General features: G+C 40.8%; 7 protein-coding genes across 7 annotated transcripts; 4 read left to right on the top strand and 3 right to left on the bottom strand.

The window, feature by feature from the left end:
• Positions 1-8,058: 8,058 nt before the first annotated feature.
• Gnpnat (glucosamine 6-phosphate N-acetyltransferase) lies at positions 8,059-14,422 on the top strand. The gene is made up of 4 exons (XM_065230029.1): positions 8,059-8,443; positions 8,887-9,097; positions 13,911-14,100; positions 14,165-14,422. The coding sequence occupies exons 1-4, from the start codon at positions 8,423-8,425 to the stop codon at positions 14,379-14,381; spliced, it is 639 nt and encodes a 212-aa protein (XP_065086101.1). The 5' UTR covers positions 8,059-8,422; the 3' UTR covers positions 14,382-14,422.
• Positions 14,423-27,104: 12,682 nt separating this feature from the next.
• Hou (Houki) lies at positions 27,105-38,011 on the top strand. The gene is made up of 3 exons (XM_065230031.1): positions 27,105-27,327; positions 27,522-27,744; positions 37,235-38,011. Exons 1-3 carry the CDS (start codon positions 27,210-27,212, stop codon positions 37,578-37,580), a joined length of 687 nt encoding a protein of 228 aa, XP_065086103.1. The 5' UTR covers positions 27,105-27,209; the 3' UTR covers positions 37,581-38,011.
• Positions 38,012-46,414: 8,403 nt separating this feature from the next.
• LOC135708098 (nucleoporin Nup35-like) lies at positions 46,415-47,833 on the bottom strand. The gene is made up of 3 exons (XM_065230042.1): positions 47,692-47,833; positions 46,804-47,630; positions 46,415-46,737 (listed from the first exon to the last, which is right to left on the bottom strand). Exons 2-3 carry the CDS (start codon positions 47,619-47,621, stop codon positions 46,593-46,595), a joined length of 963 nt encoding a protein of 320 aa, XP_065086114.1. The 5' UTR covers positions 47,622-47,630; positions 47,692-47,833; the 3' UTR covers positions 46,415-46,592.
• Positions 47,834-48,109: 276 nt separating this feature from the next.
• Positions 48,110-48,982, top strand: LOC135708097 (ragulator complex protein LAMTOR3 homolog). Its single transcript, XM_065230041.1, has 2 exons — positions 48,110-48,255; positions 48,588-48,982. Exons 1-2 carry the CDS (start codon positions 48,212-48,214, stop codon positions 48,916-48,918), a joined length of 375 nt encoding a protein of 124 aa, XP_065086113.1. The 5' UTR covers positions 48,110-48,211; the 3' UTR covers positions 48,919-48,982.
• Positions 48,983-48,987: 5 nt separating this feature from the next.
• LOC135708096 (dystrobrevin alpha-like) lies at positions 48,988-58,922 on the bottom strand. The gene is made up of 4 exons (XM_065230040.1): positions 58,612-58,922; positions 50,315-51,069; positions 49,652-50,249; positions 48,988-49,459 (listed from the first exon to the last, which is right to left on the bottom strand). The coding sequence occupies exons 1-4, from the start codon at positions 58,802-58,804 to the stop codon at positions 49,083-49,085; spliced, it is 1,923 nt and encodes a 640-aa protein (XP_065086112.1). The 5' UTR covers positions 58,805-58,922; the 3' UTR covers positions 48,988-49,082.
• Positions 58,923-59,152: 230 nt separating this feature from the next.
• On the top strand, positions 59,153-60,820 carry LOC135708083 (aladin-like). Its single transcript, XM_065230028.1, has 3 exons — positions 59,153-59,349; positions 59,438-60,157; positions 60,221-60,820. The coding sequence occupies exons 1-3, from the start codon at positions 59,230-59,232 to the stop codon at positions 60,818-60,820; spliced, it is 1,440 nt and encodes a 479-aa protein (XP_065086100.1). The 5' UTR covers positions 59,153-59,229.
• A 245-nt stretch (positions 60,821-61,065) lies between these two features.
• Positions 61,066-70,204, bottom strand: LOC135708082 (maestro heat-like repeat-containing protein family member 1). Its single transcript, XM_065230027.1, has 9 exons — positions 69,922-70,204; positions 69,383-69,560; positions 68,037-69,314; positions 66,025-67,963; positions 65,842-65,966; positions 64,571-65,783; positions 64,372-64,506; positions 64,204-64,306; positions 61,066-61,207 (listed from the first exon to the last, which is right to left on the bottom strand). Exons 1-9 carry the CDS (start codon positions 69,983-69,985, stop codon positions 61,068-61,070), a joined length of 5,175 nt encoding a protein of 1,724 aa, XP_065086099.1. The 5' UTR covers positions 69,986-70,204; the 3' UTR covers positions 61,066-61,067.
• Between the last annotated feature and the right edge of the window lie 372 nt (positions 70,205-70,576).

Here is a 70,576-nt window from a genome sequence, read left to right as displayed (position 1 = left end):
CGTTAGGATGCATGCACTCGACTCATACGATGAGTCTCGAAGTGTTGGCGGGCATGTTGCCACTATCGGATCGGTTTTCGGAATTATCCCTCAGGCTCCTCACCCGTTGTGAAGTTATGTACCCACTGGTAATCGAAAACTTTGAGAAGCTTCTTGAGCTAAACCCTCAAACTCGTTTTATGTCATTGTACTACGTGTACATAACTCAGGATGTCAGCCCTTCACAGCATAATCCCCATCGTGTATGCTTCTCCGACTTCGGCAATTCAGTTAGTTTTGATTTATCTATGACGCGGCAGATTCGTGGAATCCCAGAACATCATCGTTCCATGATTGTTCCGTCAATTTACGCTGCAAAGTTTGGCCAAGTTGATTCCGCAAGATCATTCTTCACAGATGGATCACTAATAGAGTCGTCCGCTGGTTTTGGTATTTTTAACGAATTTCATAGCGCCTCTCGAATGCTTCAAGCTCCTTGTTCCGTATATGTTGCTGAACTGGCGGCAATATATTATACGCTAGAAACGATCGCCTCACTTGCACCAGATCATTATTTTATTTTTACGGATAGTCTCAGTTCTGTCGAGGCTATTCGCTCTATGAGGCCGGTAAAGCACTCCTCGTATTTTCTCATGAAAATACGAGAGCTTTTAAGTGCTTTATCTTTAAGATCTTTTGTCATCACCTTTGCATGGGTCCCATCTCATTGCTCGATTCCGGGCAATGAGAAGGCGGACTCACTTGCTAAGGTGGGCGCTATGCAAGGCGATATTTACGATCGACAAATCGCCTACGATGAATTTTTCTTCATTTATCGTCAACAGTCACTCGTCAGCTGGCAGAATAAGTGGAGTGAAGGGAGTTTGGGACGATGGCTATATTCGATCATCCCTAAGGTGTCGAAGAGTCCTTGGTTCAAGGGGTTGGATGTGGGTCGAGACTTCATTCGTCTGATGTCTCGCCTCATGTCCAATCACTATTCGTTAAACGCTCACTTGTTTCGTGTTGGGCTGGGAGACAGCAATCTCTGTGAATGTGGGCAAGGTTACCAAGACGCCGATCACATCCTTTGGTCTTGTGCTGAGCATCGTGGAGTCAGATCTGAGCTGTGCGATTCCCTTCGGGCTCGAGGTAGACAACCTAATGTTCCAGTTCGGGATATTTTGGCTAGACGTGATCTGGAGTTTATGAAACTCATATATGTTTACTTTAAGAATACTAACCTTAGATTGTAAGTTTGATTAACCTTGTGTTTAGTTTGTGTATTGTGCGTGTAGTTTTTTTTTTAATGTTTGTTTTCAAGATGAATAGAAATAAGTTCATGTTTTAGGATTAATTAAATATATGTATAATAAATCATATTTCAAACCTCCTTCTCCCTTTCCCCACCCAAAAAATTGTAAATCTCCACTAACCTCGAGACGACCGCGAGTAATCGGTTCAATTCCTTTAACTCTAGATTTAAGACAATAATCATGTATAATGAAAATGATAACTCGGCTCTGTAAAGTTTATTTGATTGAGCCTGTACAAATAAATTAATATAAAAAAAAATGATAAAAATTTAAAAAAATGACCCTCAGCAAAAGCGAAATTCGATGATTTGTGGTTTTTTGAGTCCAACTTTGTGCCATGATGACTTGCAAGAAATATTTTTGCACATGAAATTTGTATTAAAATGTGATTATTTTAGATTTTTGATATCCTTTCCCAATATTTCTAGAAAAATCAAAACGTAATTATTTTTATTTTTTTCGTTGCGGTTAACTTCCCCTTAAGTTGATCATATTATTTTAGCGATTTTCGTCCTATTCCGTAGAAAATTGTATACATTAATATTGGTACTGCACAGATAAAAAAAAATATGTTGCATAAATCGAAAACGCTCTGCAAAAGCTGTCGGTTTGCACAACCGTGTAACACCGATGCCGATTCCAGCAGTACATTTTCACCCAGTGCATAATCCAAACATCTATGTATCAATCACACAACACCCATACACGCACACTCACACACTTTGCTATGTATCACACCAAGAACAAATAAACGTTAGTCAGTAGTCGTCACTCAAAGGAGAAACACGCTCCTTAGTTTTACTCCGTAAAACATACCCCACCGACAGGTTATGGGCCCAGCGGCGGAGAAAAAAAAGTGACGCCATTGTGAAAAAATTGAAGTTTTTTTTCGTTCGCGTTTTAAATCGTCGCGAAAGTAACCGGTGCGCGTTTTTTTCGGTCGATAAGCGTGCAGCGATGGACGGCAATCGTTTTTCGTTGCAAAAATTGAGCAACAGCAATTATCCGACCTGGCGCTTCAAGGTCGAGTTGCTGCTCGTGCGGGAGGAGCTCTGGCGCTACGTAGAGCCTGGAGTGAAGCCCGAAAATGAAGCGGACGCCGTGTGGAACGCGGGAGACGCCAAGGCAAGGGCCACCATCGGGCTGTTGATCGAAGATAATCAGCACGGACTGATTCGATCATCGCAGACGGCCAAAGCTGCCTGGACGGCACTCCAAAATCACCACCAGAAAACCAGCCTGACGTCGAAAGTGTCGCTGCTAAAGCGAATTTGCGACAAGCGGTTCGCAGAAGGTGAGGACATGGCAGAACATCTGTTCGAGATGGAAGAGCTGTTTGCTCGTCTAGCCAACGCTGGACAGGAGCTCGCGGAAAACCTCACGGTCGCGATGATCTTGAGGAGCCTTCCCAGCTCGTTCGACACACTAACAACAGCCCTCGAAAGTCGGTCGGACGATGACCTCACGCTAGAGTTGGTCAAGCGGAAGCTGCTGGACGAAGCAGCGAAGCGGCACGGTGCTGCCTCAAGCTCGGCGCTGAAAATCGGCCACGGTAGCAAGAAGAAGTCGATCGTGTGCCACTACTGCAAACGGGAGGGGCACAAACAAAACGAATGCCGGAAACTGGCCCGCGATTCGGAGAAGGGATCCAAACCTCAAGCTAAGGCCAACAAGAGGAAGGAATCCGTTTCTTTTGCGCTGGCTGCAGGAGGAACAACGGGAAACAGCAGTACCAAACCGTGGATTGTTGATTCCGGTGCGACGCGACACACCGTCGCTGATCGAACGTTTTTCCGAGAGCTGCGTGAAAGTGAGGTTAAGTTCGTCAATTTGGCGGACGGGAAGCAAGCGAATGTCACCGGTGAAGGTTCCTGCGTCGTCGAGTGCGTTGATGAACACGGTTTTCGTCGTGAAGTGAGCCTAAGCTTTGCGCTGTACACTCCCAGCCTATCGATGAACCTGCTGTCCGTGCCGGCACTCATCCAGAAGCAAGCCACGGTTGTTTCCGATGCAGCTGGTTGTCGTATTCTGCGAGGGGATGCTGTCGTCGCTGTGGCACATTTGAAGGAAGGCCTGTACCAAATCAAGCAACCGTCGGATACCGTGATGGTGGCAAGCGGCCGCCACAACAAGAATTGCCAGCACTTTTGACATCGCCGGTTCGGCCACCGGGACCCGAAAGCGATCGACCATTTGGTGAAGGACGAACTAGTGGACGGTCTGACGCTCCACCGGTGCAGCGTCGACGAAAAGTGCGAGTGCTGCTTGAAAGGTAAGACACCACGTACCCCTTTTCCGAGTGAGTCTCATTCTAGATCAAAAGCACAAATGGACCTGGTGCACACGGACGTTTGCGGTCCTGTGGAGGTGTCGTCGAATAGCGGTTATCGCTATTTTATGACCATGATCGATGACAACAGTCGCTATTGTGTGCTCTACCTGCTGAAGGAGAAGTCGGAGGTCGCCGCAAGGATCGAGGAGTATGTTGCGTTCGCCAAAACTCATTTCGGCCGGAAGCCAAAAGTCATCCGCTCTGATCAGGGCGGGGAGTACAGCGGAAAGCAGCTGCGTTCCTTCTACAAGCGTGAAGGGATCACAGCCCAATACACCGCCGGCTACAGCCCGCAGCAAAATGGGATCGCGGAACGGAAGAACCGTTCACTCATCGAAATGGTACGCTGCATGCTGTTCGATGCACAGCTGGAAGAGCGGTATTGGGCAGAGGCGCTAAACACGGCCGTATACCTCCAGAACGTTTTGCCAACAAAACCCCTCGACGTCACGCCTTACGAGGTTTGGAACGGCGTGAAACCCAAGGTCGATCACCTCAAAATATTCGGCTGCGCTGCGTGGGTTCACATTCCGAAAGTGAAGAGGAAGAAGCTGGACGCCACCGCACAAAAGCTGACTTTCGTAGGCTATTCGTCGGAGCATAAAGCTTATCGCTTTCTCGACAAGGCAACGCGAAAGGTTTACGTGAGCCGGGACGTCAAGTTCATCGAGAACGGTGCGGACACCATTCCAACGGATGAATCGACTACCACCAACGGTGAAAACGTGGAATTCGATCTCTTTCCACAACGAAGTCCGGCCGTACCGGAAGATCAGCAGGAAGCGGAGGAAGATTACAATTCGGCGGTCGAAGATGAGATCGAATCCGACGAAGAGTTCCTCGGTTTCAGCGATGAAGATCCCCTACTCGGAGAAGAAGCCAGCACGGAAGCGAACGCACCACGGCGATCGGCACGCTTGACGAGAGGCATCCCGCCTCAGCGTTTCGATGATGTCACCAGCGTAACGAAGCATGCAAGCGAAGAACCCCAAAGCTACTCCGCAGCGATCGAAAGCACCGAAGCGGCCGCGTGGCAAGCCGCGATGCAGGAGGAGCTTCGGACAGGCAAGGCAAGGCTTCGCACAGAAATTCGGCCAGGACTACGACGAGGTTTTTGCCCCCGTCGTACGTCAGACTACCCTACGAACGGTCCTCGTACTCGCCAGCAAGCAGAAGATGTTGGTGAAGCACCTCGACATCAAGAATGCCTACCTGTACGCGGAGCTCCAAGAGGACGCGTACATGAAGCAACCCCCCGGCTTCGATCGTAACGACGGCATGGTGTGCCACCTCAAGCGCAGCATTTACGGGCTCAAGCAGTCCGCTCGAGCATGGAACAGGAAAATCGACGGAGTTTTCAAATCCATGGGTTTCCACCAGGCGGACGCCGACGCGTGCCTGTACATCCGGAATCGCGACGGGAAGCAGACATACATACTCATATACGTCGACGATATGGTCGTCGTCTGCAACTCGGAGGAGGAGTTCGAGCAGATTCGCCGACAGCTGCAGCAGCAATTCAAGCTTTCCTGCCTAGGCGAACTCAAATACTTCCTGGGGATTCATGTGGAGAAGAATGGGGAGGCATACACTCTCGATCAAGCAAGCTACATCGACAAGCTGATTCGACGATTCGGTCACGATCAAGCCAAGCCATCGAAGGTGCCGATTGACCCCGGATACCTCAAGCAAAAGGAGGAGTGCGAATTGCCCACAAACACGTCGTATCGCAGTTTGGTGGGCAGTTTGCTCTACGTCGCGGTCAACACTCGGCCAGACATCTGCGTGGCCGTTTCACTGCTGGGAAGCAAGGTCACCAATCCCACCAACCGCGATTGGACCGAAGCCAAGAGAGTCCTCCGATACCTCAAGGCTACGAACGACCATCGTCTGCACTTGGGTTCCGGATCCGACGAAGTGGAATGCTACGTGGACGCCGACTGGGCCGGCGACGAAGGCGACAGAAAGTCTCATTCCGGTTTCCTGCTGAAGTTCGGCGGCGGTCTTGTCGACTGGGGCACAAGAAAGCAATCGTGTGTTGCCTTTTCCTCAACGGAGGCAGAATTCGTCGCACTGGCGGACGGATGTCAGCAGCTCATGTGGTTCCGGAAACTTCTCAAGGACTTGCAGCAGGCTCAAGTAAATCCCATCGTCGTCTGGGAGGACAACCAGTCTTGCATGAAGATCGTGGAATCAGAACGTCTGGAGAGGCGTTCCAAGCACATCGACACGAAGTACGCCTTCACCAAGGACCTGCATCAACAAGGTATCATCGAGCTTCGCTACATGCCAACCGAGCGCATGGAGGCGGACCTAATGACGAAGCCCCTACAGCGAGTCAAGCTGGAGAGGCACAGAACTGCCATCGGCGTCAAGGATCCAACCGAGACGTCGAACTAGCATCGTTGAGGAGGAGTGTCGGTTTGCACAACCGTGTAACACCGATGCCGATTCCAGCAGTACATTTTCACCCAGTGCATAATCCAAACATCTATGTATCAATCACACAACACCCATACACGCACACTCACACACTTTGCTATGTATCACACCAAGAACAAATAAACGTTAGTCAGTAGTCGTCACTCAAAGGAGAAACACGCTCCTTAGTTTTACTCCGTAAAACATACCCCACCGACAAAAGCTTGACAATTTTCAAGGGGGGCAGATTATTATTGAATTAATCAAAGTTGCATGCTTGAATAAATCAAAGTAGCATTGAAATGCTTGAAAAATTTAAGATAAAGTATAATAATCAAAAATGCATGACATACATCAATTTTGCGTAGTTCTACGTCATACTGCGGTCGTGTCTAGGACACAACCCTTTAATTTTTTTTAGCAAGAAACCTTCAAAATCTTCATCAATCTCCTTTATATCTACTCACCGTGTGCGCGTAAATCTTCCATGTGTCTTTGATCCTACTTTCCTTGCCAGTTTCTCACGCCACCGTTAGCATTTCCAGAGATTATCTTAATATTTCTCTCGGAAAAATATTTTTGATGATTCCTGGGGGACTGATTTGGACGAAGAAAGATCTATAACTAAAAAGTTTCATAATATGAAAACTCCAGGTTATGATACAATTTTCTATATCCTCACAAAAAAAAAACTCCCAAGGAGTACCTTGTCTATCTTGGTAAAATTATTTAACAGATGTTTCCATTTGGAATACTTTCCTGATAAATGGAAAAATGCAAAATTTGTTCCAATTTTGAAGTCGGATAAAAATCCAGCTGAAGCTTCTAGCTACCGTCCAATAAGTTTGCTTTCTTCAATAAGTAAACTTTTTGAAAAGATAATTTTAAATAGAATGAAACTTCACATCTATACTAACGTATTTCACATCTATACCACCTCAATTTTAACAGATGAGCAGTTTGGATTTTGCCATGGGCACTCTTAAGAGCTACCAATTTAATTCGTTCAAACAAATCTGAAGGCTGCTCAACTGGAGTTGCTCTTCTAGACATAGAAAAAGCATTCGACAGTGTTTGGCATGAAGGTTTGATAACTAAATTTAAAAAGTTTAATTTTCCACTCTATATTATGAAATTAGTTCAAAATTATTTAACTGGCAGAACTCTGCAGGTAAATTATCAAAATTCCAAATCTAATCGACTACCTGTTAGAGCAAGAGTTCCTCATGGTAGCATTGTTGGGCCTATATTGTATAACATTTTCACTTCGGACCTCCCTGATTTGCCTCAGGGTCGCCAAAAATCTTTGTTCGCTGATGACACAGGCATTTCCGCTTAAGGAAGAAGTCTTCGTGTTATGTGCAGCAGACTGCAGAAAAGTTAAGGAATGACACTGATGAAAACTGAATAACAGCAAAAAGGTTATCTTCCATTTAATTCCACTTAATAAATTTTGGTATTTATGACAGATACGTATTTCGACTACAGTCGAAATGCATATCTGTCATAGATAAAAAAAAATTAAGTGGAATTAACTGGAAGATAACCTATTTTACTGTTTTATTTAAGCATTCTGCTTGAAACCCAATTACTTCACGTAAAATAGGTTTTAGTAAACTAACGATAACTGAAATCTTTGAATTTTAAAAATTGTTCTGTTTTTTTTTTCATTACGTGCATACCTTATTCCTCTGTGCATCGTACCGGTTGAGATTCGAGATAACGATTTCAATTCGCTTGCATATTAGTAATAAACAAATACAAATGATTAACAATATAATAACAACAGACTTTCAAATCATAACAGTCATTGGTCAGATGGAGTTCTTGAAGTAGGCTGCGCCATTTGTGTTGCAAAAGCTGTGCCGTAGTTCACGAGTAAGTGAGTCTCGAAGTGAGTATCCGCTTCATTCGGTGTGTTGTTGTGTTTTTAACCTTTCACTTAAAATAACATAAATATTTTTGGTTCATTTCTATCATTTCTACCATGCGTCGTATGTACTCCACGCTGGCACGTCGTAGTCACTCACTGCCTGGCGTACCAGCCTGACAAACGAAAGGCGGCTTGCTTCGGTAGAGGAATACCTACAAGATATATTCTCATCGATACGGAAAATTTATTAAACTCGCATATATTGGATGTCATAAAGAGTGTTCGTTGTTTAATGGTTCTGTGAAGTGATAGTAGAGCGGTTTCTTTGATTTATCATGTGATAATTGAATAGACTGTTGTTCGCGAACAGAACATTCAGTAATTCGACTCATTCTCTACAAATTGGGCATACAGTTAGTTATGAGAGTTTAGTTTTCACAGTGTGTAGCATTGATTGATTTAATCTATTTCTCCTCACTCGTGGCTGAGGTATTCACAAAGATGGGTGCCTCACATCATGAAGTAAGTTTATTCAATATAAAAATAGTTGACCATATGATAAATTAAGTTATATAAAATGTTAGTGATTGCAAACGTGGCACGAATCATTCCTTCTGAACACTTTTACGCTCCAATTTCACATCCCAACTTCGCGAAACCGGTCATCTATCCAATGATTGAAAACTGGTTGCATGTTCAGCAATTGGCAAAACTGGTATATATGATAATGCCCCGGTGTTGCGGTAACAACAAAAGCAACTTCGAAAAAGAGAATGCTCGGCAAGACAATCGAGCCGGCACATGCGGAAGTGCACACAGTACACACCTATTGGGCAAATAAATTAAGCATATGATTGGTATATAAACCTATACACAACATTAGTTGCGCTAGCTTTGCCAACATTTTCAAGGTCATAGCAAATAAAGAAAACATTTACCCACATTCGCTTTTTCTTTCGTTACAGCAAGAACTGTCGCTTTACGATCGTTCTTTACTGCCAGATTTGGATTTCTCGCACTCGCCAGCGAAATTCAGTCCACCCATCTCAGCCGCCAATCCCGGTGAACCATGGATGAAGGTACGTCCCTTGCAAAGTGGAGACTTTCATCGCGGATTTCTGCAGATCCTATCGCAGCTGACCTCGGTGGGCGATGTGTCACTGGCACAATTTTTAAGTGAGTTTCATGCCTTAGTTAGATGATTTCAAGCTGAACATTGCATTAGGTAACATTGATCGATTCTCTAAATCATCAAATTAGTACATTCAATTTATGCGTTACCGACCCTTGTTGGTCATTTGCGCTAGTTGTAAACATCTAGCATTATATTCATCATATGTTTCGATAGATAGTCTGAAAATATAAGTTTTGTCAATAATGGCTGGAGGCGAGACTACAAAAGAACACATTGGGTATATTAAGCTTTTTAAATAAAAGTCGCTCAAATATTATGTTGCCAACATAACACTTTTTTCTACATAATCATACTTTTTTAAGCTTAATACATTTTTCAAATGTTTTTATAACTATCGAAAGGATACTTTCTTCACTTTTTTAAACGTGTTCATTACGCTACATGAATTTTCAAAGAATTTTCTTAAAAAAATCTATGCGAATTGGAATAATTGCATAATTTCAAGGTACAGTACCAGCAAATGTATTTTATAAACAAATTGGTACACTCGTCTTCTCAGAGACACGACTTGCAGACAACACTAGCGCCCTTGCGTCAAAAAAGGCAGCAAATGTATTCTAAAAACATTACGAGGCATGCCTTAAAGCTTTATCAAACGAGTGAAACCAAACTTGTTTTAAAAATTATTATCATGGGTGTCTACAAATTTTGTCACAATGCCTAACTTTTTTCTCCCGATTAATTTTTTTTAGTCTTGTTTAATAATTACTATTCACACAATCCTGGGAAGTAATCAAACACTTGCTGCCGACCTTTTCTGACGCAATATGGTGTTACATTCTTGTACGCTATGGAAAAGTGAAAAGTGAACTTTATTGTGAATGTAATATATTTGGTAGCTATCATCTTGATTATTTTTACTCGCAGAAAAATTTCAATGTGCTGTAATTTTTCAGGATTTCAGGATTCAGGATTGCAGGATCAAAATTTCAGATTTTAGCTGCTAGTTAATGAACTATTCAAAGTTTATCGGTATAGTTTGGGCTGGAGAGGAGATATGAAGTTTGAGCCATTCTTGTAAATAGTTTCTTATTTGGCTTCCCCTTTTCAAACTGTCATTTCTTGAAGTACAATGAACCGAATAAACTGTAATTCCTTTGAAATGCTTCGACTAAAATTGGTTCACGTCAAATACAAGCTACGGTACACTAGGCGACGTGGGAAAGGGGGGTAAATGAGATCATTGGCTTGTATGAATAAATTTTATTAATTTTGTGTAATTTTCCACTAGAATGTGAAAGTTTGTGTAGAATCTAAGGCATAACATTTTGGAATAAATTTCAGTAAAAAAGCGGATTTAGTAGTTACAAAATTATCATTATGGAATCTTGAATTTGTCTATAGAAATGAGGAGCGCGAGACGTTTCTCCGAAGGTCATTCACTGAATGGATCATTCCGCCGAATAGGTCATTTCGCCGAAGAGCAAGCTCAGTAGATTTTGAAATCAGTCTCGAAATAAGATGTAATGCTTTCTTCTTTTGAACACGAACAGTTCTTTTGAGTTATACTTATTTCAGAAAATTACAAATAATAGATATTTTTGATTTATAGGAATCCTTCCTTCTTTTGCACATGAGCAGTTCTTTCGAGTTGTACTGATATCAGAATTTTTTCAATAATCAATATTTTTGATTTATAGGAATGCTTTCTTCTTTTGAACATGAGCAGTTCATTTGAGTTGTACTGATTTCATTATTTTCCAAATAAACAAATTCTTTAACGAAATGCTTTCTTCTCTTGAACATGAGCATTTCTTTCGAATTGTACTGATTTCAGAAATTTCTAAATAATCAATATTTTTTGATTTATAGGAACGCTTTAAACATTTAAACATGAGCATTTCTTTCGAGCTGCTTTACATGGGAATATCTATCATTTAAATGCGTTCGAAATTCATCTTAATTGTAAATTGAATCATGATTAAAATTCGGCAAAATGACCCATTCGTTGAAATGTTCTTGGGCGAAACGTCCTTCGGCGAAATGAGAAAGACCCAGAAATAAGGCAACAAAACCAATTTTGCAGAAATGTTTTTATGGCAATCAGAGTAATTAGTTCAATCTATTTCTAATGGGAATCTGCGTTATGGTGAGGTTTTAAATATAATAATAATAAATCCCTCTTACCCATGGTAGGATGGACACATAAAGATGGTTGAGCACTTAGAATGTCGTAAATTCATTCAAAACTAACATTTTGTCAGATTAAGTGATACTGAAGACTTAAGCATCCAATCAATGTAACAAAACGCCTAAATGTATACTATCTTCTAATTTTGCATTGAAATGGTGCATTACCTATTTAAACATTAATTCTTAAAATTTTTGTTTTAATTTCTCACGGTAAAACTTATGTTTACAGGTATCTAATGTGATTGAGAAATGCTGATGGTCATCCTGAAAAGTTACAGCTTTGATTTTTTCCGGAGAGAGAAAAAATCACGATGGTATATACTTTTGCCAAAAATATACTGAATCTCGGCATTTTTTTATTTTGATTGCTTGGGTTAAAGAAAAAGAAGAACAAAATATTACATTGTGAAAAGAAGTTGCAAAATAAGAAACACTGCAAAAGGATTATTATTCTGTACATTTATTAAAAGCCATAAACCATAACCATAAAAGTACATCACAGGAAGTGTTGATAATTTTTTTGCCGGTAGTGCCCATTTGTTCATTTTTAAAACAAACTGAATAAAAAAGTCAAAGAATAGCTTGTTAGACGGCGAACATGCTACTCTGTATACTGTGAACGTTTTACAGAGAAGCACGAACGCCTGCAGTTCATCTGGTCCTGGTCTGACGATCACGTTATTCCAAATAACGTGGCACTTTCGTTCCTCGACCTCCTTACATCCTCCTTTCGCACTAAGTGATCTAGAACTTGTTCCATTATTCCACGATGTTTTCGTTTTTTTCATATGATTTCATATGGCTTGCCAAGGGCGTAGCAAACCCTTACGAATTAATTTCTTAATTATATATTATATTACATCTTATTATATGATTAATCGACTGCTTTCAGGGCAACACTGTATCTTGCACTTATGCCATAGTAGCCTAAATTTGATGCACTATTTTTCGCGTCAATCCTGTTTCTTTTGCATATCGTCAACGTACATATGGTTCATAGATTTTTAAAGATTTTTTTAAACAAGTTGCATTAAATACGGTTACAATTAGAAACCACACGATCAAAACTACTAGAGGCAAAACAAAAATCACGTTAAACAAAAATGTCAGAAGAACTTCATCTTCCTGGAACTTTTTGAACAATGATTTTTAAATTTATTAATTAATTAGATAAAAACTCTTTATTATTAGAACTATTTTGCAAATTGCAACTCCCACAATTTATCTTAAGCCTTTTTTAAGATGTTCAATTTATATTTATTACAAAATAACTTACATATTTTTTTATTGCTTTAATTCATTTTTTTTATCCATGTGAGAGATTTTGAATGTATTTCCCTAGATTCTCAATTCTTTTTTCAAGCTCAACGAAATTTTGAGCTCGTTTGAATATCCCATTTGCACCAATGACTTTCGTCCCAACATAGTGTTGTCTTTTAAATACAGTATACTTAACTAATGATATTTAGCGAGTCAACTAACCTCACTTGTGGCTCAGAATAGATCTCAATATCGAATGATCGAATAGAAACATCGCCAATGTTAGACAAAAATATGATTCCAACCACGTAGGCGACCGATCTTAAATTTTACCTAAGCTACACGGACAGAAAATTGTTTGCATTGAACCAAACAAAACTTTAGTTGTATTTAAACAAACAATTCCGGTTGAAATTATATTGCATTTTATTGTTTCGATAAAAATTCAAATAAATTGAAAATAAGATTCTTTTTGTTTTAATAAGCCACTTTTCAATTGCAACTATTGTAAAAATAACAATATTCTATTATTAAGCCAACAATAATTAATTTTAATTTAGTATTTATTTGCTGTGTCCATTCCCCGGGCCATGAATACAAAAATTACTACCCGGACAAAAATGTAAATACCAAAAATTTTCTCATTTGATTAAGTATTGTTTTAAATTGTGAATTTCGGGAAATAAGTACGAGATTTCCGTAAATCTTGAGACTTGAGGTAAGCAAGTAAGTTGCAGTTCGAGCTGCAATTGCTAAATATAATCAATTTTAAGTTTTTTTTTCCTTGATTTTTTTCCGTCGATCTTGTTTTTCGTACTGAGTACCAATGCTCCCGACGCCAGGAAGGCAGCTCCCACACCTGGACCCTACATATCGACCCATCAACTCATGAACCGGTGACCAACGGCTTTACTTCCCTTCCAAAGGAAGGCGTGATCAGTGATTTTATGCCTCAGAAATTCAATTGCAATTCTGTTTGTTGCAAAAAGAAAACAAAACAAAAAAAAATCGACATTATTTTTGAATCAATAAACATATTGTTATTTCTACTGCGTGAATTGTTAGCCTTCATAAAATAAATTTGATTGAATCAACAAGAAATCTCTTTTAAAAACAAACATATTTTTCTTATTGACCCAGCTGCCAAATTTGACAGCTTACGTCAAAACCATGAAAGCTCTTGTAAATTCGAAAAGATTTTCTTTTTGATTTAACAATCTATGGGTTTTAAGGGACAACAATACTGGATTGTTGAAACAATAATGATTTCTTTTTGCAGCCAAAACAAAATGAAATTCTTATTGCATTTACGTCAAATATTATTACGTTTAAAATATTTTTTTCTGCGTGTAAGCTTAGCTAACAATCTAATTTATATTTCTGAATGACTTTTTTCTTCAGACCGATTTGCTCAAATGCGTGCAAGTGGAGATTACTATGTTACGGTAATAGTGGACACTCGCTACGATAAAATCATCGGCAGCGCAACACTAGTGCTCGAGCACAAATTCATTCACGGATGTTCCGTTCGTGGACGATTGGAAGATGTTGTCGTGGATGACACGTATCGTGGCAAGCAACTCGGTAAATTGTAGGTATCATCAATCGAAGTACTCAAAACGTGTCTTTAATACCGATTTTTTTTTAATTCACAGGATTGTGGTCACCGTGTCACTACTCGCGCAACGACTCGGATGCTACAAAATGTCATTGGACTGCAAGGATAAGCTTATCCCATTCTACAAATCGATCGGTTACGTACTGGAACCAGGCAATGCCAATACAATGAACATCCGCTACGAGCAGAGTAATGCCATCGCGGCCAATCGTACTGCTGCTAATGAGCCACCGGAAATAATTGATCCATCCTGACAATTAGCCGCCAGTGCTGCTATTAAAAAATCCAAGCTGTAGTTCATTGCTTTCAAGAAAATCAGACAGAAAGCCATCACCATTTCTGTTAATGTTATGCTCTGTTTAATTTGGCTAAACATCTCCTAATTTATTACAAGAGCATACTGATTTACAAAGCACCTTGTATAGCTTGTTCAGGGATCTTTCAATCCCGCAAGCCGTACAGACGACACACAGCAATGGAAATCGAGTTTTTTTTTTAGATAATTGGATTTCAATTGGATTTTTACCACAGCAGTATCTGGCACATAATTGGCACATTTTTATATATATATATTTTTTTATTAAGATCAGTTTATTATGCTTAAATTATTCTTCGTATTTCTTTTCGGTGGCTGTGCTTCCATATTGCAATTATTGGGCTTCAAAATGTACATGTCAAGTGAACTATTAGGAAAAACTAATCGTTTAACGATTTATCTGCAGAGATATTTGAAATATAAACTTACAGTGCTGTTTATAACCTCGCACTGATGAATAAGTGCAAAAACGATCGGTTTCTTGCACTTATACTTCTGCGTGCATATTGTTTGCAGTTTGTATGTGCATGGACATTTAGATGACAAACGTGAAAGAAGTTTATTAAAACATGATAAACTAATGATGCTGGTTGTAAACTGAACTGAAGTTTTCGATATCCAAATAATAATAATATCTTTTTATTCGTTGCTTATCACAGACCTTACAATTCGTGTTCACATCTTCGCTCTTACAACGTGACCCGCCCGTTTTTCCCTTCCAGCCTTAGGGGTGATGCACATATTATGTTAAGCTCTAAGGGGAGGTTTATGTTGTTGTGACAAGCAATGCATTAGGAATAGGAAAAAAAAACTTCACGAAAGGGGGAAGGGGGATTAATTTTTCCATCATTTAGCGTCCCTTAGGGTCTTTCCTAAGAGCCTTCGTCCCTTAGGGTCATCTTCAAGACGGAAGCGTCGAAATACGCGGAAGTCTTGAAGAAAATGAGAACGGACGAGCGTCTTGCGGGGATGGGCAGCAACGTGAGGAGCATCAGGCGCACTCATACAGGCGAGCTGCTCCTGGTGCTCAAGCGTGGTGCTAATGACCAGGGACCAACCTACCAGAAACTGTCAAAGGAGGTCGTTGGTAATGGGGTGCAGGTGAAGTCGCTAGGCTCGACGATCACCATCCAGGTCAAGGACCTGGACGAAGTGACGGAGGCGACCGAGATAGTCACGGCGATCCGGGAACTGAATCTCGGGAGGAACGCCGTGTCGCTCTTCGAGCGGCTAAGGCAGCCCTCAATAAAGAGATCGCCAGACGCAAGCGCGTGTGCTTTGACAGCCTATGCCAAAGCGCCAACACGAACCCATGGGGGGATGCCTACAAAGTGGTCATGGCAAAGACCCGCGGCGTGACGGCACCCCCGGAGAGATCACTAGCGGTACTGGCTCCGATCGTTGGGTTCCTGTTCCCGCGTAGGGACGTAGACTCCTGGCCGCGGATCAGGGAGAAGTGTCTAGAGTGACGAACGGTGAACTTGGCAGTATTGCCAAGTCGCTGGTGGTGGGCAAGGCCCTGGGCCCAGATGGGATCCCGGTTGTGGCTCTGAGGGCAGCCGTTGCGGAAAATCCAGACATGTTCCGTTCTGTTTTTCAGACCTGTCCGGACGTAGGCATCTTCCCAGATGCGTGGAAGCGGCAGAAGCTGGTGCTGCTCCCGAAGCCAGGAAAACCCCCTGGGGACCCGTCAGCATACAGACCCATCTGTTTGCTGGACACCACTGGGAAACTGCTTGAGAGGGTCATCCTCAACAGATTGTCGGCCTACACCGAAGGTGTAGACGGCCTGTCAAGCAGCCAGTATGGGTTCCGTAAGGGCAGATCCACGGTGGATGCCATCCGCGACGTCATCCAAACGGCAGAGGTGGTCCATCGGAAACGAAGGGGCATTCGTTACTGCGCGGTGCTAACCTTAGATGGGAAGAACGCGTTCAACAGCGCGTGCTGTGGGGCGATAGCCCGCTCGCTACACCAGCTCCAAATTCCCGGAGGGCTGTATAAGATTCTGGAAAGCTACTTCCAGAATCGTGTGTTGACGTACGACACAGAAGATGGCGAAAAATGCGTTAGAGTCACCGCAGGAGTGCCACAAGGCGCCATCCTGGGCCCGGTGTTATGGAACGTCATGTACGATGGACTATTGAGGATAAAATTCCCGGTAGGCGTGAAAATTGTAAGTTTTGCCGACGATGTCACGCTGGTAGTCTGCGGCTCACTGCGTCAGGCTTGTGGAGGAATGGATGAGAACCAGGAAACTGGAGCTCGCCCATCACAAGACGGAAGTGGTCGTAGTCAACAATCACATGTCAGTACAGTACATGCGACGTTGACAGTCGGCGGAAGCACAATTAGGTCTGTGCGCTCCCTGAATCTCTTGGGGGTTATGCTCGATGATAAGCTCAGCTTCGGCTGCCACGTCGAGTACGCCTGCAAGAGAGCGTCTATGGCTGTGGGGACATTATCAATGGGCACCTCTCTGCACCATTTCCGATCCAACGTTCGGTTCGCCAAGGAGACCCTCTCTCAATGCATCTTTTTGTTCTCTATCTGCACCCACTTTTACGGCGGTTAGAACAAGTGTGTGGAGCAGATCTAATCGTCGCTTACGCAGATGACATCAGTGCCATCGTCACCAGCGTCGGTAAACTCGACGCGATGAAAGATTTGTTCAGGCGATTTGAGCAAGTAGCAGGAGCACTGTTGAATGAAGATAAAACAACGGCAATCGACGTTGGCCTCATTAACAGCCCTTTGACGGTACCGTGGCTTCGAACAGAAAATACCATCAAAAATCTTGGAGTGATCTTCGCCAACTCGGTGCGATTGATGGTCACACTAAACTGGGACAAGCTCGTGACTAACTTTGCCCGGCAAGTGTGGCTAAACTCACTGCGCAGCATCAAAAGGTAACGCTGCTCAACACCTTCTTATCATCAAAAATATGGTATATAGCTGCAAATCTTCACCCAAAAGCAGTCCACGTGGCAAAACTGACAGCCACAATGCGGAATTACCTTTTCCGTGGAGCATGTGCGACCATTCCGATGCAGCAGCTAGCACGCAGTAGAGAAAACGGCGGGCTTAATCTGCATCTACCAGCGATGAAGTGTAAGGCGTTGTTAATAAACCGCCACTTACACGAGATCGAATCCCTTCCTTACTATAGCTCCTACCTAACCCAGATAAATCCTCCCTAAGCAAATTCCATTTCAGACCTTCCATGCTTAAAGCTAATCCTTAATAATGTCCAAAATTTCCCCTTCCAAATCCAACAACACCCTTCCGCCGATCTCATCCATCGATTCTTCATAGATCGTACAGACAGACCAAAAGTGGAAACAACAAACCCTACAATCAACTGGACCCGTGTATGGAAGAATATAGCCGTGCGTGATTTATTACCTTTGCAGCGCAGTGTGTTGTACTTTTGGGTTAACCAAAAAATCTCGCATCGTCGGCTGATGAATGTAATGAGGTGAACGGATGGAGAACAATGTACTTTTTGTAATGTGATGGTTGAAACAATTCAACACAAGTTTTTCGGCTGCCCTAGAGTACAGGCTGCATACGATCTACTTCAACAAAAGCTGCTGGTGGTGACTGGCAGTCGACGCTCTCTCCATTTCGATAATCTCCTCTGGCCCTCACTGGAGAGACTGCCAGTGAATAGAAGAACACTGATACTGAAGATTCTTTTTATTTATATCACCTTTATTGATAATTGTAATGGTAGGATAGATATTGATGCACTGAAATTTAATTTTGAAGTCGAGGTTTAAAGAATTATGTAAGTAATTTTAATGAAACAATCAACAACAAATAAACGTACTAAAACAAAAAAAAAAAAAAAAAAAAAAAAATGTCAAACAGCTCGGCAGTGAATGCCAGTAAGCGGCTCCTTGCTGGGGTCGTAGTACTGCGGTACTGGATATTGACTGCCACAGGCAGAAATTACAGAGCACACACAGGCTAATGTGCTTGAGGGTGGCCAGTGCATACCGCACTATCTCGAGAGAGGCCGTCTGTGTCATAGCAGGAATGATGCCAATCAGCCTTATCATTAAGGAGGATGTGGTGTGCTATGACGTGAGGACCGTTCGAGGGGTGCGCAACAACGCGCGAGTTGTGTCGACCGCGAGATGGCAATCGGAGTGGGAAAACTCCACAAAGGGGAGGTGGACTTACCGCTTGATACCTTCCCTAATAAAAATTGTATGGTTAATTTGCTTAACGACGTGTTCTGGGTATCATCCAAACCATTTGTGGAATAGTTCAATGATTTGGGTTATCGTTCGTTTATGGTTATTTTTTATTAGGGTTCCGTATCAAGCTGGGTCAACAGGCGCCATGGGGAAGTCAACTTCCACCTGACACAGTTCCTGTCAGGCCATGGCTGCTTTAGGAGCTACCTGTATAGGTTCGGACATGCAAGTACTCCCTTCTGCCCCACGTGTGCTGGTGTCGAGGAGACCGCCGAACACGTTGTGTTCACCTGTCCACGTTTCGAGCCAGTATCGAGCGCTATGCTAGCGATATGCGGAGTGGATACCAGTCCGGATAACATCGTTCCTAGGATGTGTGGTACCACCGAGAACTGGAGCGCGGTGGTGACTGCGGTCACCCACATAGTTTCGGTATTACAACGACAGTGGCGAGCCGAGCAGCAGTTGCCTACTGCCCGACTAGATCGTTAGAGTAGCGCTACAGCGGCCCCTCCCACGAAGTAATGCCTTCGGGCGGTACCGGGGAGGTCAAGGGCCAAGCGCACAGGGTAAGGTTTAGTGGGTCGGGAGTGAAATTCTACCATCCCCACACCCTGAGTTCCTTCTCAGGTGTCTGTGAGCAGATTCCCCCCCGTATAAAAAAAAGGGTCTTTCTAGATACTGGGTTCGCCATAGATCTAGGTCAACTCGTGGTTCATTCTTTTCCTCCGTACACCGTTTTCATATCCCCGCTCAAGATGGCCCTAAGCACCCGCCGTTCAAAAACTTCCAGTGCTTGCAGGTGTATGTGCAGAGAACTACTGGTATTATCGACGTCTTGTACATGCAGTCTGAACAAAGATGCAAAATGAGTGACGACGTTGTGACATAGCACGCCTATCCCGTTGCCAAGCAGCGTGCTTGCTCAAAGCATCGCCACGCTCTTTACACCTTCAAATTTTCAAGCAGTTTTCCATTGGCTTGCAAAATGAAATCGATTTACTCCGCAGTACTCAACTATAGATTCCATAGATAAGCGGAGGCAAAGTATAATGTAGCCAAACGAACTGTCAGTTAGTGTAGCCAAACGAGCATGACGTCAGCATGGTATTGTTTGAGGGAGAAGTATTAAAACATTATGAGCACAAAACGCTTTCCACACTCCACATAAAAGATAAAGCAAACTATTCCTCGATTCATTGTTGCAAAAATTTGCTTTGCACTTTATTTTGAACTTTTACGCACGAAACAAAACAAAACTACACAACGAAGAGCTTTATGATGGCATGAACTTTTTTCACGGATGCCAGTACACTGATAAATTGAACTATTCCCATTTTGCTTGAAATTTAATCAATTTGACATTGAACTCAGTTTAATCATATCGAATGATTAAACATTAATCCTCTCTTTTTTTAAATAAGCATCTGATATTAATCCCAGTTTAATCATGGTTGATTAGATTGTAGATTATATATTTTGAATATTTTTTAATCATTTTTGATTCTATTTTAAAGATTTTTGATTGAATTTTAATCTTTTTTATTATATATCAGTATTGAAAAAGAATAAAATTTAATACTGGAAAGATTATTTCAATTTTAATCATGCATGACTACTGCCGAAGTAATCATGGCTCGGACTCAATAAGGTGAAGCGGGAAACTGCATACTTTTTAAGCTTTTTTTATTTAATTTATCTTTGAGTGTAAGATCATTTATTATTCATGGTAGCCAATACAATTTTTTGTGCCTCCGCTTATCTATGGAATCTATAGTATTTATAGTTTTTATTCAACACAGCTGACGCGTTGACAGAACGAGGGAAAAGGAACTAGTGAAAATATTGCATGAACGAGGGATAATCCGGTTGCAAAACAATGCTTCGGAATGTGCATGATAGAGGGTGTTAATGTGCATTCAAAATACGCTTGACGATATTTTTTGAAGAATTTTCTTCTAAGAGTTATGTCTGTTTGTCTGTGACTATTGTCTTATGGTGGTAAGCTCCAACCGGTATTATCCTCGGATTAAATCCCGATCAAGAATGTCCGGCTGGTTTGATGTCGACATCAGAGTTAATCAACATAATTCTGAGCAAACATTTTTCAGATCATACAAACAGGGACGGTATTAAAAGTTAATCCGAGTTGGAGCTTACCGCCATTAATGTCATCAATTTTAAAATCTAATTTTGGAACTTTCGCCTCTAGGTGAAGATCGGAAATTCTTGTATCGAAGGGACGATCAAGAATCATCCTTAGCACTTTATTCCGAGTGACCTTGACTTTGTTCATATCAGTATGTGCACATGATTCCTACACCGGAGCTGCGTAGAGAATCGCAGGTGCTATGATTCTGGTCATATTAGTATATAAAACGCTGTCCAGACTGGAGAGTTATAACAACAATCAATACGAAACTAACGATCTTAAATTGGCTAACTACTTGACTAGCCTATTGGTCCCAAGCAAACGATTAACGTATCCCATTCTAGTCGAAATTCTAGTACTACGCAATGTTTGTTTTGATTCGCTATGAAAATTTGACAGATAAAATGAGGGGTTATTGGTTTTTCCTATGTTTCGAGGGGTGAATCGATTAGCTTGGGACCGAAGAGAGTACCAGAGCTGAGCCAAAAAGTTGAGCCCTTTATTTCGGGACCTTCTAGTCTTATGCCTTGTTCAGACTACAGAGTTATAACAACAATCAATACGAAACTAACGATTTTAAATTGGCTCACCACTTTAGTAGCCTATTGGTCCCAAGCAAACGATTAACGTACCCTATTCTAGTTGAAATTCTATTACTACACTATGTTTGTTTTGATTCGCTATGAAAGTTTGACAGATAACATCAGGGGTGTGTGGATTCATGCAGAACATGCAGGGGTGAGTGAAATAGCTTGGGACTGCTTGGGACCGTTGTTCTGGTACTGAGTGAGCCAAAAATAATAATGATTTTCTTCGGGACCCAGTGGTCTTAGAGTTACCTCTATGGTTATAACATGTTATAGCGCTATCTTGATGGTGGTTTCTGTGTTGCAATAAGTTGACAACCGTTATAACATGTTATAACTCTCCAGTCTGGACAGCGTTTTAGTCATTTTTAAGGGTTTTGTTTTGATTGTTAAGTGTGATTTTTTATGCTGGAAACAAGTTTTTAAACGTGGTTATGTATGACTAATGAGTGCCCTTTCTACCAACGCTCATCACTTTAATGAGTACAAAGCAAACAATATGTATCAATCATGTTATTCATGATTTGTTCACAAATTCTGTGTACATCGTACAGCGTAATATTACACAACAAGCGGAATGACCAATCGATTGTTTGGGTGTGTTCTTTAGAATAGTATGTGTTGCAGTAATGATCCGATTTTGTCAAACCCTCCACGCATTAGACTTTTATCATTAAATAGTTTTATAAAATCGTAATTCCAAATCATTCTCAAGCGTCTTCAAGATTGGTGTATAAGGTATACTTTGATCCAATACGACCACTGAAAAAGCGCATGGGTTTCGTTGAACATTAGAAAACAATTTCAAAAAAGGAGCTGGCAAAATCGGGTCATTACTGTATACGTCTCCAGTGGGATACCTTGTCATTATCATAAGAGCTTACATACACTCCAAAAATTTATCACATATCTAATGGATGAAATCCAAGTGAATTTCACATAGCTTTCCTGTGATCACATAGCTGCAGATCACACCACAAAATTACATGAATATTATGAAATTCATATGAAAAATCATATAAAATTAACGTGATCGCAGTTATGTGAAATTCAGATGAATTCCATTAATTTTGATTATGGATGAAAATCATGTGCGTTTCCAATGGAAGCTACATGAAAACTATTTTCGGTGTATACTAATATGACCAGAAAAAAAAACTGGCATCACTGATAAGTTCAAAATGCAGTGGCTTACTTAATGCTTCAGTGACGCCATCATGATAAATGCAAGCACATTCCTAACTAAAACCTTATTTGCGAAGAATGTGATGGTGAGAGTTATGTCAACAAGCAATACGAAACTTAACGATTTTAAATTGGCTCACTACTTAACTAGCCTATTGGTCCCAAGCAAATCGATTAACGTACCCCATTCTAGTCGAAATTCTAGTACTACGCAATGTTTGTTTTGATTCGCTATGAAAGTTTGACGGATAAAATGAGGGGTTAGTGGATTTTCCTATGTTTCGAAGGGTGAATCGATTAGCTTGGGATCGAAGATAGTACCAGAGCTGAGCCAAAAAGTTGAGCTCGTTTCTTCAGGACCTTCTGATCTTAGAGTTACCTCTATGGTTATGTCTGTTTGTCTGTGCTATAGTCCTACACTCAAAAAATTCCACACGTTTGATCGATGTGTTTAAACACTTGATTTTTTAAATGCACAATCACATTTACTTTAAGTGTATTTCACCTTAGTTCAATGTGTTATACACGTTAATTTCTAGTGTTTCAAACTTTGAAAAGTTGAAAATCTTTCACTATCTATTCAAGTATATTGCACATTGAATCACACTACTGTTCAAAACAGATGGATTTAAAGTGTTTTCCATTTCAATACGATGTGAATTGCTTGCTCAGAAAGGTAAACATCGAAAACAAGAGTTGTGACTTTATCCTATCCAGCCACCTCATATATGAGAACAATCGTGGCACAGTGAGATCGAACAAAGACTCCGGCAGCAGCACACCCCAACAGTCCATGATCGAATCCCAAATCAGGCCCATTAAAAAGATATGTGAAATCTCTGGCCTCTGAAATTTGTTTATATATTTGTCGATTCATTTTTAGAGTCGGTAAAGAAGAAGTCGATAGAGTAGAATATTGTAGAATATTGAACTATGATGTGCAAAGCTACCCGCATAAACGCGAACCATAAATTGACCTTACCAAAAATGGTTAAAAATTGTTTATAATCCCTGCTAAACTTCAACTGAAATGGTTATGGAACTTTACAAGAACGTTTAATGATAAAGTTTTAACCTTATGTATTATGGTTTTTTGGAAGCGGACCTTACAAATAATGAGTTGTTAAGAACCACTACCATTAAAAATTCTTGTTTTCTCCATATATTTTCGGGAGGAGGACTATATTAGAACCTTTTAACTTATGGTTTGAGAACATTAATGGTTATGGTTATGGTAGTCAGTAAGGTCCATGAATAGTTTTGTAACATCGATCAACTTTATGTGGAATATATCGCGAATTGGTTGCCTGTAAATTACTGATTACCAATTTACGATGTATTCCACGTAAAGTTGAGCGATAATACAAAACCATTAATGGACCTTACTGACTATCATAACCATAACCATTAATGTTCTCAAACCATAAGTAAAAACGTTCTTATATAGTTCTCTTTTCGAAAATGTATGGAGAAAACAAGAATTTTGAATGGTAATGGTTCTTAACAACCCATTATTTGTGAGGTCCGCTTTCAAAAAACAATAATACATAAGGTTAAAACTTTATCACACAAACGTTCATGTAAAGTTCCATAACCATTTCAGTTAAAGTTTAGGAGGGATTATAAACAATTTATAATTATTATCGGTAAGGTCAAGTTATGGTTCGCGTTTATGCGGGTATTGATATCACCATATGAGGCACATAGAATCCAAGTGTGTCACAATTCAAATCCATAGTGTTCAGGCATGGTTCATAGCATAAGATTCACACATGAAATGGATGTGTTTCACAATAAGCGTGAGACACATGATGATGATGACGTGGGCAATTTTATGAGTGTATACTGCCCATAATCGCATATCATTCCCATATGGATAGGAAATCAAGCAAAGATGGGACTGATATGCGATTATGAGTAGTATAGGTTTGTGCAGAAATGCAACACATCAGAACATGCTTTGATTCGCAATTAGTATATAGTAGGTTAGGTGTATATTGTAATTGTAGGTTAGTTTTAGTTGTAAATAGTAGTTATAAGTAGTCTCCTTTTCCAATTTAAAATAAACCAATCCCACCCAGGAGGGAATTTTCTAAACATGCCTGATGGGAATAGAAATATAAACAATAATTTTCAAATTTTCAAATGAACTAAAGTTGAAAAGACTCACCTTTGTCACTTAAGGGCCACCCACATTAGATCCGTTTTCTTTGCGTTGACGTAAATTTGACAGTTAGACAATAGATTTAGCTGTCACTTTGCCGCAACGCGACCGATCCGGATCTAATGTGCATGGGCTTTTAAGAATTTAAAGAAGTAAACCACACATTCAAGAAATAAAGATCATTCAAACTGAAAAAAAAAACACACTTCTGTCTATGCGAGCTCTATCGCGCTCTGTTCCTCCAGCCAACACATAGTTTTCGTGTTCATCTTTCCTGCTTCACGTTTCAGCCTGGTGTACTGCTCAGCAACCAGTTAGCGATAGTGTTATCACAGACAAACAGACATAACACTCGCAAGTTGTTCATCGAACAAGCATTTAACGGACCATTTAAAAGTATCGTAGTTGGTAGTACCACCACCTGTGGCGCGCATAGTCAATTTCCTTGCGTTTGACGTTTACACACTACCGCCATCTGTTCAGTGTAGTGCCCACTACAGTGTGCTCAATAAATGGCGGTAATGTTTTGGCGTGTTGATGTTTTACAGTGAGAAATATTCAATATGTTATGTCTGTTTGTCTGTGAATTAACACTGGTCAACGGACAACACACAACACCAAGCAGACCAGTAGGAAAATGTTCAGATTCCGAAAAATTCCATCTGAAGCGGGAATCGTGGTACTCACAATCCGCCTGAACGACGGGTTACACCCGTTACACCGCTAACCGCACGACTACGAAGCCCAAACAAAAGAGAACTTCTTCTTCTTGAAAATTGGGTATGCTTTTATCCGATTTTCCAAAATCTTTCTGTTCTGCTCCGCTGTACGTACAAGCGCTCTTCGATGAGAGCTACCGTCTTACCTGACTCATAACGAATATACGTTGTATCCGGCGTAAAATGAATCAGCTAATTTTGCATTGCAAATGGTATGTTAAATTAGACTAAGTATACGTTGTATCCGGGGCCCGCAGGCACAACGTACACACTGAGCTTTTATTCGCGAGAAATCGGTGATTGACGTATTTGTTTACAAATGCAATTACGCCCAAATCTCAAATCACTCCGGAAATAATATGGCCAATTTTTTTATGTTTTGTTTTCTTTTTCACTGATCATCCTTCGGTAGGGAAGTAAAGCCGTTGGTCCCCGGTTGATTAGTTGATGGGTCGATATGTAGGGTCCAGGTGTGGGAGCTGCCTTCCTGGCGTCAGGAGCATTGGTAATTAATACTGAAAACAAAATCGACGGAAAAAAATCAAGGAAAAAAACAGAAAATTGATTATATTTAGCAACTGCAGCATACTTACTTACCTCAAGTCTCAAGATTTTCGGAAATTTTGCACTTATTTCCCGAAATTCACAAGTTTTGTTATTGTTTACATTTTTGTTCGGGTGAAACCGAGGGAATGGTTGGTAGTTATTTTTGCATTCATGGCCCGGGGAATGGACACAGCAAATAAATGCTAAATTAAAATGAACTATTGTTGGCTTAATAATAGAATATTGTTATTTTTACAATAGTTGCAGTTGAAAAGTGGCTTATTAAAACAAAAAGAATACTATTTTGAATTTATATGAATAAGTATTATTGAAACAACAAAATGCAATATAATATCAACCAGAATTGTTTGTTTAAATACAACTAAAGTTTTGTTTGGTTCAATGCATTTCACTTCCAAAAAACCATAAGAGGAAATGGCTCTAATGTTGGCCTATATGGCCTATAAGATTGGGCCCATCACTAAAAATCTGCTATATCAATTTTATCTATTTGAATGCGTCATTGGGACGGTACTAATGGATATTTTTGGTCGCTATTGAAAATTTAGTCGATTGCTGAATTTATGTATGGGCCCAAATTAGGGGCATTTAGGCCGACATTACATCCATTTTCCCTACACAGCAAAAAAAGTTGTTGAATATTACATCGAAACTGCTGCAACCAGGTCAATCCATCGGTTTTGTAATATCACATTGTACGATGTACATCGATTTTTCGAACAAAATTACATCCATTGATATAATATTGTATCTACTTTTTGCTATTACATCAGCTTGAATTACGTTGATCGAAATTACATTTTTTTTTTTGCTGTGACATGTCGCAAAAACGTTCATGTAAAGTTCCTTAACCATTTCAGTTGAAGTTTGCAGGGATTATACACAATTTTTAACAATTTTCGGTAATGTCAGGTTATGGTTCGCGTTTATGCGGGTCGGAATACTCATGTTGGATTAGCAGAAGGATACTGTATTCATTGACCACTTATGAGTTAATCTGGCAACTCTGTACTTTGCTTTTTGCGCTTTTGCTTTGGCTTGCGACTTGCGACATCGGCGAGTGGCAAAGCTGTCAGAAATCGAAAGAGCAAAAAAATCATTTTTCGTCACAAAAAGTTGTATGTTGTGTGGACTGTGCGTATTTACTTTGCGAATAAAAATATCTTAAAGAATAACAATCCCAAAAAATGAGCTGTAACGATAAAAACGAAGGAATATCTCGGGAAGAGTGGCAATCTCGATTGGAAACGTTCCCTTTTAAACAAGATGACATCAACAAACTGATAATGAATTATCTGGTCACAGGTAAAAGAGAGTGCAAAATTCATAAAAGATCACCATTCCCTTTCTGCTACGTTTGTTTTCTTCCGTAACTTTCTTTTGTTGTCGAGTAACATGTCGCAAAATTATACCAAAATCGGAACAATGGAAAACTGAGCGAACAATATTGATCACTGTTGTATAATTTCATATTGCTTCATCTTCATCGTAACTTGTAGAGGGATTCAAGGAGGCAGCGGAAAAGTTCCAAGCAGAATCTGGGGTGGAACCTTCGGTAGACTTGAGCTCGCTTGACAACAGAATTTTAATACGGGAAGCCGTGCAGAATGGAAGAATACAGGAGGCAACACATCTCGTTAACCAACTGCACCCGGAACTGCTCGACAACGATCGCTACCTCTACTTCCATCTCCAGCAGTTGCATCTCATCGAACTTATCCGGTGAGTAATTAGTCGAGGTGAAACACTGCTTGCTAGGGATACATTAACTGTCTCCGTTTTTTATATTTTGATGGTTTACATAGGGGAAAAGTTGGCTTCGGCAATACCTTAACCTATTACCGTCAGAGGGTAAACAACGTCCTTGAGAGCTCAATTTTGGCATGTGGATACTTTGTGTTTCCGTAATTGTAATTGTAATTTATTTAGACTACGATACCCTGCTGGTAGAACCTTTTATGAGGTCAAGCAAGTCCTTGTTAGTTTTTACCAGCGATTGAAAAAAGTCATCATCATAATTTTAGCGGCGCCGGTGGTGTAGGGGTAAGCGTGATTACCTATCTTCCCAGTTGGCGCCGCCGGGCTGTTCTGAGGCATAACATCTCTGATCACGCCTTCCTTAGAAAGGGAAGTAAAGTCGTTGGTCCCCGGTTCATGAGTTGATGGGTCGATAGGTAGGGTCCCAGGTGTGGGAGCTGCCTCCCTGGCGTCGGTAGCATTGGTGCTCGGCACGGAAAACAAGATCGACGAAAAACAAATCAAGGAAAAAAATCATAATTTTTGGTTCAAAGTTCGAGTGGTAGAAAACGACATTTAAAACTGCTAGAATGATTTGATTAATTGACCACTTAGTCAAGCAGTTTTGGCGTGACTTTCTACCAGCGATTTCACAAAACTGGACCACATAATTTCTATTTTTTTATGAAACACACAAATGTTGGCTACTTTTCTCGAGGTTCTAGAAGAATAAATCTCAAAATAATGTTTTATTTCAAAGTTCGAGTGGTAGTAAACGTCATTTTAACTGCTCGAATGAAGTGGTTAATTTATTGCTTCATTTTCTTAAACTCGCTTGCCGGGATTTTCTGAGGCATAACATCTCTGATCACGCCTTCCTTCGGCGATCAGTTTTGGGACAACCTTCTCCAAAACTGATCGCCGAAGGAAGGCGTGATCAGAGATGTTATGCCTCAGAAAATCCCGGCGGCACCGACTGGGATTGAACCCAGGCCTTTTGGGGTGAGGAGAGGCAATCACGCTTACCACTACACCCCGGCGCCGCTAATGCATTATTTTTATTGATATAATTTTTGCTGTTTGTGTGTACGTAGTACTGGGGGAACATGAACTCGTCTAATTTTACATTCATTATGCTATGTTAAATTAGACGAGATATACGTTGCATCCGAGGCCATCGAGCACAACGCACATTTGTTTTTTTTTTCTTTCCCACAGACCTAATTGGTCCATATTTATACATTTGCTATAATAGGTCAGGTAACACAGTAGCACCAACCGGTGGAAACTAACGATTTTAAATTGGCTTACTCCTTGACTAGCCTATTGGTCCCAAGCAAATTGATTAACGTACCCCATTCTAGTCCAAATTCTAGTACTACATGAGGGGTTCGTGGATTTTCCTATGTTTCGAGGGGTGCATTGATTAGCTTGGGACCGAAGAGATTACCAGAGCTGAGCCAAAAAGATGAGTACGTTTCTTCGTGACTTTCTAGTCTTAGAATTACCTCTATGGTAGCACCACAAACAAAGTGACAGACGGAGCGGCTCGAAAACTTTGGTGACGAACCTGCTATTGCAATTTTTCAGTGTACCACATGGCAACACTACTACTGGATTGTACTAGCATTTTCACCAAATGTACTAGAATGTTTTGTTTCTATGTTTTTCACTCTACTCAAAACTGAAATGCATAAAAAATTACAAAATGATACTCTTCTTGCACACTGTCAAAAATCATTGCACACAAAATCAACTTTGTTCAAATCAGAACAAAAATACTAGTCCATCTTGTGGCTGATGGCACAAGCTTCTAATAAATTTCTATTACAGCGAACCACATTATTTTAATTGATTTCTTCGCCAGTTAGTCGTCTGTCACTTCGTTTGTGGTAGCACCGTAGGGAAAGTCAACTGGCTTCTTTTAGTTGGCCTTCGTTACGTCCATGTTTCCTGTTGTTACGAATCCGTTTCTTGTGCGCTATCGGAATCATCGGGAATCGATAGAAGTGATTATCAGGATGCGATTTACTGCTGCAACTTTACTCTTTATGCTTTGTTTGGTTTTTACGCTTAAAGCAAGAACTTTACTACGCGGAAAAATAACAATGATAGAACGCAACATGGCCAACTTCAAAACTACCCGATGGCAGTTTTGCACACACTAGGAGCAACAATCAATACGAAACTAACGATTTTAAATTGGCTCACTACTTGACTAGCCTATTGGTCCCAAGCAAATCGATTAACGTACCCCATTCTAGTCCAAATTCTAGTACTACACTCTGTTTGTTTTGATTTGCTATGAAAGTTTGACACATGAAATTAGGGGTTAGTGGATTTTCCTATGTTTCGAGGGGTGAATCGATTAGCTTGGGATCGAAGATAGTACCAGAGCTGAGCCAAAAAGTTGAGCACGTTTCCACCGACAAACCGACATCACACTTAATTCTGACTTATGCCCGAAAATCGTAAACGGCCGATTCAAATGTGCAGTGATCCGAACTGTCAAAACCATAGGATTTTTTGATCTAGATAAAAAAAAATTGGCCAGAATAGATCAGACACGAACCAATTCATAACTTTTGCATGCAGGTTCATGGCTTATCTAAATATTTCCCGCGAACACAGAGCCAGATGTCAGTAGTGTGCTTTGGTCAGAAATTTTATTATTTTTACTATGGTCATTCATGTCGGTTTGTCGGTGACGTTTCTTCGGGACCTACTAGTCTTAGAGTTACCTCTACACTCTAAAAAAACTTCACGTCCGATTTACGTGAAATATCACGTAACTGATCTGAATTTAGAAAATTTCAAATGTTACGTGACGTTAGTAACTTTGACCTGCATTACACGTCATGTCCACTAAAAATGTTGGTGAAATCGACCGTATATTCACGTAAACAGATTTAGTGTATTTGTGTTTGTGTGTTTGGGACTTCGATATTTCCGCGTAACGAGATTTACGTGATTTTCAGGTACGCAAAAAAAAAGTCAATATGGGTCACCAAGCGTGGTGGAAGAACACCTCAAAAAATCATAATTTCCCAGTAGCTTGCTACAAATATTGGACGGTAATTTGATTTATTTACATTAATTTCTTTATGATTATATGTAGCCTTTTTCTAGGTTTATAATTTCAGACGGTGGCATCAGCAGCTATTAATATTTTGACAGAAATGAAGAAATCTCATGAACATTTCCACCTACCAAGTACACACAGGCAAAAGAACGTATAGTCTTAATATAAACACGTGGAATTTATATCTGCCCGATGAAATTGCATAATATTACTTTATTAAAGAGACTTTCAGCCCTAGGCTGGTTCGTCTCTAACCAGTGCTTCTACATATAAGTTCCATTATTCTCATTCAAAATTCACGTACAAATGATGTGAAAAGCATTTCAAACAAAAAGGAAAATCACGTAAAAGTTACCAATTTTCCAGTAGTTTTCACCCCGATTTCACGTATGAAGTACGTGGAAATCAGGTCTTATTTACCTGAATAATTACGTAGATAATTGAAACTGAATTTTGATCGGCTAAGTGCAATTCCGGTAAAAGTTACGTGAAAATAGGGTGGACGAAAACCACCTATGTTTTCACGTAAATCGGACGTGACGATTTTTCAGAGTGTATGCTAGGAGTCTTCAAAATCAACCAATCAGCGACTGGATCACATGCTGAATTAAAATCTATACGCATGTGTTGTCTGCTCTTTATCTTAGCGTATGTCTACAAACTGTACAATTCACATAACCTGAGTCTTGAGAGATCTTGGTGCTACCTATGGCGGATCGGATGTCCCTCCAGTCATCTTCAAGAGTAGCTACACCAAGTTGCTCTTTAGTTGGCAGCGTTGCTCTCTGCTGCTGGGCGTATTTCTGGACAGCTCCGTCGTCCTGTAACTGCTCATTGCTGGGTCGCGACGTTCGACTTCGACCCGTGTACCGTCGAGAGTTTTGAGCGCATGCAACTAGCTACTGTCTTACCTAACTCATAACGAATAGGGAAACTAGGGGCAAGAAGGTAACCCGAGACAAGAGTGCCACCCTCAATATATCTTGAAAATGAAACATTTCAATCCTATCTCACCATGAATCAATGCATGGTATTCCTATGAAGCATTCTAGAAACTTCTGTCCGAATCGAAACCGTAAAAAAAATACAAAAATCATTTTGTGGTGATGTCTTGAAAAGCAAAGTTTTCGGAATTTCCAATTTATTTTCTTCACAATTTCTGCATTGAGACGTCACTATTGATAGGTTGATTGAAACATTAATAACAATAAATCAGGCGTAACATTTGATAACGGCACAAACACTTTTGTAAACAAAAGTTGTAAGGTCCTCTACACGCGAACCGAAGTACGCCCACGCAAACCAATACAATTATCGGAAAGGGGAAAATTTCCCCCACCCGATGATGTTGTTGGTTTCCGTGGGCGTTCTTCGGTTCGCGTGTAAAAGGGACCTTACATCTTTTGTTTACAAAGGTTTTGTGCCGTTATCAAATGTTACGCCTGAAATTATTAAATATTTTCTTTAAATTGATCGAAAATTATATTCCTAAAAATAAACTTTATACGGGGCAAGACTGCCACTTATGTATAAAATTGTATAAAAATGTTCAATAATTAGCACAATGGGGCATTTATGTTTCCGATATACATTGTTTTCGTGAAATTTTGGAAAACAAACTGAATAAAATAGTATCAAACATAAGGTCGTATGAATAAAAGCGTTTACTTTACTTTTCCCGAAAGAAAAGCACGGGAAAGTAAAGTAAACTCTCTTTATTCATACGGCCCATAGTTTTCATTTGAATTCTTTGACGCACATGGTTTATATTTTTATCAATATATATCAATATATACCATGTGGATAAGTCAATATTTTTTTGTGGAATAAACAATAAAAGCAGTTGCTGGCATACTTAAGAATCGTAATTTGTTGTTTATAAATGAACATTTATCAGTTTCACTTCATTTTAGACCTATGGCCCTTTTGCCTCACAAGAAATGAAGTAGCCTAAGACTAAAAATCTCTAAAATAAAGTTTAAGCAGGTACGACATGACATTTTGTAAAAAAAAACATTAATGTGTTTTTATGGGGTTCAATTTTAATTTCAATGATAATACATGGAGACAAGGCTATAAACTTACCATTCGGCGAACAAACTCCTTTAAATATTCACGGAATCGCCCTATCGTTAGGGTGATCTTCTTGTCCCTAGTTCCCCTATACGTTGTATAAGGGGGGGAAAATGGACTCGTCTAACTTTGCATTGCAATTGCTATGTTAAATTAGACGAAGCATACGTTGTATCTGAGGCCCGCGGAGATAACGTATATACGTTATAGGTCTGGTAACACAGTAGTGGTCCGAATCTATATTCGCACTGCGGTAGATGAAATTATTCTCCGATATTATCAATATCAACATCAAGCAACTTGCAGTTTTATGTTCCTCAGGGCCTCAGATAGTCTATTTTTGGGCATATATCAGTGGCGTCGCGTCCACATGTGCAACCTGTGCACGACACAGGTGTAAATAATTTAAAACAAAATGCGTTTAGATTTTCATAGATTTTATGGTCACATTATAGCTGTACTTCTTTACTCCAGACCACAAGTGACCATGAATACACGATTTTATAGTGTGGCTCAATTAAATCTTCGACCTTGGTTTGTTTCAAAAAGGATTAAATTCATTTTGGATGGTCTGCCTAATCCCTTAAGCAAGTTTGTGAATGGTTAAATGCCTGATGTAAGCCAAGCAGACCTTCTATCACCTCTTGAAACATACCACAAATTTTCGGTTTGTACCACTAGTTGTAATTGAAACTTTTAGAAGTCACGCGTAAAACGGGAGCAACACGGAATTAGCAGTCTGGTACGCTTTCAATGACATTTATATAAGGTCTGGGCCAACAGGCAGCTTGCTGGTGTTAGAAGCAAAATGTTGGTAACATTACTGAACATCTGCGAACAGATAGAAATACGTCACTGCCAACATACTGAGAACAGATAGAAATACGTCACTGCCGACAACTGTTTCGTGTAAAAAGATACACATTGCAATAAAATACGAACACCACTAAACATTTGCACTTTTCACTAACACCAATAAGCCCTTTGGCCCAGACCTTATATAAATGTCATTGGTACGCTTTGGACGTGTATCACACTTACAGGCCGGTTTGAATGTGTGAGTTTAAATTAGAAGATAATTTGTGATGTATTGGTGCCGAAAGCGTGCATTTCTCGCTGTGCACTTGGATATCTGATTGCTGGCAAAGAGAGTAATGGAGAAAGAGAACGCAAAACTTCGCTCTCACTCTTTTGTCAGTTGTAAATCTCTCAATTACCGATGGTTGCGCCGGCGCGCCTGTCAAAACTTATGAGTTTCCCTGGTTCATTCTGATAGCGTTGTTCTGATGAATAAAGAGTTGATTAATTCAAGTTTGCTAACCAGTAGACTTCATGAATTTTCTCAAGATTTTGACACTGTTTTGTATCAAAAAATGTTTTCGGAAGTGTTTGACGGATATGCTTCATTACACTTCAGTCAAAAGAGTTAGCCTTGTGATAAAAACGAAAATTAGGGGAAATGGATGTAATGTCGGTCTAAATGCTCTTAATTTGGGCCCATACATAAATTCAACAATCGACTAAATTTTCAATAGCGACCAAAAATATCCATTAGTACCGTCCCAATGACGCGTTCATCTAGATAAAATTGATAAATAACAGATTTTTAGCGATGGGCCCAATCTTAGATACATAGGCCAACATTAGAGCCATTTCCCTTAGTTAAGTTTTGCAATTCTTCCTACTTTGGTTAGCGAGAAAAGGGCCATACAAGTTTTGTTTACACAAGATGATAGGCCCTTCAAATGTTACGTTAGGTTTTGATTAATATAGTAATTGAGAATATGTCCCTCGAATTCATGGAGCATTGAAAAATAAAACAAAAAGTAATATGTGGTGGTAAACTATAACGAACCAAGTTTGGTGCACAGGTAAACAAATGAAGCACGCGCGCCTCTGAATATGATTATACTTGTCACACAATATACAAATTCATGCATTGACTGGCATAGACAGCTCTCAATTAATATCTGTGGAAGTGCATATAGAACACCACATTGTGAGCCACTGAAATTGTTTTCAGTCGCCTTTAATATGGAGAACAGGCGCTCGGATGGGCTGCGCCCTCCAGAGAGAGGAGCCTCCACTTCCCTGTCAGCATAACACAAACACATACAACCAAAGTCCCACCGTGGTTGATTACCCAACCTTTGCTTTAGTTAGGAGGGACCCTAATAAAAATTGTATGGTTAATTTGCTTAACGACGTGTTCTGTGTATCATCCAAACCATTTGTGGAATAGTTCAATGATTTGGGTTATCGTTCGTTTATGGTTATTTTTTATTAGGGGAGGTAGGGATAAAAATTACTGAACTAAGGACCACATTGAAGTCTATTTTATGGGACCCGTACAGAAGGCCGAAAATATTCTAAGGTACCACAAAAGGCCGAAAATCGAAAAGACCGAAAACCAAAAAGACCGAAAATTTATCAAAAACCGAATTTGTTGAAAATCGCATCCAAACAATCTGTTAGCCTTTCTGCTCGCACAACTGACTCGGCTCGTTAAATGGTTTGCATTCACAAAAAATGAAGCCAAGATGAAATTAGATATAGAGGTGTTCTCACTTGCTGACTTTTTGGGAAAAACCAGTAAGTGGTAAGCTGCGAGTAAGAGAACGGTAAGGAAATGAGAGATGCGATAGAGTTGAACGGTTTATTTACGCAACATTCTGATTGGGTAGCGAGTTGCGCAAGCAGTTGAATGTGTGTTACTACACACTTAGTTTTTTTCTACCGAGCTCGGCTGTGCAAATCTCGGCAAAAAAAGTTTTACTGAGATCTCAGCAAAAGTGACATTTGATTGCTGAGTCTCGGATAATGCTTTGCTGAATCTCATCAAACAAATGAAATGTTTGCTGAGATCTCAGTAAAACTGTTTTTGCCGAGATTTGCACAGCCGACCTCGGTAGAAAAAACTAAGTGTGTAGAACGTTCAGCAAAACGGACCAAGAGAACTATCGCTGCTAATGACGATTTTCGATTTGAGAATACCTCCCATATTGAATTTCATCTTGAACGAAGCCATCATCGTCATTGCATAGTCAAACATCTGGAAAAATAAAGCTAACTATCACTTTCTCTCCCATTTAGCATCTGAAGCATGTCTGCTCTTACAACTGAGTCACCTCGTTCAATTGTTCGCATTCACACAAAACGAAGCCATCTTGTCATTAAATCGTCGTTAAACACTCAAACAAACATAAAACTAACTTTACCCAAATTTTAAGTTTTTTTTTCATTACGGAAATCGAATGGCTATTAAGTAGCTTCAATTACATTTTATTTTGAAGATGCAGAATAAAAATTATTGTAACTTTACTTTAATAATGTAATTTAATTTATTAAAAACAAATTAACAAAAGGCCGAATCGGGAAAGCGACAAAGTGGACCGTCTTTGTGTCCACTTTGTCGGTTTCCCGAGCTTTTTCGACCTTTTGTGTTTTCGGCCTTTTGTGATTCGGCCTTTCGTGATTCGGCCTTCTGTGATTCGGTCTTTCGTGTATTTCGGCCTTTTGTGTATTTCGGCCTTTTGTGTATTTCGGCCTTTTGTGTATTTCGGCCTTTTGTGTATTTCGGCCTTTTGTTATTCGGCCTTCTGTGATTCGGCCTTTTGTAGTACTCCCCTATTTTATACCTGCAGATACTTGAAGTACCAACGTATTGTCCAGTAAATAACCAGCCATATATATGATACGTTTGATTATATTGTATCAATCACTTTTTGTTCTTACTAATTACGCAGAGGGTCAGATTTTTTTTATTTTTTAAACTATGTTAAATGTATGAACCTAAACGGGTGGTGGAAGTATCGGGAATGCAGAATTTTTGTTTTAATGTTATTCTAGAGCGTGAATGCACTTGGCTAGAAAGTTGAACATGACACAAGGCCAGCACAAGGCTCTGGCTACACACTAAGTTAGTCAATAAGGTTTTACTGAGCTTCTGAATTCGGTAAAAGTTTTAAAATATGTGGAAAATTCAACAATGAGAAAATTTATTCCGAACTTGTACATACTTAGTTCTTTTAACCCCATGTAATGATAGAAAAAAAAAATTTGTCAATTTTATAAATTCCTTGCGGATAACGGCCATTTGAATTTTCACCGACTTTTTCAGCAATTCAAAAACCAAGTAAAAAATACTGACTCCTGTTAAATAATCTAAATCACAAGAACCTGCAGACGCTGTGCTGCACAAAACTAACCTGGTTACAGCATCAGATTTGACGATTTCCAATTTACTAAAGATTCATGATTTCATCCTTAGGAAAAATTCTTGTTGAACTGTGTTATTGACCATAATGTTTCTCAATACAGGGCTGGAAAAATTGAAGAGGCACTCACCTTTGCGCAGACACAGATTTCCGAAGCAGGCGAAAGTAACCCGGAGGTGTTGAACGAGTTGGAGCGAACTCTTGCACTGTTGGCTTTCGAGAAGCCCCAAAACAGCCCATTTGCCGATCTACTCGATCAAACGCACCGACAGAAGGTGGCCAGTGAACTTAACGCAGCTATCCTCAAGATGGAACACCAGGAACAGTCGAGTCCACGGATGATTAACGTGCTTAAGCTGATCCTTTGGGCTCAAGCCGAACTTGACAAGAAGAATGTGAAGTATCCGAAAATGATCGATCTAGCGACGGCTACTATTGATCCTAAATAAAGACGGCGAAAAAAGGAATTAATATATATACATACTTATGTGTAACAATACTGAACAGTCGTGCTTTTTTTCTTCAAACCTTGGATTAGATGAAGGTCATTTGATTATTTGTGGAAAAATCAAAGGCCTTTGCAAGTAAAATAATACATGATAGATCAGTGAAATTCTTTCTGTACAGGGAGGTAGTGTTTTTGTCTATTTAGATCATTGAATTATAGGTTTGTTTTAGTTGTATATTTATCTCAAATGAAACCTGATCATGATGATAAAGGTTAATTAGATTGTAATGTTTTCATTTGTCCCCTTTGCTGCTGCCAAGTAGCGCCCAACACTCTAATGAAGAAAGTACGACTGTCTCAACTAATGCAGATACACTTGTCAATGAAAAAAGAAATGCAAAATATACAATAAGGACATTTTTCGGGTTTCAATGTTTATTTTTCTTCTATTTTACTAAAATCCTGCAACTTTAATTACTGAACGACGAATATTTACTGAAAATTTTGACAGCTTAAACATGCTTCTTATGGCCGATTTCTTCCACTCTGCTCAAGCCTTAAATCAGGTTTAACCATAGAGATTGCTAAAGTGTGATTGTGTCAGTGATTTGTTATCATCGGGAAAATTTTTCGCTATGAAGTTTTTTTTTCCGATGAAAACATTTTGCGTATACGTGTGCGTACGAAAAACGTCAGTAATCTCTATATGGGTAAACCTGATTTAATACTACACACTTAGATTTTTTTGCCGAGATGGGCACCACCGAGCAGCTCGGCATTTTATTTTGCTGGATCTCAGTGAAAAACTTGCCGAGATTCAGCTAACAAACGGGAATTTTGCCGAGATCTCAGCTAACAAACATATTTTTTGCTGAATTTCCAGCAAAATAAAATGCCGAGCTGCTCGGTGGTGCCCATCTCGGCAAAAAATCTAAGTGTGTACACATACATTGCCAAAATTGACCTCAAACACCGATTTCACAAAAATAAAAGACACACAAACTAACAACAGGTACGTAGGGCACTGAGCCTGAGCTAGTTATTGAGGCCTATTCTGTGCCGCGAGTGAGGCGATAAGTCACCCAAGTGAGGTGACTCTCCATTTGATTTGCACGGAGAGTCACCTCACTCGCGGTGACTTTTATCACCTCACTCGTGACAGTGAGTCACTTTACCTCAATCGCAGCGCAGAATAGACCTCAATATTTTTATCTGAATTATTGTTTACAAAGGCGGTTTAACTCTAATGAGAAGAAAGACATGGCAAATTTTCAGCCGTCAATTTTTGCTCCGTTTTTTCTCGACTTTTGTGAAGTTGTAATTAGATTTCGCTTATGCTCCCGCTCCAGAAATTTGTGGCATCGCGAGTGATAGTTTTTAAGTTCAGTTTATTTATGCGTTGTATGATTTTATGAGCGGTCACTTCGTGTTTGCGTCAAGGAGCAATTGACTATATTAAACCTGAGGATTGATCCCCGTAAAGCGGGTCTATGATCGGAACCACTACACCAAACGTGACAGAGCTGCTTGCAAAGGATTCACTTGGATTGATTTGGTGAGATTGTTCCTTTTTTTTTACTTTTATCTATTTAAACTTAATTTCTATGAATCCGTAGCATTTGGAATCATTTGATTCGGATGAGACTTAACTTTCATCCTATGGATTTTAGACATCCTATTTTTTTAGGAGACATCCTACTAAATACGTGCCATCTACAAAGCAGGAATTGCTTTGATGATGGAAGTGTACACGCAGTACCAATATACATTTTATATCGGTACTACGTGTATGCGGGGCGTGTTGTAAGTTCATGCATTGTTTCTTCTCATTGTAGACAGCGAATAACGAATAGCGAGCAAGGGCGCTATAACCTAGGCGAATACAGCATTCCCTCCGTATAGGTTACGTCCGCTCTCTGTTGTCCTTCGACTGAGGTCGGCTGGATCGATTGAGGGATGGCAGTGGGTGGGCGGTGCCGTCCACGCTTGTACGGAGGGAGGACTGTACGCTCGAACCCTGTGTTCCATCCCAGGAGATCGGACAACCAAGGAGTGTACATTAACTTTCTTAGCTCTGTCACTCCCAACGATTTATATAGCCTATTTTCAAATCCTGCATACGGAGCGGTTGGTACGGTATGTCCCCGCTCTTTGATTACCTGTGGATTAAATGTTAACCACTGTCTATACTTATTAAGTAGACATGGTAAACATTCACTTCCACACAAATTAACTAAACGCTACACAGTAGGCCTGGCCGCTTTATTGTTTGTTTCACATCCTTGATGTGCAGCAGGCATTAATAATGACAAGAAAATGATAGATGTATTTCTATCATTTCCAGGATTCTTTCAAGTACTGGCTGTGTATGTGTAGACTAGACAAAGGCGGTTTAACTCTAATGAAATGTTGATAACGAATTGTCTACTAGTGAAACTTTACGGTACTTTTTTTCGAAGAAAGAATTTTTCGAGAAAAATATTTTTTTTCGAAAAATAATACCATAAATACCACGCACCCTAATTTCGCGCAGTTTTGCAGGTTTTCATTGATAATGTTGAGCTTTGCTCTTCTTTTGCTTTAAAAGGTCGTTTTGAAAAATCCCTAAATAAAAGCTGTCAATTCGTAAACAAGATCCTAGGGACCGTCCATAAAAGGCGTGGCATATGTATGACCAATTTTAGACCTCCCCTTCTCCCCTCGTAGCGTATTTTACAATACATAATACATGGCCAATCCCAACTTCTGCAGACCTCTACCCGCTAAAATGCTACGTCATTTATGAATCGTCTCCTTGGGCTTCTACCAGTTTCCTCTACATGTATTATTACGCCGGAAAGGATCATCTCGTTCATCTGTTTTCCAACAGAAGTTTATATCTACTTCTTTTGGAAGCTACTTTGACTACATACGAAAGCTTCTTCCAACACCCCTCGGAAGACTCATCAAACTTCATTTGGAAGTTTCGTTTGGCTTCCCCCTTTAGGGTGTCTCCCGATTTCACCGGATTTGTTTTTCTTGTCAAATACTAGGCGTGCTGAACGGGAGCACAGGCTCCCTTAATTACCTTACCAATCAGCCTAAGGCCTTGTTGTCCTCTGCTACCCGAAGAAGTCGTCTCCACTCTACTCGATCCATGGCCACACTTCGCCAGCCTCGTAGTCTGCGAAGGGTCCGCAGGTCGCCTTCTACTTGGTCGACCCACCTTGCCCGCTGCGCGCCTCTTGTTCTTGTTCCTGTTGGGTGGCTTTCTAGAACCATTTTTACTGGGTCGTCGTGTTGCATTCTTACGACGGCCCAGCCCACCGTAGTCGCCCAATTTTTGCAATGTGGACGATGGATGGTTCTCCCAGCAGCTGGTGCAATTCGTGGTTCTTTCGGCTCCTCTACGTTCCGTGATCCATCTGCACTCTACCGTAGAACTCATCGACCTCCACGATTTCGTCACCGTCAATCTGAACTCGGGATGGGAGGCTAACATTGTCTTCCCTAGAACCTCTTCAGACCCGCCATCGTCTCAAAGCTCCGTGCCATGATGTCGATTTCATCGGCGAAGCCAAGAAGCTGGATGGACTTCCTGACGATCGTGCCACTCGTATTCCAGCTCTTCTGATCACACCTTCTAACGCGATGTTGAATAGCAGACACGAAAGTTCATCACCTTGCCATAACCCCCTTCGAGAGTTTTTCACGATACTCGAACAACGCACATCACTCGATCCATCGTCGCCTTGACCAATCGCGTCAGTTTACCCGCAAATCCGTAGTCGTGCATAATCTGCCATAGCTGATCTCGATCGAATGTGTCGTATGCGGATTAGAAATCGATGAACAAATAATGTGTGAGCACGTTGTATTCGCGGCATTTCTGCAGAACCTGCCGAATCGCGAATGTTTGGTCCGTGGTAGTGCGGGCACCCATGAATCCCGCCTGGTATTGCCCCACGAACTCTCTTGCAAATGGTGACAGGCGGCGGCATAGAATTTGGTCTATATCGCTCCACATTCAATCTCGTGCAGTGTTGCACCATTCTCGCCCGTGCTCAGGCATACCAAAAGTACCGCTTCATGACAGTATTCCAACGGCTTTCGCATTCTTTTTTCTACGACAGCCTTGAGATTGAGCTATAAGCGACAGCCCACAGTGAGGCTGTTATACGACATGCAACGTTGCCGTCTTGTGCAGTACACGACAGCTCGTTCTTAGTCATGTATTTTGTTCGTTCGGCTATGACAGCCTCGGATGGTCATTCGTAACGTTCCTCGTACATACAACCAGCAGTCCGTCAAACTGCCGATTTGTTGCTGCTGTCTTTGAAATTTTGTTTGTATGTCGTAAGACTGCTACTACACTACCAGTGTGGCGCCGGAGCTCGTTCGGTTGCTATCACGTTCGTGCTGCCCATTACAAAATTTTCATTCGATATTTTTTTTTAAACGCGTGGTCTCCGGCGAAAAATATAAGCCTACCCGACACCAACCTGTGCCGGCGCCGGTGGTGTAGTGGTAAGCGTGACTGCTTTCTAACACCCCGATGGGTCTGGGTTCAATCCCAGCCGAGGTCGGTGGGATTTTTCTGAGGCATAAAAATCTCTGGTCACGTAAAGCCGTTGGTCCCGGCCCATGTGTGTTTGAATGGGTGCGATATCCTACGCAGGTGTGGAAGCTGCCTTCCTGCACATTGACGGCAATCGATGTCCGTCGGTGATTCGCACTAGATTGCGGAACAGAGACCGACGTTTAATAAAGGAAAGAAAGACACCAACCTGATTTTTACCAAACCCCAACCCGATGTTGGCCCGACATTGACCCGACATAAACACATAATTTACCCGACATCGACCCGACATTTGGCCGACGTTGACCATCAATTGACCTTACATTGATCCGACATCGGGCCGACATATCTGTTCGGGATCATTATTCTGGGTTTCTTCCATACTCCATTGCCGTACATCAATCGTATATAATGTCTCGTGACAGCCTTTTCGTGACAGCCTTTTCGTGACAGCCACTTGGGTAAGCTGAGGGATGTCGTCGGTTTGTGAAGGCTGGTATGACGACAGAAACATTGAGAACCTGGGTCATAAAGAAATGTATAAATACAGCCCATTCGGTTCACTACGTTCCAAGCACGATGATTTTAGCAAATCGGGTATAGATGCGACTGTTCTAATACAGCTTTCATTCTTTCGTGCGTGCACTATTGCCAATACACTTAGAATTCAGATCTGAACGTACGGTAGCAAGCGGTAGTAAAGCACACAAAGCAACAGTCAATTCATGTATAAACCAACTGTCGCGAGGCTGTACTATTTGGAAGCCTGCCCGTGCTGCATTCTTCTCCTCTAATAACAGTTTGCATTCGCCGTCAAACCAGTCATTTCTTCGGTCCGGGATCGCAGTACCTACACACTTAATCATGGCTTCTCTGTTCGGTTAATCTTTTTTACATATATACCGAACATTCAGCTACTTTCAATAAAACCGCTGATGTTCAATAGCTTTAGCGACAAACTACTGAATACTGTAATAGCATGTACTGAATTTTCCGTAAAATGACAGCTTTACGGTGAATGACTAAAACTCAGTAAAATAGAGTACCGAGCTTACAGTATGCATTATGTGTTACTGAACAATCATCGAACGAAATTCCATAATTGCTGATCTCACCCGTAAGTCAACTTGCTTATTGTCGCGCTTATGTTAAATTCTCATTTGGTGACGGTCGAAGCGCGCCGCTCTTAAGTGCGATGCAACCCGCCCATAAGGATTCTACACAGGTGTGTAACTTAGTTTTTTATGGCAGCGGCTTGAGGAGCGAATCCTGGATAAAGAACCGCCGTGTGTTAAATAGGCAACATGTTATACCGTGACAGCGGGCCCAGCACAGCAAAATAAACGATTTGAGCCCGGGACATGCTACCTACTGTCAAACGCTGCTGTTGGTATAGGCCTTGTCAGTGGCGTGATGGGCGCAGTCATACGGCCATAAACAGAGAACAGATGGTATAATTCCTTTTTGAGAAATAATCCTGCCACACACAATATTACCGGTACTAGAGACGGTCTGGTATAAGAGGGGAGCGGACTGGCTGGTTTTGAGCCAAACGAGCTGTCAAAGCCAGAGCCAATCGAACAGCGCCTATCTTGATTGCATTGGCAGTGTTGCTAGAAACCACCCAGGCATAGGTTGCCAAGGCAGTTTGTTTTGAATCCGCTCCTCTTTTATACTAGACCCTCTCGAAGCGGTACTACCTCTCAGTACCGGAAGACCGGTACTCACAAGTCTATCCAGGAGAATTTGGAGAATCATGAATATGTTTAAACACATCTTTATGCCCCACAAAATGTTATTTGGCTCGTAGAACTTCAAAATCCAAACTCCAGGATGATTTGAAAATGGGTACTACTTTTCTCACACTCTGGTCTCTTGAATTGATATGTTTTTTTTTTCAACGTACAGATACCTACCATATTCAAGCTCATTATTTGCAGAAAAATCGTTGATTGTATGTGAATTCGTAATTAACCACTTTATTCGAGCAGTTAAAATGACGTTTACTACCCACTCGAACTTCGAAATAAAACAAAATTTTAATATTTTTGTTCTAGAACCACGCGAACAGTAGCCAAAATGTGTGCGTTCCATAAAAAAGACTAGGTAAAGAGTTGGTCCTGTTTTGTGAAATCTCTGGTAGAAAGTCACGCCAAAACTGCTTGACAAAGTGATCTATTCCATGATATTTTAGAGATCCACCCAACAAACAATTTGAACTGTATAAAGAGAGAGAGAGAGAAGGATTAGTAATTTCCATTTAATTCCACTACCTTATTTGCTTATCCTTGACAGATACGCGTATTTTGTCTACAATTTGCAGACTTCGTCAGTGTCTTGTACTAATACTCGACTGGACCAGGATTCAATTTGAACTGATTAAAGGCCGAATAAGCATTTTTTTTAGCTAAAGAAGCATATTTTTGTCTGAATAAGCTCTTATGCTGCTTCGAATGTTTTTTGGGTAGGTCATCAACATCAAAAATGTAGTGTTTACAGGTAAAAAATAACCCCAATGACTAAGCCTTATTTTTTCTGCAAAGTAGACGTATTGTAGAGCAATTCTGCTGAAGAAATTATATGATTGTTTTTAAAACGGTGATTTTTGACAGCTTGTCGTGTAAGGCAGGGGTCATAAAGGGTGATACGGTCAAAATTTGGTCAATATCAACTTGACGTATTTCATTCAATTTTGAATTTAAAAAACCTGAACACCCCTCATTTTAAAGGTGTGTGTGTGTAGAATGTTGCTCCTATTTTGATTTTGGAATTCACTCTTGAGTTGTCAAAATGCCGTCCAAGCAAGAAGAGCAGCGTATCAAAATTTTGCTCGCGCATCGCGAAAATCCGAGCTACTCGCACGCAAAGTTGGCAAAATCGCTAAAAGTTGCCAAATCAACCGTTACAAATGTAATTAAAGTGTTTGGGGAACGTTTGTCGACAGCCAGGAAGTCTGGATCGGGGGGAAATCGAAAACCGGAAGCCGCTGAGACGACAAAGAGAGTTGTCGGTAGTTTCAAGCGAAACCCTAACCTCTCTCTCCGAGATGCCGCAAATAAGCTGGGTGTATCGTCTACAACCGTGCATCGAGCCAAAAAACGAGCCGGACTATCGACTTACAAGAAGGTAGTGACTCCAAATCGCGATGATAAACAAAATACGACGGCCAAAGCGCGATCCCGGAGGCTGTACACGACGATGCTGACGAAGTTTGACTGCGTGGTAATGGACGACGAAACCTACGTCAAAGCCGACTACAAGCAGCTTCCGGGACAGGAGTTTTATACGGCAAAAGGAAGGGGAAAGGTAGTAGATGTTTTCAAGCACATGAAACTGTCAAAGTTCGCAAAGAAATATCTGGTTTGGCAAGCCATCTGTACCTGTGGCTTGAAAAGCAGCATTTTCATAGCTTCCGGGACTGTCAAGCAAGAAATTTACGTGAAAGAGTGTTTGAATAAACGTCTGCTGCCTTTCCTGAAGAAACACGGTTGTTCCGTACTGTTTTGGCCGGATTTGGCATCTTGCCATTACGGTAAAAAGGCCATGGAGTGGTACGCCGCCAACAACGTGCAGGTGGTTCCCAAGGACAAGAACCCTTGCAACACGCCAGAGCTCCGCCCAATTGAGAAATACTGGGCTATTGTCAAGCGGAACCTAAAGAAGACCAAAAAAACTGCTAAGGGCGAGCAGCAGTTCAAGGCAAACTGGCTTTCTGCGACGAAGAAGGTGGACAAGGTGGCTGTACAAAATCTGAGGGCAGGGGTCAAGCGTAAGGCCCGGCAATTCGGATTTGGAAAAGCGGAAGCCTAACTGAATATTTTTCCTGAATTTTATACTAATTGAACTTGAAAAAGAAATTTAATTTGATTTTTTAAATAAACGATTTCACCGATTTACACGCGTTTTCCCTTGACCAAATTTTGACCGTATCACCCTTTATATGACCCCGTAGGATTGAATCGGTTAAATGACAGATGTATCAATCCACTGAATTTGGATTGTTTTTCATAACCGGGAATTAAAAAATTGCATTTGATGGACACCTTGGATACGCCACATGACGGAATTTGGTTCAAGCTAGATACCCTCTCTAGTTCAAGCCAGGTCCAGGAGAAAACAACCCACCAATTTTGCCCGGATTGTTTGTTTCCAACTGTCACGCCTTTTTTCTGTTATGTTATTGAAATGATGTGTAGCCGCAAAATCCGCCGCACGCAGAAAACTAAATGCTTTCAGTAAAAGGAATTTCTCAACTTTGTCTGCGAAGGCACGGTGAGATTACTATTGTGTAACCTTTATCAACATTATCCATAGAAGTGCGTACAAAACAATTGCCTTACATCGTTATCATCTAACTACAAACACACATACAACCAACCAATTATTGTTACCATGAGTTGTCAGTGATTTGTCCATAGTGATATCGTACAGATGTTGTTTATCCTTTTGCATCTGTTACCAACCAAAAAAGAGATCCATGGCTTTATTCACAAGCCCAGAACTTCGTTTCGGTGCCGTTGGACTCGGTACCACATCAGTCGGGTGCTGGGCATTTTTGTATGCTATGTGAGTCAATGACCTCACGCGACTCAAGGAATACCTAAAGAAGTAGAGCAATGGAAATCCATCATTGAAGACAAATGAACAATAAATTTTTGAAACTTACTCTTTTCGTTCATCGCAGTTTTCCTTCCCCACAATCGACGGGTCATTGCAATACTGTACTCCAATCATCAGGTTATGCCCGAGTACCTTACCATTGTAGTTTAGAGCTTTATCGCATTCGAGTCGAGAGGTGAATCTGAGATGTACCCAGTTCCCGTTCTGTGTGGCAAATACCTTCTCGATTATCGCCCCACACTGAGAAAAGTGTGACAAAATCATGGACGACGCGGATTGTGGAAAACCGAACACGGTAATCCAGCGATCATTCCCCTGTGGAACGGAATGCGATAGGTTCATGTACGATTGTGACATTAAGGATGCATTGCGAGTAAAATCCTGTTCCCGTGCCATCGGAATCGGGGACATCACCCTCGACACGTTGAAACCGCTTTGGTTCAGGTAGGAATCATTTCCCGACTGCTGGAATCCCGGAGCCGGTGGGGCACCTTGTCCTGTGGTTGTGTTTTTGCTTGGTGTCTGGAAGATCTGCTGGTCATTTCTGAGTGAATCGAATAATCCCACTGTCGGTGGCCCTGTGACACTTGAATTGTGATTAGCACTAGACTGGTTAAGACTGGTTCCGCCTAGAGAGAATTTTTGTGGCAATCCGGTGGGTCTTCCGCCGTAGTCAAAAGTCTGTCCGACTAGCGGTCCTCCTACGGGAGATTGGGTGAAGGCCAATGATGTTCTGCCTTTGGTTGGCGACAGGGTATTGGTTCGAGGAGTTGTCGGTGCGTCACCCATAAGGAACGACGGTAAATAATTGCTCGATGAAGGCAGTGGACTTCCGCTCGGACTGCCTAAAGCCATTGGTTCCATTGTTGTTTGCTGAAACGACCGTGTAGGTTATCTTCAGAGAAGCCATTGAGTTTTGCATTAACCTTCTTACCTGTGTTTTTGGAATCCTTCGCTTGGTTTAATGCAGGATAAAGTTCCTATGTCATTAGCCGGTGAAATTTCTAAAAACCTTATTTTTGCCGCCAGATATATCTAAATGGAAATTCAATCTTTCCGAACGGATGAGCTGCTAAAACAACCGCACACAAAAATCTGTTTGACAGTTTAAAAAAAACTTGCGCGATTTTCGCTGAGTTTTCTTTTCTCAATGAGCAAGGTTCCATTGAACTAGAAGGTGTACGTACTATTTCAAAATCAATTATAGTAGCGTACCCTATCTCTCGTTTCCGGCGATCAGGTGCAGAAACTTCTGTTTATAAGAATGCTGACTGGCAACACTGATGTTCAGCTGATCATTCTGTTCTGTCAAAAAGTATTATTTTTGTTTCCTTCTCTTGTGTGTGGTTGGCTCAGTGCTGTTATCATTAAATTCTTGTACTTGTTATCAGTTGAAGTAGCTAGCCGTTGAAAAACATAATTTTTAGTTTGTTCAACATTCTGTGTCGAAAAAAATGACGGATGATGTGAAAAGGTTTTTTCACAATATGCTGCAACGGTGAGTTTTCCACATAGCCTCTTGTGATTCTTGTCCGGGAGATGGTTTTTTGTCTGCCGTATGAGGCTTCGAAAAACAATGACCTCTAATATCCCAAATGATAATCGCTCATAAGCTAGAGTGCCTGAAGCCTAGATAGTCTGGGGTAACTGAATATTCCAGTGCAATATAGAATATGGTTTGTAGGCTGAACCATTATTTCTTCTTGACTTCGACATGACACTCTTATAGTGTATTCACTCTTTATTTATCAAACAATTAAAACCAAAATAGTCGTTCCATATCCAGACATACGTATTAAAATGCTCTTACAACTCGTCGACGGTTTTCAGGGTCAACGGCTTACACTGCGTCATGGTGACCGATCGGGATGGGGTGCCTCTTATCAAGCTGGAAAAGGAAAAATCCACGGAAATTGTGATGAAACCGCCATTTTTGTCTACATTTACCCTCGCGGCCGAACAGTCTAACAAACTTGGGCTCGGGAGGAACCGTAACATCATCTCCGTGTACGCCGACTATCAAGTGGTGCAGATGAATAAACTTCCCCTCGTGGTGACATTCATCGGAGCACAAAACTGCAACATTGGTCACATATTAGCAATGGACCAACAAATCGACACGATGCTGGAGGAACTCAAAACGGCCGTCACCGATTCGTGAATGAAGGAATTTTCTCTCAATGAATCACTCTATGTAAGTAAAAAATTATAAGCTCTTCATTAAACCCTACTTTCTTAAGTGTAGATCTTAAAATTGATATAAAAATCGTCACCTTAATCATAAAAAAAAGAATTGGAAGAAATCCTTTGACGTGAAATTTCTACTTAAATGCTCTGCAGTCGCTTGCGTTCCTCTTCGGCAATAATTTTATCCAGCGCCTTTTCCAATTGCTGCGTTGTTCGGGCCAGTTCCGTATTATCGCTGTAGGAGTCGTCCACTATTTCACGAACTTTCAGCAAAAGATCCTTAAAGTTGCCCATCTGAGTGTCGATTTTGAGATTATCTATGCAGCGGGTTAGCTCATCAACAGTAGCAGCAGTGTCTGTGTTAAGATGCACTTTCAAAGCCACGTCAGCTTCCATCTGCTCTAGTATGGTTTCGGACGGTTTATTCAGATGGAACCACGAACTGATGTCACGAACGGAGAGTTCCGGTTGGAGTTGGTCGTTCACATAGGATTTGTTCAATTCTGCTCCATGAACTGAAAATGTAAAACAAAAATAATACACCGTGTCAGGTTCCTTCCAAATTGGGACTGCGCTACGTTAACCCGAACGCCATCACCCGAATGTTTGAAGCAATCAGCAGCAATCAGAGAAGGCAGAATATTATTCGGAGTAGTGGCGTTATGGGGGAAGTGACAAATTGAACATTTCATGGGACGGGTACTCACTAGTTTTATCCAACGCACTGGCCATGGCCAGCGAAACACGTTTGGCGCTTCCACTGTTGGTCGAACGGTACGGAGTGCTGGAACTTTGAGGAAAACCACGGCTAACCTTAGAGCACACTTCCTTCAATGCTTTCAATTGCTCGGTTACCAATTTACCATGAGCTTCGAAATACTCGATTTGCCCTTTGTCAACGGTGCCATTGGTTTTCAAATTTGCCAACTTTAGACGATACTTTTCGAAATCATCTTCGAAAATATCCATTATCGAAGTTAGTTTATCAACTAACGCTTGACTGTGCGTGCTCGTAAACAGTTGGCAATCAATGTTGCTAAAAATACTGATGTTTTTGCTGGAAGATTTCCTGAGCGAAGCACAACTGGAAGAGTTCAGTGAACGTGAAAGCGTTCCACGGAGAGTGCTACTAGCAGCTGGTGGTTGTTCGACTTCTTGCAGTTCGACAGCATTGGTATCAATCAACTTCGCCTCCATATTGTCAAACGTGGATGGTTGCTGCCGATGAGACTGAGTACTTGGCGAACGACTAAACATATTGCAAAGCTTGAGCATTAAAGTTGATATTTTGTTGGTAGACATTTCCTGTAACAATAGAATTATACAATACATACTTCTGAACTATCTGTTCAACTATAGTTGATACTTACATTTGCACTGATCTCGTACATTTTATGACCAACATTGTGGCTTTTACTGGAGTATGCTTGGCTGAAGCAATCGATGCATAAAGACAGGTTACGACATTTCTGGCACTTAAAGCGAAGTCCTTGGATTGCTTCCCGACAAGCACCACATTGTACGTTGTGTACTATAAATTCCGAATCCTTCAGTCGCTTTGCAAGGGCTAATACGTTTGAATAATAGGAAAACTTCGATGACAACTTCCACAGGCAGGTAAACTGGTACTCCGTTAGACCTACCAAGCCAGGATAGTTCACGAAACATTCATTCACGATCTCCTGCACCAGCTTCGATTTCAAATGATCCGGTTCTCCCAGAAACGATAACAATTTAGCCAGATTCATCAACATCGCTTCGAAACGATGTCTTGATACACAGAGATTGTGATCACTCGTCAGTTGAAAGTGTTCCCATACGACCTGTTCAAAATTTTGCGTCTCACACAGCAACAGGAATGTCTGTTTCAACTCGAGAATGGATAATGGATTACACCTTTTTGGATCGTAAACTGCCCAGAATAATCCTGCCAGTGTAGCGATCAACGTTTCGCGATCAGGTTGTTGTAGGAGATCAGCGAAACATCCCAGTTGTTCCGCAGCAAAGTATACATCATGTAGCACCGCAGTTAGTTGGATCGGCTTGATAGAGGGAGCGCTATCAATCTGGCTGAGGCGATGACGCTCAAGTATAGTGCACACCGATTGGAATGGAATGTAACACGCTGTAATGACAATAAAATGTAAGAGTTCACGAATGCTTAAGCTTAATTTTCAATGGAATTTGCTGAACAAAATTAAAGAATTTCTAAATAGTTTTGAAACACCCGTTATTAATCCCATTATTCATTTTGCCTTGAGTACATTTTGAGACCCAGCTCTACAAGGAAATTATTCCGGATAATACACTTAACCAAAAGCTAATTCGCGGGCGGATTCCTCCAGTGGGAAATCGGAAAAGCAGCGCTTTCACCTCCAAAATTATGTACGTTAATTCCATCTAAATTGCAATAGCAGCAACATTACAATACTAAAACATCACTGAGAAGCTAATTTTTTCGAGCTAACCAGGTTTCCTATGAATACCTAGAATACTCAATAAAGCCACTGTATGCTGTCAAGGCAATGCTTGTCTACGTATATTTGAATAATTATTCACTTTACTCCAACCAATAAAAAAAAAAAAAAACAATCCTCCCAAGCAATACCATTATCCTAGTTTCAGTCATTTAGTTAGTTCTCTGAGCTGATCAAGCTGTTAAGAGCACAATAAGGAACAATAACTATAAGTATTCAGAAAAAAATCATCATCTTCTCTTTAAGCTGGGTTTAGACAAGGCAAGTAAATTGATCAACTCAGTTGAAACCATGCCATTCAACTGACTTGATCAACTCACTCGAATTGAAGAAAATTGAACCACCAACTCTTCAAGCCAATTGTATTCAACTGAGTTGATTAATTACTTGCCTTGTCTAAACCCAGCTTAACGTTTTACCATTCTTGCATTTACTCAAAGGCAAGGGATTGATTTTTGTAGGACACAACTGGATCGAGCAGACGCACCGCATCACTCGAAGGTTAAAGTTTGTCAGACGCAATTAGATGTAACATCTATTAAGAGATGCACATTAGGGTGTTTCATTTTGAAAAAAGTGATGAATTTTTGATAGGCCACCCTCCAGTTCGATTCATAGCCCCAAAATATGAACCTGTGCAAAAAATGGTAAAGATTGATGAAGGTTTAGAGGTCGCGCCAATGATTTGGATTTTGTATGGAGATTTTGGTGAATTAGTATGGGAAATTATTGATTTTCGTTTACATTGCTCTAACTTTGGTTGTAGTTGTCCAAACGTTGAAAAAAAAAAAATATGTGGTTGTCATGACAATGATCAACAAGCCTGTTGTTGTTGCGATGAAATTGGCGTTGTTGCCTTGTACATATTCATCTGTCAATTTACCCTATTTTGCCATTTTTTCACATTTTTATAATTCTTGATACGCTGCAAAACTGAGCGTAGCAACTGTAGGCTTTTTGTTTATTGCCATAGCAATAACATACTAAATTTTTTCGACATTTGGACAAGTAGAAGCAAAGTTATAGCGATATAAGCGATTTTTTAAATTCTTCCATAGTAATTCCCATACAAATTTCAAATCATTGGCGCGACCTCTAAACCTTCATCAATCTTTACCAATTTTTGCACAGGTTCATATTTTGGGGCTATGAATCGAACTGGAGGGTGGCCCATCAGAAATTCATCACTTTTTTCAGAATGAAGCACCCTAATGCACATACCTCATACCCATTAGCAACTTAAATTTTGCAACAACTAACAGCGTCTAGCGTCTACGCAAATGGATTTTTATTTCAGTTCAACTCAGGAATGTGACAACACCCAGTGGGAGCTAAATTTATAATAGGCTCAAAATCATCGAAAAACTCTTTTATTTGACTAACCTCTCCTCAACTTGCAACAATGCAACATCAAGCATTGAACAACCACAAGTTCACAGCTATATTTAAAATTTGAAATGAAAAACTATCTTCAAACGACACCGAGTAATTTAATTGTTTTAAACTAGCGAAGACATTCATACTTATTAATAAGTTTCTGTTATAGAGAAATATTTCCCTGATATTCCCATGTAAACTTCAAATGGTTTGTGCCAACCCTAATAAAAAAACATACTTGAACGATAACCGGAATGGTAGAACTATTCCACAAATGGTTTGGACGATACCCTGAACACGTCATTAAGCAAAATAACCATACAAATTCTATTGGGTCATTTTCCTGATAGGTGGAAGATACAGAAGCTAGTGTTCAAGAAGCTCTTGAAACCAGAAAAAACACCGGGGGATCCAGCATCGTATGTGCCTGCTGGATACACTCGAAAAACTCTTGGAGAGGATCATTCTAAACAGGCTGACGAAATACACGGAGAGTGAGCACGGATTGTCGGAGAGGCAGTTCGGAATCCGGAAAGGGAGATAAACGGTGGATGCAATTCGGACAGTGGTCGAGAGAGCTGAGAAGGCGTCCAAACAGAAGCGGAGAGGAGATCGATATTGCGCCGCGATAAGGATCGACGTCAAGAAAGCGTTCAACAGCGCCAGCTGGGAGGCCATCGCCAAAGCGCTGCATAGAATGAGAGTCCCTGACTACCTGTGCAGGATCCTGAGGAGTTATTTCCACAACCGGATTCTGGTCTACGAGACAGACATGGGACAGAGATCGATTAGGATCACAGCGGGAGTTCCACAAGGCTCCATCCTTGGTCCATCGCTCTGGAACAGGATGTACAACGGTGTGCTAACGCTGAAGCTGGCCAAAGGTGTGGAGATCGTTGGCTTTGCGGACGACGTCGTCTTGACGGTAACAGACGAGACGCTGGAAGAGGTGGAAGTGTTGTCAACCGAGGCGATCGACATGATTGGTAACTGGATGCAAGGAGCGAAGCTGCAGATAGCCCACCACAAAACGGAAGTGTTATTGGTCAGTCGGAGAGCACGCCATAGCCTCGAAGCGTATGTTGAAATACCTGGGAGTGATGATCGATGACCGGCTAAACTTCAACAGCCACGTCGAATATGCCTGTGAGAAGGCTTCAAAGGCCATCAACGCGATAGCTAGAATCATGCCGAACAACGCTGGTCCCAGCAGTAGCAAGAGGCGTCTTCTGGCCAGTGTGTCGTCATCAATATGGATATGGAGGTCCAGCCTGGGTTTCAGCGCTGGAAACGAAGCAGAACCAAATAAAATTGAGCAGCACGTTCCGGCTCATGACCATGCGAGTCGTGAGTGCGTACAGAACCATCTCGTCGAAAGCAGTATGCGTTATCGCCGGTATGATCCCTATCGGCATAACATTGGTGGACGACAGCGAGTGCTACAGGCGGAGAGAAGCCGGAAGAGTACGGAAAGTTGTGAGAGTGGAGTCATTGGCTAAGTGGCAACAGAAGTGGAACACGACGGAGCGTCACCCTTCTGTCCGGAGTGTGGCAACGTCGATGAAACGCCGGAGCATGTAGTCTTCGACTGTTCAATTTTCGAGGCAATGTGAAGGGAGATGCCCGTCCTTAACGTGGAGAATGTCGTTGAAATGTGTTGAGAGGAGGGCAGTCACGCAGATTATATCGGAGCTGCAGCGTAAATGGAGAGAAGAGCAGCGATCTAGCAACGCCAGCTAGCGCTGAGAGTACGACAAGTGCATGAGCACAGCCACCCCCCGAAGTAGTCACTTCACAGTGGACCCGGGGGGGATCCAGGCAGAGGAGAGAGTAGGCACATGAGACGCCGAAGGAACCCACAAGTCCACGTAAAGTCGAGAACCAGAAGGAGAGGAAGTAAAAACAGATGGAAGAGGAAGCTAGGAAGAAGGACGAGAAAAAGAAGAAGAAGAAGGAAGACAGGAAGAACAAGCAGAAGCCTAGGCCTCGTAGGGAGAGAAGCAAGGGTGACGCTCTGCTTGTTGAGGCGACGGACAATACGTCCTACGCAGCACTCCTCCGGAAAGTGAGAGAGGATTCGAAGTTGAAACAACTAGAGAACGTGGTGAAAACCAGGCGAACCCAAAAAGGCGAGATGCTATTTGAGCTGAGAAGGGATCCTACGGTTAAGAGCGTAGCTTTTAAGGAGCTCGTCGAAAAATCTCTTGGCGGAACGGCGAACGTAAGAGCCTTATCCCAGGAGTCAGTGGCCGAGTGCAGAGATCATGACGAGATCATTTATTTATTTATTTATTCGTCAATCAATCAAATCGTAGACTACATATGTATTAACATTAGGACTTATGTTCTATGACTTCGCAGAGTTCTGCAATATACTTTTAATTTTGTTGAGGGCATATTTAGGTCAATCATTTCACAATGATGATTATAAACAGTCATTATCTGGTTTACCGGTCCAAATTGAGCGTAATTGGCCCGATGGCGATCTACTGCGAACAAGTGTCAATTGCGTAATTTTCGGGAAGGTGCATACAAATTTAATCTTGACAATAGATCAGCTGAGTTGCGTTGCGAAATGATATTGTTTAATAAAGAAATCTTTCCGTAATCCCGACGTTCTTTCAATGTTTGAATGCTGATCAACAAGCAACGTGCTTCATATGACGGGAGAGGAAAAGCCGTCCAAGCTAACTTACGTAGTGCATATAATAAAAATTGCTTTTGGATTGACTCTATTCGTTCTTCATGCTTGTTCATATAAGGTGACCAAACAACGCTACAATATTCTAATATTGACCTCGAGGGGGACGACTCTATCTACGATGCAGAAAAGGTTGTGTTTTGCTGTGGCTAGCTGCACGCACGCTGAGTAGATAAAAGGAAGATTTATGTCGATTTTGAAGATTTCCTGCAAAAAGATGAAGCACGATGCAACTAGATGCGAGAAATGAAAGATGATTGATTCGCTAGTGTGAGATTTTTCGAGCATCTAGAATTGAGATTTAGATGTGTCGCCCCCCTTGGGAGCATCCCCCTTACGTTTTGCAAAGTAAAATTTTTGGACCGGGATTTGTCCAAAGTCCATTTTTACGTAAGTTTCATCATCCATCAAAATGTGAGTGAGCAGAATTTTTTCACGTCTGTCACGTTCCATCTTCGATAACTTTTAAACAAGTATATGATGAAATTGAAATTTTCACTACTGAATAAACAATCCTTCCAAATCGAAACGCTGTCAATAGTTTCTTGCTACGACAACTAGAGGCGCTACAGTAATTATAAAGAAGCGGCCAAATACTAACTGGAACAGACTTTAAAATGGTCCACAAATGTCAATTTAGAATCTAGAATAACACCAACAATCAATACGAAACTATCGATTTGAAATTGGCTCACTAGTTGACTAGCCTATTGGTCCCGAGATTGGTCCCAAGCAAATCGATTAACGTACTCCATTCTAGTCAACATTCTAGTACTGCACGATGTTTGTTTTGATTCGCTATGAAAGTTTGACAGATAAAATGTATAGTCGCTATATTCATAGTCTGGCGGATAGAATCTCGGGAACCAATTGAGCTGTGAAATAGCGGAACCAAGCGAGCAAATCACGACCAACAACAGAAAAGAGCACATCAGCTATTGCGAACAAAACTTCGGAAACCGTTTTCTCGTGATTCAAGGCTCGCCTACGCAAACTAACACTATCTTTGGGTTGGGGAAAGATTCCCCTATCCGATGATGCCGGTAATTTGCGTTCGATTGTCGAGGAAAGAATAATCAACTTTTGGTTTACAAAAGTTGATAGGACCTTTTCAGTTGTTGGTCTACAATATATTGAATCGGTTCCGCTTTTTGATGGATCGATATTCTATCCGCCAGACTATGAATATAGCGACCATAATAAAATGAGGGGTTAGTGGAATTTCCTATGTTTCTAGGGGTGAATCGATTAGCTTGGGACCGAAGATAGTACCAGAGCTGAGCCAAAAAGTAGAGCTCGTTTCTTCGGGACCTACTAGTCTTATACCCCGTTCACATTACAACCAATATCACGTAATATAGGCTGTCTTGCAATGAGCACTCATACATAGGATTTCCAGTGAAAACTAGATGTATGAGTGCTCACGTGATATACGCTGTAATGTGGACGGGGTATTCGAGTTACCTCTATAATAACACCTAAATCTCTTAAATTTTCACAATTTTGAACATTTTCATTACCTAATGTAATACGAAGATTTTGTTTGTTTAGTTTTCTACTGTACGTTAAAAGATTACATTTTTTAATATTTAGTTTCAATAAACTTTTACTACACCATCTGTAAAAAAAAACATGTATTTCATTCTGAAACATATTCATATCACAGATAAACAGACATAACACATTGAATATGTCTCACTGTAAAACATCGTCGCTAATACCACAGGTGGCGGTACTAGCAACTACGATACTTTTAAATTGACCGTTAAATGCTTGTTCGATGAACAACTTACGAGTGTTATACCACGTTCACATTACAGCGTATATCACGTGATATACACTGTCTTACAATGAGCACTCATACATCTAGTTTTCACTGGAAATCCTATATATGAGTGCTCATTGCAAGATAGCCTATATTACGTGATATAGGCTGTAATGTGAACGGGGTATAATGTCTGTGTTCATATCGTTATTGCTTCCTATTTTTAAAAATAGCTTCATGTCATCAGCGTATATAAGTACTCTGATATTTTTTTTAAATAAGAGAGACGTCATTAATGTACAAAATAAAATAAAATAATCACAACGGAAGACGAGTTGAAAAGTGCGCTGAAGGTGCAATGCAATTCGGTTGAGGAAAGCATATGGCGGCACGCAGAGGCCGTCGATACGACTTTCTTCGGACGCAGCTAACGAGCTGCTAAAGACAGGCCGAATCACATATTTCTAGTCTGTTGATGCAAACATAACAAATAAACAAATCAAGGTTGGGTGGTCAGTGTGCCCATTGAAAGCTATTCCTCGGGTGTCTAAGAAAATGGAGAGATGCTACAAATGCATGGGCTTCGGTCACCAGGCGAGAAACTGCAAAGGCCCTGACAGATCTGATCTGTGCAGGAAATGCGGAGAGAAGGGGCACGTTGCAAAAGACTGAAAAACGCAACCGTTGAAAAAGAATTAAAATACTATTGATGTTAGGCAAACACTTTTTAACGGATTCGACCATTTTAGACTGTATGGAACATCTTTTGTTCAAGCACCGTATCTCAAAACAACTAAAACCCTTTTTGGAAGGAAAGGGTCAACTACTAACTTTGATAATTCGCTAAGAACTTCTAATATGAATTCTATTGAATGCTCTGAAAAATTTGCATTGAACTAAAATAATTCCCCTTCTGAAAAACTTGATATTCTCTCATAAATTCCCTTGAAATTTAATATGTTAAGGTCCAGAAGTTCTCTATAGAATATTCCACTAAGTTTTAAAGTTAAGTAAGTGACGTTCAAAAATTACGTCCACATATTTTTTTTTAATTTTTATTAACATACCCCCCGTAGCGTCAGACATGTTCAGAATGTTTAAATATTTTAAGTAACCAAGTACATACTGTCACAATTTGTAGGACGCCATCCTTCTTCCATCTTTTCAAGAATGGATGTCGCTATTGAATGACCACTAAACTGTTAAATATAAATATTGACCTTGAACGAACATTCCTACGTGACTTTAAAAAAATATTGTAAACTAAACAACGAATAGTCAAATGGACATTCATTACATACAGTTCTAGGTGATAGGATGTGTTATTGAAGAATGGAAAGTACTTACTGTAAAGAGCCCGTTGAAGTGCGAACAATTTGCAAGCACATCTGTAGGTACTGTACTTGGATGCCGAGAACTTTTCATTGATCTTATTCACTACGTAAGTCAGGTTTGGATTATCCGGTTGAATTTGGCCATTGTAACGGTTAGCATACACCAAATATCCACGGTCGTCTTCTTGTTGGTCGTACATTTTCATTCACAATTTTCACCAGTAGAACTACAGTTGATGTTACCACTCCTACATCCGCACTTGATCGCCTCGTTTGCTGGCGTCTATCCGCAGCAGCAACAAAAATAATAATTAGTAACTACCGATCGCGCATCTCTCTGAAGAACAAGATTGGACAACAAGTGTCAGTTAAGATTTTTGTTTTCAAAACCGGTTTCTAGTGCAAGGCCTATCAAATGCGACAAGGTTAGCAGGAAAATGTTCGTTTGGAAAAAGAGAACATCCCCTGGATGTGAACCAGCAAACTAATGTTGACATTCCGCCAACATAAAATTTATTATTTTCTAGACAAAACAATTCGAAACGGTCAGAGTTGCCGGCGTGTAGATGCACATTGTTCGACATTATTTTCGGGTCTAAATTGGTATTTAATTAGTGATTCGATTTCCGTAATGGCTGCTTTGGACACATTCCCGAATCTCCCCCAGCCCGGAGAGATATCAATCTGCGAACGCAATGGTCGGATATGCACACTACCGATCAACGAAGTGGATGCATCCAGCTCTTGCAACGTAAGTACTATGTGTGACGTTACACAGCTTTGCCAGCTTCCTCCTTTATCTTGAGTGAATTAAATATTTATGTTTTTCTCCGTCCCAGCAACTGGCGGGATATCCCGAAATCAACATTGGACGTGAATTATTCCACCATGCTGCTGTCCACCTGCGCGAAAATCACCGCACTCTGATGGTACCGGTCAACGAAACCCTGATCAAACGTATTACTCGCACATTTTTCGAGGAAGGAGCCGTCGAAGCCCTTAACGAAGCAGCAAATATCGATAGCCATCAGTACAATCCGATAGTCGGTTCTCTGTCTCGTTACCTTTTGACGCTAATCGGGGTTGGAAACCGAGTGAAGTTCTTTTTCAAACCCCATCTGAAGGAGCAAGGCGTTCATTGCGTTGGAAAGTATACGCAAACCAAGGATTGGTCAAAAAGTGCGATCCGTTGCATTCGGTGGCATTCGAATTGTTTTAAAGTCGCCATCGCCGCATCGGACGACAGCATTCGGGTGTACAGCGATGAACCAACCATTGTTCCTGTTTTGAAAAGTGGTCTGCAGAAGTCGGTTACCTCATTGGCGTGGCGTCCTTTAACGGCAGGGGAACTAGCTGTGGGTTGCCAAAATGGCACTCTAGTGTGGAATGTTGATCCTAACAGTCTGATTACGAGACCGCTTTCGCAGGCTATACAGTTAAGATATGGAAACCATTTTCCTGTGACTTCGGTGGAGTGGAGCCCCAATGGATGCCTGTTGGCAACGGCCAGCATTAATGATTCCGATGTACTCATTTGGGACGTCGATCAAAATAGACAAGTAAGTTATACATCTGTTATCCAATAACATACACGAGATACATTGGATTTACGTGTTTCACAGGTTCCGCTGCGTCGAGTGGGCCCACCGTGTGCCTTGCTGAAGTGGTGTCCAACGGGATCTCGATTGTGTTCCACTACAGTGTCAAATGTATTCCGAGTTTGGCAAACCGACAAATGGACACCCGATCGTTGGACGGTCAATCATGGAACTATTCAGTCAGTGGTGTGGTCTCGAACTGGATCTCATCTATTGTTTGTTACGACCGATGATTGCTTTCTGTATAGTTTGGGATTTGTTGAAGATGAAGTGTTCACGTCTACCATGATGCCTAAATCGGCACTGCCTATTGCAGATCTATCGAAAATATCCATCGGTGAAGCGGAGGTTGGAGGTCACCCCCAAGCGCTTGCTTGGTGTCCGCAAAACCAATATCTGGCCGTAACTTTCAAAGAAACACCGGCAATTGCCATATTTAACACTGTAGTCCATCGCTGTCAGCTGAACATTACACCATTGTGCTTCATCACCGGCATCGGAATCGAGAGCGCATCCTGCATAAGCTTCCAGGAAAATCCAGGACGTCGATCTAGCGATAAAATGAAAACTGTTCTAACCATTGGGTGGTCCAGTGGAAGAATACAATATTTCCCGTTTGTTTAATGACTTTCTTTCCAAGTGATTTCACTGTATTGCATTTTGTTCAATAAATGGATTCTTTTTTAAAATATTGACCAGTATATGTCGAACATTATCACGGATTATCAAATAAAGCTGACTGCATTTTCTAAGCATGGATGTAAGATTCGGTTAAGCACGTTTTCACCGTATGGTATTTGAATAAATACAACAACTAAAGTACAAAGCTGGTCCAAACAGCAATCCGACGACGCTCAAAAAGGTCCATCGTTTAACATTCACCATATATGTAACCCAATCCTTCTGAAGCTTTTATCTTCACTCCTGCATCTTCGTCCTTTAGCAAGAGAGAGATTTTATGCCCCACAGAGTCCATCTGGTGTATCGATTTATGCTGCGTGTGTAGCAATCCTGAAAAAGACATTGCCGTTAAAATCGTTTCAGAAAGAAAATTTTTATGTGTAATTTGACCATAGGGCAATCGATAAATTGTGTCTATTTAATGTTGACAAACTTATGACATTGAAATCGACTCTATCCCGTTTGGCAGAATGGCCATTTTACGAAGGGACGTATCAGCTTTTGTAAACAATGCATTTGATCGTCGATTTGGCGCAATGCTAACACTACCATCATATAGGGGAACATTTCCCCTAACTTATAGTGGTATTAGTATGCGTGTGTGAGCTACCAGTTACGCCAAACCGACGATCAAATGCATTGTTTACAAAAGCTGATACGTCCCTTGGAAAAGGTAATCGAGATTGGACATAAAAGTATAAAAGTATCATGTTCAAAAGAAGGGAAAATACCTATAGTTGGGGATGCTGAATGTAAATATGAGACTAAAGTGAACATTTTATACGATAGATGAGGAGATGAACGTATAGAGTTGATAGTTCCGTTATAGTACGGCAGTGTGAAAATTGTATATAGAAAGTAGAAAGCGATCAAAGGATAATATTGAGGAAGGTACGAATCGGGTCGTACATCCCCTTTACCAAACTCATCCGTTGATGAGGAGTGGTGTTACCGCGGGGCAATTAATTCAGGATCAAATCTATAAGCCAACCCGCATAGTTGCATAAATCTTAGCTGATGTCGATACCAAGGCCAAGGAAGAGAAATGAAAAGTAGGGCAAAACAACGACAGCCTGATTACATAATCTGACTGCACTATTTACTTAGGATGCATATGCGCTCGAGTAGGATAAACACGCCCACATGCGACATATTTGCGTATGTAGATTAAGATTAGTTTTCCCTCTTTGTTCATCCTTTACGAACGATAATAATCTAATGTTTAAACGTTACAAATGTTCGAATTCTTATTTGTAGAACCATATTGGATCTGAGTTACAAAAAGTAATAAATTCATGATCATATTGAGAAATCCCGGCTCCGAAAAGGACATAGTATATAAGGACTCGAAAACATAGATTAGCCCTTTTTAGCCCTCGTAGAAATTCGATTATAACTAGCAGGAAATAGCTTAGAGTTCGATATTGATAGGGAAATTTTTACATTTTTTGAATTATTTTACATAATTATAGATCGCTAATGTAACACTTTGATTTAAGATCACTTTTTACAGAATGGAAAATAAAAACTAAGTTCGTAGGTTACTCCAGATTCTTCATTTTTTGAATCCGAAAGAACTTCGGCCTAGAAGTGAAAACTTCTCTCCTTAACCGGAGAAAAAAGTAGCTCCTAGAATCAAAAAACAGTGTCTGACCTAGTAAGCGAGAGACTCTCCCTAACCGGAAAAGAAAGTAGCTTTTGGCCGCGACAAGGGATGATCGTCGATTCATTCATGTACCGCCTGATATGCGGAAACAGTTCGGTTGTTTCACACTCAATTCGCCATATGAGGTAAGCATCTAGTCGATAGGTTTTGAAATTGCAGTTATTTATGCTTCTAACACTGTCTGTGCTCGGTCTGTCAACTTAACGATCTCAAGGAGACACGGACTATTAGATGCTAATATATTAGTATAGGTACCTACACTGAGGAAATATAACATAAAGATATAAAGAAATATGAAGATATGCTTATAAAATTTCGATAAAAGAAAAAAAATTGAATTTTTATAAGAAGTTCTTATGAAATGACATCATTGGCGTTGATGATCTTTTTCATAATATGGTCTTGAATTTTTCACAAGATAATCTTACCTCTATTCTATTTTATGTATTTCATAAAGACACTAAATAAATAATGAATTTAACCATCATAATATCGAACCTACAAAATGCGTGTCGATGTTGTGACACATGCACGACTGTCCCGTTGTCGAGAAGCGAGCATGTTCACAGCATCGACAAACATTTCGTTTGCTCGGTGTAATAAAAATGTTAATGTTATTTATTATTAAATTTCATATAAAAGACCTTTGGTTTGTTTTTTCCGTCGATCTTGTTTTCCGTGCTGAGCACCAATGCTACCGACGTGCCAAGGAAGGCAGCTCCCACACCTGGACCCTACCTATCGACCCATCAATTCATGAACCGGGGACCAACGGCTTTACTTCCCATCCGAAGGAAGGCGTGATCAGAGATGTTATGCCTCAGAACATCCCGGCGGCGCCGACTGGGATTGAACCCAGGCCTGCTGGGGTGAGAGGTAATCACGCTTACCACTACACCACCGGCGCCCATATAAAAGACAACATAATATTATATTTATCATTTAATTGCTAGATACAAACTTATTACTTATTTCGTGTACTCTGCATAACACTCAATTAATTTAATCTTTCTACAGCATCTGTGGCAAGATAATGCTCATCGAATGAACCTACTACAGTCGATACAATGACTCTTCTGTAGTATCGAGTCGATACATCGATTTCTAGAAAAGACTGCTCTTTACACTGTCAGCTGAATCCAACTCGGGGTCTGCAGCAGGGAATTCCTGTTTTATTTTAACGTTAAGATACGGAGTAAATTGCGGGGTGTATCGTCAATGAAAACCATTTATACGTTTTCCAGACCTTGCAGTGACAAAACTTCATTAATGTTGAAAAATATGCATTATTTATTCTAATACTTACTTACACGCCAATCTTTGACTAGCTTCCAAATATGATCGAAATTCGAATCCAACGACTGAGAACAAATCACTTTTTGTTGCATTTTTTCTTTTTTTTCACGAAGCACTTATGATTTTTTCACACTGATGTAACATACGGTATGAGGGGCTTATGAAATGGAATTGTGAAACATATGGAAAAGAATATTGTGTCGTATAAATTTCGCTAAGATCGTGTGAAATTCATAGGAATCGTATGAAAACATAAAAAAAAATAAAAACTGCTGTTTTTGCCTGAGTGTATAATACTAGGCTATGAGCAATAAATTTTAAAATTTACTAATTACCCGATTTCAGAAAATCTAACAAATATTACCTATCAAAATTGCTGCATTGCCTCGTATTTCAGGCCACTGACTGCGCAGGAACGGGAGACAAGCATCGATGAAATCGTGGACCGAATCCGGCAGCTCTTCGCCCTGAAAACAAGAAGAACATGTCAGTACGATTTTTCCCATTGTGCCACCATAAAAGTGAACATTACAATGTGCTTAACAAAATCCTTTATGAAGTTCCCATACTGCAACTGACCGTGCTCTAGTAGGTGATTCTGTGCCAATTGATTCATTTTAGTTGTTCCCAACAGCGAACACACATTCTTGAGCGTTATTTTGCAAGCCTAGAAGAAATGCTGAAATTATTTCCGTCTCCTATGAGTAAACATTAAGAACGGATGATCTCACCCTGGCGATAAGATTATTCTCTTCGCTCAAATGCAATAGAAGCGAGCACAAATTTGCTTTCAATTGTTCCATCAAAGATTCTGAAACTAGATTCTCTTCCGAATCGATGGACCCATTGGCTTGTTGCGGCTGTTGGTCTTGTTGTTGTTGCTGTGCTATGACTGCTTTTTGATGGCAAAGATCACCAAACAATAGTATTGCCGTTTCCCGCAATTCCGTTGAAGTGTTCTCGAAGAACGGTTTTATTCGAATTGCCAACGATATTTGAAACATTTGAAACTTGTCTTGCGGGAGGGATTGTAGAATTTTCGAAAGACCTCTCATGCTCTCCAGTGGAATATTAATGAAACAATTTTTGTTATAATCATCGATTCCCTTGAGCATAGCAGTGAGACACATTTCGGCATATTTGTCGATATCGTGGTCGGTCAGGTTGCACAAGTATGCCATACCTCGAATGCTAAGGCCTCGTACCAGTGGATTCGGGTCATTCAGAGATGAATTCAGATGGAGCATGATGACGGATGATATTTCTCCGCACGGCTTCAGGGGAACAAGGTGTGAGTAGAATCCAGTAGAAGCGATCCTTTGAGTGTCGTACGGACTGCTCACGTATTTACTCAACGTGGTAACGATTTGCTTCATCGTGGTTGAATTTATGCCAACCTCACTTGCCGTTGCCACGCTCAGTGGTGTAAGAATTTCTATGAAGCTATTCAGATCGGTGCAAGATGCTAGGTCCGGACATATGCAAAGTACGTTCGAGATTTGCTGCATGTCCAGCGTGTCCAGAAATGTTTTAAACGTATCCAATGCAACCTGACATGGATTCAGTCTGGAGTCCTTAGTGGTGGATTTTCCACGTTTGACACTTTTGGGAATGGTTACGTTGGTACCCTCCTGGGGGATCACATGGTTACAAGGGGGAAGCAAATTTATGTAGGTAGCTAACGTTGAGAGAAGCATGCAGAATATTTCCGTGAATCTTGTTTTCAGCTCGGCTTTGATGTCCTGACTTTTGAAAATCTCATTAAAAACACAAATGATCGAAAATGGCATTAGGGTGACAGCTTTCTGAGCATCGTCACGAGGTTTTTCCTGATGCTGTTGTTCGTACAGGCATGATGTGGTTACCGCACCAATGAAATTGTCCAATATTATACCAGTCAATTCCGAATCCAACGTAACGGTACGCCAGTAGTCGATAACGTTTCTGTAATTTGAACATTTCAGTTCGGTTTTAGAATGCTACTATTAATCGATAAACTTACTCTTCAAGTGGTAAACTCTGACCAAGAATTTCATTGCACACCAGCTTCGGATGATGTTTCGTAAGAGCCAACATCGATTTTAGAACGCCTGAACGTGCTCTCGAAACTTCACAAATCTTAACCGCCTGAAACGAGATAGGTGTTAAATTGTGTGTCATTCTAACGCTTACTTCTACAACGTACATAGAGGCACTCCTTCACGAGCTCCGGGATTGCATGAAACATCTCAGATCCTTTTACTTGCATGAAAAATTTCAACACGACCGAAGCTCCAATGGCAGAGCTATGCTCGGGATCTTTCAAACTGTACAGCAAGCATTTACTGAATTGCACATACTGATAGCTCGACAGCCTCAATGCGATTATGTTCGCCAACTGTCCAGCAATACGGTAGATATCTTTCGCATCATCCGTCACGATTTCATCCCTAATAAGGTCCAACTCCTTTACCCAATCCACACGATTATCGGCAATCGTCAGGGTTTCATAGATGCACGCAATTTCCAATATTTTTTTCAGTACATCAATAGCTGTCTGGCGGACGGTAGCATTCGAATCGATACAACGTGGGATTATTTTACCCAGCAGACTTCCTGTTTGGTTAAACTTGGATGGTGCTTCATACCCAATCTTCATTGCACGCATGTAAATTTCAAGCGTGTTGTTATACACGTGGCCGGCGCAAATACGAACTTCGTTATTGCGATCTTTGAGCCAAATCTCCAAAATCGAGTTGATGTCATCCAAACAAGCCGGTGAGCCATTCTGTTGCTCAAGGATTGATTTTATAAACTGATTCAATTCCGGCAGCGATAGATTAAGATACTTTGCCAGATAGCTGTTTCTGTTGTCTTCCTCGATGGAATCAAACTTACTTTTCAGATTTTGAGCCGTGGTGAAAAAATAGAAACAAGCGGTATTTAGCAATTCATTGACATCGACATTTTCATCTTCGCCATTCAGTTTGATCAGAGCAGTCGACAATTTGAGAATAAGCGGAAAGAGAGGGAGATATTCATTTTGTGAGTCACACGTAATATTCATGCAAATTTTGAGAAGATCTTTTTTGTTTTTAAAATTGTTCATATGATCCTCGGGTAGGGCATTTGGATTCGATAGCAGTATATCTGCAAGGCTCAGGAAGGTACTTAGGATTAGCTTTTTGATAAACAGTTCCTTGTTATCGAACTGAGCCGTCAGGTAATTGATAACAGTTTCGTCGAAAAGTCGAACCACTTTCTCTTGAGCAGCTTTCGTAACCACAAAGTTTAGTGCCTGCAGTACCAGCACCTTTATTTTGAAGTTTTCCTGTTCTTTACTCGTATCCTTGATAAAGTTCAAATTTGAGAAAAAGCTTCCAGATTTCTTTACAGTTCCGTCATCGATTACCAACGCGAGAAGCTTCTTCATCAGTTTATCACTGTGCTCAACCGATACGAAACCTAAGGCTTGGGCATGATCTTGAACTAGTTTTTCATATTCTTCATTGGGGGCGTTCTTCTCAAGCTTCTCCGCTTTAGCCAACCCTATGATCAAGTCGATTTTATTGGTTATCAGATGCTCATCTACCGAATGACAGAGGCACATTCCCAGAACTTTTACCAGCATTCGCTTCTCTTGGTCCAGGATGGGAATTTTGAACTCCAACTGTTGCTGACTTGAACCAGTGGAGATTGGTTGATACAAAGGCAGTTGATGAAATATTTCAGCAATGATGCCCTCGACAAACTTAAATTCGTCAACATCCTTAATAGTGGCTTGGAGAAAATCAAACAAAACCACATCGTATCGCTTCTGGTCCATACCATTCACGTTGCCCAACTCCTGAAGCATGCTTCCAATTCGTTCGTTCCATAGTGGTGACAAGTGTTTGTAGAGGTTCGTCGAGTAGCTTTTGAGGAAAGACAGAACATTCTGCACTCGAGCTGCTTCGGAGAAGTTACCCAGTAATGCTAGTGAACGCACAAATATTGATATGGGATTAGGTGGTCTAATGTCCTCGCTGGGTTCGCTTTCATCGAACGGATTACGCCGTTCCGGGACTCGACTTATTTCCGCATTTTTCGCCAGGAGATTTGCCAAGCATTTGGCAATCGTACTGCAAATGTCGGTAAATTCCAGTCTGAAATTGAGAGTAGCAATTAGCAGTATATGGAACCTATTCAAAATTTATGTAGCGTTCATATCATATTCACCTAAGATAACTTTGAAGGAGTTCCATTTTCAGCACATCGTCCATTGTGCCAATGGTGGAGGACAAAATGAACATTGTATCGTTACACGCTTTCACAAACTCCTGGTATTCATCGTTGCTACCATACTCGGTGTTGAACTTGTTCATTCGACAGCTGCCTCTTATCAAAAATGTCACAAACTCCTTTTCATGAACAAAACTACGTTGCATGAATGCAACAATCGTCTTCAAAAGTACCACCTTCAACTTAATCGATCGCTCGACCGTGAGCATTGTCTTCAGGATGGTGGTTATCTCATGCTGCTTTTCGTTGATGACACGCTCCGATGTATTGGTGAGATGGGTTAAAACGAGCAGAGACTTGATCCTCTCGCGTTCGTTGTTGCTGCGTAGATGTATAATCAGAATATCGATAATTTTATCGCCATAATCGTTAGCCATCAAATCAAAGCATCGCAAAACCTCATAGTGTCCCTTCACCGTTTGTGGTTTCTCGTAGTCTGGATTAACACACACCAAGTCGAAGAGGCAAGCTATGATATTGTCGGATAATCCCGACAGAAGCGTCGAATTGAGTGAAAGAACCGTTTTAATTATCGACGCTAGATACTGTGTTAAGACACTTCGATCTAAGCTGCGTCGATAGAGTGCCAATGTGCTTGGAATCACTTTCATCAATCCATCGTTGATCTTCTCAACCGACAACAAAGGATACATGAAAGACAATGCATTCAGGACTTCATACGACAATTTCGGTTCACGTGATGAAAGCCATTGGCTCTGGAACAAATCGTATGCTATCCCCACTTCGTCTGAGACGTCGTATGTGATGCCAGTTTTCATCGGAGTTTCCTCGTTCGGATGCAGACGCTGATGTTCCTTATACTCACAAAACGCTTCGCAGAACCGTCCGACAGCGAAAGCGTACGACTGTCTAATATAATCTTGCTTAATCGACGAAAGGGTCGGTAGAACGAAGCCCAAAATTGGCTTAATCAAAGGAATAGATTCCATTACGTTGGCCGTGGCTAGTGATCCCATCGAATAAAGTATCATAAAGTGCGCTACTTGGTGTTGATCTACGTGTTTAGACAATGCATCCATCACTTCTTTACAGTAGCGTCTTCCGACTGAAACCAAAATCTCTCGACATGGGTTTTGAACGTCCGCTTGCTGGTCCGGTGAACGTGTTATCTCATTTACGCTGTACTCGACGCACTTCGATGCTGTGTCATGGGTGATTTGGTCCATCAAATTCATTACGACATGTTCAATCACTCTGTCAACGAGTATGACCAAGAATGTAATATGCAGTCACACACACAAATGGTTATTATTTATCCATACCTTAATATGATGGAAGCCTGTGCATCACCAAGTTTTGGGTGTTTCTTGCGGTACTCGCAGAACACTTCTACGATTTCGTCATGTCGGCGCTTTGCAATTCTTATCAGCGATGCTTCAGTAGTGCTGCGCAGCTGCTCATCTTTTTCTCCAAGGCTGTCCAGTAGACTATTAACGATGGCTGCGGAAATCAACATTTTTTATATGTACACCTGTACTCAAGCTCAAGTTCTAAGCAAATGCAATTCCCTGCATTTGCATCTATCAACGCCACACTTGTAATTTGATATCCTTTTTTCTACTAAGGGGGACAACAAAATCAATACAATTGAAGCCTATACAGACCGCGATCAGTTTCAAAAACACTCCCTGTGCTACCAAGTCACAGAACGAACTGTGAAAAAGTGATTACTTACAGGCATGCACATAATCTCACAAAAAAAAATTAAAAATAAAAACACTTCGCTGATAAGAAATGGAAGACAATCTTTCGATTTTTCTACATAAGACAAAAAAAAAAAAATGTCACCATGATTACTCACAAGCAAAATGATGATCCTGTTTAATAAGCACAGTCGATTTCCTCTCGTCGCTGGACGTATCCATAATTCGATTATCTACAAAAACTGTAGCCCCTTGATGAAAGTTTCCAATGAGCAGGCAGATTCGTAGAATTCCACTTTTCTATCTACTTAAATCGAAAAAATCGCTATCTGGCGCAACGAACCGTCACATAAACAGTTTAGCTTGGTTTAGTTTCTTCGAAATATTCAATCGAACTTGTATGCTTTAAAATTTCACCAAACAACTAAAAAATACTAACATGTCTGAGGAAAAACTAATTTCGAATGAGTACCAATAATATTTACGATCGTATTTGAACTGTCACTTTGCACTCTTTTGTTTTCTTCCTTTTTGATCGATGAAAGTGACAAATAATCAGCTGATAAACACAAAAAAAAAATGAAAAAAACTTTGTTCATTCATGCAAGTTCATTCTACCAAGCGACGTCCGCCGGATCAAAACAAAACAGACGTACATTAATAACGGTACCTCGCGTACACTGAGGCAAAAGAACTTGAGAATTCCATAACGCATAACAGTTCCTTATGAACCCTGTTGATTTTGATTTCATCAACGTGACTTCCATAATAAAAAAAATACCATAAACGAACGATAATCCAAATAATAGAGCT

The sequence above is a fragment of the Ochlerotatus camptorhynchus genome, unplaced genomic scaffold (assembly GCF_037179485.1).
Source record: "Ochlerotatus camptorhynchus isolate MF236.1 unplaced genomic scaffold, CSIRO-AGI_Acam_v1.1 ptg000326l, whole genome shotgun sequence".
Lineage (NCBI taxonomy): Eukaryota > Metazoa > Arthropoda > Insecta > Diptera > Culicidae > Ochlerotatus > Ochlerotatus camptorhynchus.
This window is presented reverse-complemented; position numbering and strand designations above follow the sequence as displayed.

What these genes read in the sequence shown, in the direction of transcription:
- LOC135708098 (XM_065230042.1), bottom strand. Translation starts at nt 47,621, where the DNA reads ATGGAACCAATGGCTTTAGGCAGTCCGAGCGGAAGTCCACTGCCTTCA. An exon ending in AACTGCGATGAACGAAAAGA is followed by an intron (nt 46,738 to 46,803) that starts GTAAGTTTCAAA and finishes CTACTTCTTTAG; the next exon opens with GTATTCCTTGAGTCGCGTGA.
- Hou (XM_065230031.1), top strand. Translation starts at nt 27,210, where the DNA reads ATGAGCTGTAACGATAAAAACGAAGGAATATCTCGGGAAGAGTGGCAA. An exon ending in AATGAATTATCTGGTCACAG is followed by an intron (nt 27,328 to 27,521) that starts GTAAAAGAGAGT and finishes CGTAACTTGTAG; the next exon opens with AGGGATTCAAGGAGGCAGCG. An exon ending in CATCTCATCGAACTTATCCG is followed by an intron (nt 27,745 to 37,234) that starts GTGAGTAATTAG and finishes TTCTCAATACAG; the next exon opens with GGCTGGAAAAATTGAAGAGG.
- LOC135708096 (XM_065230040.1), bottom strand. Translation starts at nt 58,804, where the DNA reads ATGAAAATGTACGACCAACAAGAAGACGACCGTGGATATTTGGTGTAT. An exon ending in TGTACGAGATCAGTGCAAAT is followed by an intron (nt 50,250 to 50,314) that starts GTAAGTATCAAC and finishes CTATTGTTACAG; the next exon opens with GAAATGTCTACCAACAAAAT. An exon ending in CAGTGCGTTGGATAAAACTA is followed by an intron (nt 49,460 to 49,651) that starts GTGAGTACCCGT and finishes TTACATTTTCAG; the next exon opens with TTCATGGAGCAGAATTGAAC.
- LOC135708083 (XM_065230028.1), top strand. Translation starts at nt 59,230, where the DNA reads ATGGCTGCTTTGGACACATTCCCGAATCTCCCCCAGCCCGGAGAGATA. An exon ending in ATGCATCCAGCTCTTGCAAC is followed by an intron (nt 59,350 to 59,437) that starts GTAAGTACTATG and finishes TCTCCGTCCCAG; the next exon opens with CAACTGGCGGGATATCCCGA. An exon ending in ACGTCGATCAAAATAGACAA is followed by an intron (nt 60,158 to 60,220) that starts GTAAGTTATACA and finishes CGTGTTTCACAG; the next exon opens with GTTCCGCTGCGTCGAGTGGG.
- LOC135708097 (XM_065230041.1), top strand. Translation starts at nt 48,212, where the DNA reads ATGACGGATGATGTGAAAAGGTTTTTTCACAATATGCTGCAACG. An exon ending in TTTCACAATATGCTGCAACG is followed by an intron (nt 48,256 to 48,587) that starts GTGAGTTTTCCA and finishes GACGGTTTTCAG; the next exon opens with GGTCAACGGCTTACACTGCG.
- Gnpnat (XM_065230029.1), top strand. Translation starts at nt 8,423, where the DNA reads ATGGGTGCCTCACATCATGAA. An exon ending in GTCACTGGCACAATTTTTAA is followed by an intron (nt 9,098 to 13,910) that starts GTGAGTTTCATG and finishes TTTTTTCTTCAG; the next exon opens with ACCGATTTGCTCAAATGCGT. An exon ending in GGCAAGCAACTCGGTAAATT is followed by an intron (nt 14,101 to 14,164) that starts GTAGGTATCATC and finishes TTTAATTCACAG; the next exon opens with GATTGTGGTCACCGTGTCAC.
- LOC135708082 (XM_065230027.1), bottom strand. Translation starts at nt 69,985, where the DNA reads ATGGATACGTCCAGCGACGAGAGGAAATCGACTGTGCTTATTAAACAG. An exon ending in CAGGCTTCCATCATATTAAG is followed by an intron (nt 69,315 to 69,382) that starts GTATGGATAAAT and finishes ACTCGTTGACAG; the next exon opens with AGTGATTGAACATGTCGTAA. An exon ending in CAGAGTTTACCACTTGAAGA is followed by an intron (nt 65,784 to 65,841) that starts GTAAGTTTATCG and finishes TTCAAATTACAG; the next exon opens with AAACGTTATCGACTACTGGC.